Consider the following 71507-nt stretch of genomic DNA (forward strand, 5'->3'; position numbering starts at 1 on the left):
TTATGATACTTTTACCGAAAATCAACATGAAAAAATTGAAATGCATGCTCACAATTTATTTACTGTTTTCGTCAGTTAAAAATGTCTATATAAATAATGGGTTAACTCTGCCAAACTTTCTAGTCCAAATGTAAAAGTTTAGTAATAATGAATTTGGACATTAAATATTAGTTAGAAAATGACATAAAGAGTACTTGGAACATATGACTCAAATTTTAAATAATTTTGTATTTATTTTATGAAAATTTAGATCTAACATGTTTAAAAGAAGAAGAAAAAAAGAAAAAAATCCTTCTAAATTTTATTAACATTGTGTTCAATGGTGATGCCAAGAGTAGGCAAGGGTCTTGGTTCCCGAGAAAAATATTTTAATTTTTAAAATTATAAGTTAATATATGGTGATATTACACTTTACCTCTCAAAATTAATAAAATTAAGATTTATCCATTATAAAAATAGTGACGAAATTGTATTTTAGCTCCTATAAAAATTTATAATTAAATTTACCCTTTGAAAAATTTTGCACTTTGCCCTTAATTATCTTTTTTTAACATGCTAGATATCTAAATTGTCCATGCAAGAGGTATCCACATGTTTAACAATGCTCATCGCTGGATTCAATAGATTAGATTGATAAAAAAACTTGATTGATATGATATTAACGCTTTAGAAAATCAATTAAAACATTTTGAAATTTAGACATTAATTTAGAATTCGAACCAAGTTTAGACCCTCATAGTGCATTATATGCATATAACAATAACGAATGTTCGTTTCTTTGATTGTATCTAACACAACAAATTCACAGAAAACATGTCTTGAAAACTCATCAATCAGGTGATGATCTCATAATCAACCAAATTCAGTCATGAAGGGGAGGCTTTTCTTGCTTGTTCAACTTTTGAACACAGTTGGGCAAAAAGCCATTTCTTGCAGCAATGTTCATTTACGTATATACATGTAAAGTCAACCCTATATATATTTTTTCTCTTATATACTCAAGCTTTACTTTTGCCTAATATGCCTTCCTTGTCGACAACTCTACTTGTTTGAACCCAAGTGTTGAACCTAAGAGTGCTTGTGTGCTGAACAAGAAAGGGGTCTTGTGCTTTTAACCACAATATTATTTCCTGGTTCTCCAAGTTAATATTGTCATTTCTTCTATGTTTTCTTTTTAATAATTTTTTTTATCGAAAAAGGTTTAATATTACCTCGATTCAAGGTTAGAGTATATCATTGGTCTCGTAGAGGGTCAAAAATGGAGGATTAAGGGGATGACAATAAAACCCAAACCTGACAAATTTTGACTTGATCAAATCCAATAAGGTCTCTTTTTTTAAAAAAAAAAATCAAGTTCTTAAACATATTGAGATAAGTTTTAAAAAAATTGGCATGTGATAATTAACAAAATATCCTTTTATATATAATATTAGTTCAAAATATATGAAATTAGTTTTAAACAGTGGCATATTAGTTCAAGTCGAAGTTGAATATAACTTTGATTTTCTAGATTGGATTCGAGATGCATGAAAAATCACTCAGTTGTCATCTTTTGATGTACTTATATATAACTTATTAAATGAGTTTATTGGCCAATGCCAAAACTCGAATGCTAATATTTATCAAAATACTAATGAGTATTTGATTAACTAAATTAATTCATATGATATGTTTGAACACTAACTTGTAAGTATATTCTCTCTCACACAAGGATGAATCTAAATTTCAGTGTTGAAAAAAGCTTTGACAGAAAGGAATTAAGAGCAAAATTGATAGGAAAGCATATGGGATTATGTGAGGGTAGCCCTTTCCAGCGCCATTAAACCCGGCTTTCTTTAAGAGCTGCCTAAGGGGCGGCATTGCAAAATGTATATGACAAGTAGTGAAGGCAACGCGTGCAATATATATCATAAGGTTTAATTATGGTTTTAATCCCTTTATTACACTATAATTTAAGATTTAATCTATATATTTTATATTTTATAATGTTATTAATACGATAATATAGTTAATTGTTGTCTTTAAAGTGATTTTTTAAGACATTCTAAAATAATTGGTTGACAGTTAAATTTATTATGGGCTGAAAATGATTAACTGGGTTTTCAAGTAGTACTAATTAGTTGTGTAAGAATTATAAATTGTAAATTTTAGCATAATAGAAGGACTAAAAATATAATTAGACAACATTCCTTGTTAATCAGACTTTATTGACAATAAACGTTTTAATCCCATGTGACCTTCTCTTTGCCATTTCACATTGGCTGCTTATCATTCACTTTATTTCAAGTACCTTTCCATTTATATATATATACGCACTATATGCCATAGGCTTCATTGCCCTTCATCACCACTTTCTTCAACACTCCGTTTCTCCCATCAAAACCTAAATCTTGAAAGCATTTTGCATTTGTGTTAGGTACATAAATTGCTTGGTTTTTGAATTTATGAAATGGGATTTGTTCGGAATTCGAATATGAGAAGTACCGATTTCTTGGACGGAATGCTCGGTGACTACGTCGGGAGAAAAGCTAAGGTGAAGGCCCCGAAAACCAGCTCAACTCGGCTCGTCACGGCCCTCACCTGCCTGCAACTCGCATTCGCAGTGTACGCAACGTTCCTTTTGTATTACATGAGTCCCGCGGTTGATTTGAGGACGAAACCGGACTTTACTTGGATCACGAGGAACATGAAGCAGTTGATCACAACCCCACATGTTCTCGGCAGGTACCAAGACGCCGCCTTGTCACTTGTTGGAGCTGAAGTTGCTCCGATTACGCCTTCCGAAGTTTGTGAGCACGAGAAGATCGATTTCATGCAGAAGAAGTCCAATAATGCTCGAATGATCAAGCTGAAGAGGGAGTTGTACGATGAGATACTGGATTTCCAGAGCAAGACCATTGGCACCGAAACTCTAGCCGAGCTAATGGCAACGAGATCGAAATGGGACATGCGTGGTCCGAACCGACCGAGAGTTACAGTGCTGTTGAACCATTTCAAGAGGAAAACACTATGTTCCCAGCTCGATTCCTTGCTTCAACAGACCCTTCCGTTCCATCACGTGTGGGTACTTTCATTCGGGAGCCCGAATGAGCAGTCCCTAAAACGAATCGTTGACAGCTACAATGATTCGAGGATCAGCTTCATCAGTTCGAGCTATGATTTCAAGTACTACGGAAGGTTCCAAATGGCCTTACAAACCGAAGCCGACCTCGTTTACGTACTCGACGATGACATGATCCCGGGAAAGAAAATGCTGCAGATCTTATCCCATGTAGCCGGGACCGAAAAGTACAAGAACTCTGTTTTGGGCAGCATAGGAAGGATCTTGCCATTCAGGCAAAAGGATTTTACATTCCCAAGCTATAGGAAGTTCGGATCCAAAGAGGCCGGGCTTTACTTGCCTGACCCCGCCTACGACATCACCATCGACAAGATCGTGCAGGTCGATTTCCTGTCGAGCTCCTGGTTCTTATCTGCTGAACTTGTCAAGTCACTCTTCATTGAAACTCCTTTCACTTTCATGACTGGTGAAGATCTTCACCTTAGGTACGTTTTAAAAACCTCTTTAAAACTGGAAGTCTTCTTTTGAATATTAAACATGTTCCACCTACATTATTAAATATGGATAAATTGCAATTGAGCTCACTACATGTTTGATGAAATGTATTAAAGGGTTTCAATCTTAGAAAGTTGACTATCATAGAAAGCATCTGAAAAAGTATATATTAATTATCTTTATTAAATTCCATGAAAGAATCTTCTTAACTAATGCTGCAATAAATTAGTTCTGATACTGGTCAGCTTTTATGAATATTGTAATCCATTTTTGACAAAAATGGACTATTTATATATTAGTTACAGTAAAAGATGGATACACAATATCATGTTTCCACTACTGATATTTCTGCAATCATTCGTTTTTTTGTCTGTTCTAAATTATGTACTTCCATACAATACATTATTTCAATTTTTCTTTTTTCTTAAAGTATTGGTATTTGACATTGACATTAGTTGCATATACAGATAAGGTATAGGTATATGGCTTTCCAAGAATCCTTCAATGCACATATTAGATACATACATGTATCAAACTGAATTTGAGTACCTTGATTATTAGGTTCATAGGTTGGTTCTAAGTTAATTTCATATATTTTCAACTCATTTTGTTTGGAGTAAGTTTCATGTTAGATTTAATTTTGAGCTTGAGCCAATTCAGGTTCGGATTGTTTTCGATTTAAGTTATTTGGATTTCTTGAGTTGAGGTTCAAATCATTTTGAGTTCATGTTATTTCTTTTTACTTGTTCGAGTTGCTTTCGAGTTATTTAGGATACTTTTTCAGATTATTTCAGATTTAGGTTATTTTGTGTTTAGATCAGTTTCATTAGTTAGGTTCATGTAAGACAGATTAAGTTGTTGACTTTTAATCATTAAAAATCGCATTGAGTCGGGTTTGAATTCGTATTGATTAGGTCAGATATCTAATTCAGGTCAGAATTAACATATCTACATTTCACCTATGATCGTTAATCAGTTATTTTGGAAGTCCAAAATTACATTCCTTTTCTGTGTGGATGATAAAAATTCTAATGGTTATTTATTTGTTGCAAATTTGTGCAGCTATCAGCTTCAAAAATACAGAAATGCAGGGTCATTTGTACTTCCAGTTGACCCAACTGACAAAGAAACATGGGGTGACAGTGAACATAGGCTTGCATATGTCTCAGAAACCACTGTGATCTTCAAGGACATTGTTCAAGTAAGAGATGATCAATGGTGGAGGGCATTAACAACTGGTTATGTAACTCAATGGGCTGCGATGTACGCTCAAAAGATAGATGCTCTCTTTTACGCTCACTCGGTTGACGAGGTCAAGGTGCTCACGCCGTTGCTCGAGAAGTTCCGATCCACTGTCGGCAAGAAGGCTTACATTGTGGTCTCTGGGGATGGTTTCTGCAGTTGTGAAGATGCTGCCGCAGCTCTCAACTGGCCTAAGCAGGTTTGCAAAGAGAGAAGGTTCAAGATTTTCGATTTGCAAATCGGGGCGATCTCAGGGACGTCGAACTCCGAGGTCCCGGTCCTGCAAGTGGTGTACTCTAGCATGAAAGGGTTGATCAAGATCCATAACCCCAGTGTGGTGATCACACTGGCAGACGCCGATTCGAACGTGAAGAAAGCTCTGAAGATGGCGTCTGAAACAAATGCAAACGGTACCGCACTTGTGCTTTTACCTAAACCTTCGGTCTCAAAGGTTCTATGGATGCCCGATCTAAGATCAACTGCATTACCATGTAAGTATATACATATACACATACACAGATACATGTAACCGATCAACAATCATTAGTGGTCCATTGTGAATTGCAGATTGGAATCGGATGAGGATCTCGATCAACATAATTACACAAAACCGGGCCGAATCGTTAACGAGGCTTCTTAAATCTCTAAGTGATGCATATTATGTTGGAGATGAGGTTCCTATTAGTTTCAACATGGATAGCAAAGTCGATGAGGCTACCATTAAACTAGTGGATTCATTTGAGTGGCCTCATGGCCCTAAAACCTTAAGAAGGAGGATCATTCAAGGGGGCCTAATTCGAGCAGTTAGTGAGAGTTGGTACCCCACTTCTGACGACGACTACGGCTTACTCCTCGAGGATGATATTGAAGTCTCGCCGTACTATTACCTATGGATCAAATACGCTCTCTTAGCCTATCATTATGACCCTCAAATATCCCTCCCTGAGCTGTCGTCAATCTCTCTTTACACTCCTCGGTTAGTCGAAGTCGTTAAAGAAAGGCCGAAATGGAATCCGACCGAGTTCTTCAAACGCATTCACCCCAACACACCGTACCTTCATCAGCTACCGTGCAGTTGGGGTGCAGTTTTCTTCCCGAAGCTTTGGAGAGAATTCTATGTTTACATGAACATGAGGTTCACTGAAGATGCCAAAGCAAACCCAGTTCAAATCCCAAAATCCAGAACCAATGGATGGCAAGCTTCATGGAAGAAGTTCCTCATCGACATGATGTATCTCCGAGGATACGTGAGCCTCTACCCGAATTTCCCGAACCAGTCAAGCTTTTCGACGAACCACATGGAACCCGGGGCTCATATAAGTGCAAAGGACAACGTTGTTAGGCATGACAAAACAGATTTTGAGGTCCCTTTGTTGATGGAAGATTTTAGGCCATTGTTGCCTAATGCAAAATTGCCACCAGCTTCTAAGCTGCCATCACTTAACCTTTTCAACCAACCTGTTTCATTGAAAGGGCTGAAAATGGCCGGAGCCAAGCTCGGTCAGGACGTTTTACGGTGCGATAATGCGACCGAGATCGTGACGGTCCATCACATGACTGGTCTGCCTCTGCAATGCTCAAAGATCGTTTAAATCAGAAATCGAATTGCTACTTTAGTTATATTCTTTGTTTCTTTTCCAGAGAAAAAAATATGAAAATCACAAATGTAACAATTTTTTTGATATAGCTTTCAATCTGCTGCTAATATACATAAATCAACGGAACCATACAGCGGGAAACAAAATGCCTGACCCTTTTTCTAATTTTATTTTATATTCATAAAACTTAAATATAAAATCTTAATAAAATAAAAAGAATATTAAATTATTTATAAACAATGTTTGTTTATTAAATGAATTAAATATGAAAAAATTTGTTTAGCTCATGTTGATGGTTAAACTCATTTATATTCATTTAAATTTAATTAATAAATTATTTAAAACTTCGATTATTAAATAATTAATAATATTATTATTTGTGTGCTTATTTTATTTATAATTTAAATTATTTATATATTTTTATTAAAATTTTTATTTATTGTTGGTTTGTTATCCATCAATATTATTTGTGAATATATTTAAATATATGTAGGAGAATGCGCTCTTTAATGTTGTTGAAATAAGTTCATGAAAATGAACACACTAATTTGATTTTATTTATTAGTTATTATTTATGAATCATGTATTTTTATTTATTACTTATTTTTAATTATTATAATTTAATTAATTTTAAAACTATAAAATTAAATTTTAATTATATTATATTATATTATAATTCAAATAAATGTTAAATTTTAAGTTTATATTCATTTCAATTATATATTAATTTTATGAAAATTTTAGTAAATTATGGAGACTAGAAATCCTATCAAATTAAATTATAGGGACTAAGTTCTTAGCTTTTTGTAAAGTAGAGGGATGTGGTTCAACATTAGACCAAACTCATAAGTATACCAAAACTATATAAGGAGTTGGTTTTTCTTTTTTTATTCTGTTTAGTAATTTTAAGCCAACGTACGATGATTTTAAAAGAGAATTAAATGTGAAAATTTAGATTAGGAAACTCAATATTTGCAATAAAATTACTACAAAATTCTTACATTTTCTATTTAATTCAATTTAAAGTATAATTAATTAATTTAATTCTATTCTAAATTCCCCTCAAACAGCAAAAACCAGGTGTAACTTTCTCTAAATTTTCTATTTCTGTTTATTAAAATAAATTATATGCAAAGAAAACTCTCATTTTCTCTGTTTTTTTTCTTGAATAAAATCAATTTATCATCACCAAAAAAACGCAGGTAATTTTCTAAACCAAACATTTTCTTGTTGAAATTTGAATTTTTTTTGTTGATTGGTTTTTATTTATTTATTCATAAAAGTAATTACTTGATGTCAAAATTTTAAATTTTTTTAGGTTTTTTTTTTCTTTGGTCTTCTCGGCTTTGATCCTGGGATTTGAAATTCTCCAGACAAAAAGGAAAAAAAAAAAAAAAGGAAAAGAAAAGAAAGAGAAGGTATTTTTAGTTTTTGAACCTTAAATTTAATATGTTTTGTTTGTTTAAACATTTGAGTTTTTGTTCAATGTGATTAATAAATATATATATTATTATGGAGATCAGTAAATTAAATGAAATGGCCTTTTTCTTTTTTCTTTTTGTTGCAGATAATAAAATGTTATCTTTTTCTTAAAGCAAGTTTGGAATTATTAGATAATTGGGGGTTATTATTATTATTATTTTAAACAATTTGGAATTTTTATTGTTCAAAAAAAAATGATACTGAGTAAAAGATGTTAAAATGGTTCAAACCCAAAATTGGAATAGCATAAAGGAATGATTCTGGAGGATGAAAACAGTTTAAATAGTAAAAAATATGGCAGTTTTTTATTTAAATTTAATAGTTTTGCAGCACATTGCATTCTAAGAGTAAGCAATGGTCAGAACGTGCTTGAACTATGTCATAGGTTTTAAAAGCTCGAAATTTAGTCATTGGTTAAGTTGAAGCAGTAACTTATATATGGTGACTTGCTTGGATAGTATGTTGAAAGTAGATGAGGCTTTTTATTTCTATTCTATTGATCCTTTCGAGCTCGAATTTGTTATATTCGAATGATCTTAGGCACTCTTTTGAAACATAAATGTGTTACAGATCTTATCTTTGTGTGTTTGATACTTTTTTTTAACATATGTTGAAGGTATGGATCAGAAGTTTGGCTCGGTTAACGATTAGAGTTGCTTTGCCTTGGTATTCTTGAAGAATGCTCCTAAGGTGCTTATGAGATATGACAGTTCTTGTGGGCATCTAGCCTTTTAAAATTGACTGCAATAGAACATACTGGTACGGACATCATGTACCGCAGGTTAGGATACTGTTGTTTTTAGCTATTAGAAAATGTTGGTGTAATTGTTTGAACCTGACCTCAGTCTTATGTGTCTTCACTTGGCAAAAGATTTTTGGTTTATTGCTTATGATGACAAATTCTGATGACCCCATTTACTACACTATTTCGATGCTTTGCAGTGTATTTTGCAGGAAAAATTGTAGTCCCAGGCTCATTATCACGGCCGTTATCGGAGCTGTTTTTGGATTTTTTGTTGGTGTTTCCTTTCCATCTGTTTCCCTTTACAAGGTATGTTTGCCTTAATTTATATCTAGCTACGCCTGTGGTTGATCTATCATCTGTATGATTTACTTCTAATCCCTTCAGATTCGAAACTTTCCTTTAAGCCTCGGACCGTCAGTTGGTGGAGCCACATCTGAAAGCAAACAATTCTATATGGTCGGATCTTCTGAATCATATCGAGCCAATATTTATAAGGTGCCTGTTGCTTAATGTTTTGTTATTTGTAAGTGGAAAACATTTTATTGATGCTCTTCAGATTATACGTTTTTGAATGATCAGGGAGAGTTTTGTTTACCCCCGTGTTCTTGAACCATTATATTCTGTTTTCATGACTTCTTGTGTGGAGCAGTGCTCTTTGTTCAGAATTACGGCACAGTGTTCGGTTTTGGTCCTTCTCCTTAATTGTTTTCTGCTTCTATGTTCTCCCAGATATATGTTCCAACAAATCCTCATGGTGCAGAAACATTACCACCAGCAATTGTTGTACCAGAGACCGATCTTTACCTGCGCAGATTATGGGGTGAACCTAGTCAGGTATGATGCTTTAAGTACTATTTACATAGAAATGTCATAAAACATCTTTGAGGAATGTTTACATGCAGCATATTGTGTTATTTCCGCTAGAAAAGGTTTCGATGCATTAGGGCCATTTTGGCACTATATCACTATCATTGTCAGCTCGGAAACATATGCATTGCGGCATGCTAAAATATACTTCATTGCGTCTCTTTGTTCTCGGTTAATAAGTGTCCCTCTTATCATGATTTTTCCTTGAAATTGCAGGATCTAAAGAAGAAACCAAAGTATTTAGTAACATTTACAGTTGGTATTGATCAGATGAATAATATTGATAAATGTGTTAAAAAGGTTTGACAATGGGACCATTCCATCATTTCTTCACCCCCCCCCCCTCGGCCCCCCGGTTTTAGCTTTCAGAGTTACTGACACTTGTGTATTCTTATGTTGAGGTAGTTTTCTGAGGATTTTCAAATAATGCTTTTTCATTATGATGGCCGGACCACTGAATGGGACCGATTGGAGTGGTCAAAGACTGCAATCCATGTTAGTGCAAGGAAACAAACGAAATGGTTAGTTTTTAAGACACTACACCTTTCTCTGTTCCTTACATCTCTAATTTTAGTCCCCCCTTGTTAGATTAGCTTAACACTTAAAGGTCATTCAAGTCGACAATAATTTTGCTTCCCTGCTCGTGCGCACATGTGTGTGTGTCTATCAGGTGGTTTGCAAAAAGGTTTTTGCATCCAGATATTGTAGCTGCTTACGAATATATTTTCATATGGGATGAAGATCTAGGAGTTGAAAACTTCAATGCAGAGAGGTTGGTCATATTTTAAGCTTAATTTCGACATTTATATTTCCCTTTCTAATTTCCTCTGCACATGTTACCAGATATATAGAACTGGTCAAGAAACACGACCTGGAGATCTCACAACCAGGTTTGGAGCCCAATGTCGGACTAACATGGCAGATGACAAAAAGGAGAGAAGACCAAGAAGTTCACAAGTAGGCTCTCTCTGCAATTACTTTACCCATCATAAAAAGTCATGCCTTTGTTTTTTTTTTTTTTACCTTGAAGTTCTGCGTTTCGACTTGGTTCACAGGTTTACCAAGGAGAAACCTGGCTGGTGTAGCGATCCACATTTTCCACCATGTGCTGCGTATTGCCTCTCCCCCTGTCTCTCTCTTATGAATTTTACAATTTAATACTGTGTTAGTGAGCAGGTTCAAATTGGCTCCGACATCATTACTTCATGTTCAAATTGGCTCCGACATCATTACTTTGGAGTGACTAGTTAAATTCTGAAAAACGTGAATCATGTCTGCCTGGAAAATCATAATGCACGAGCTTTAGTATCCTCGATTTGTGAATTTTTAATGCACTTCACTGTTAAACATTCCTTGAACCGGATGTCTTCCTTTCCCTTGGTGCGTTTAATACTGTTTACTTTCTTTCAGTTTTGTGGAAATCATGGCGCCTGTATTTTCTCAGGAAGCTTGGCGATGTGTATGGTATTTGATTCAGGTAAAAGTGGTGCTTAAGGATTTTGTAGGCTTTGTCCACATTGTTTAGAATATTTACATTCTCATGGATTAACTGACTAGATAGGTTGCACTGGCAAATTTCAAACGGTTTCCTTGTTGCCAGGTCCGACCCTTTGGTGGGAAATTGCACATCTGAGGTTTAATTTCCCTATTAGCCGTTAGCTCGGGTTATTTAGGAAAATTACAATTGTGAATCGTTTTGTTACTAGCACCTTTCAGGGTGAGTAATGGAAAGAGAACGAAGACACGGATTATTAGGAGCATACAACAATGTTTTAATTTTACTAAATAACTTGGTGCAAATTCTTTTGCTCCTTTTTTTATAATATCGAAATGCTTAGCGATTCGTGTTCTTGTAGAATGACTTGGTGCACGGTTGGGGATTAGATTTTGCTCTCAGAAGATGTGTTTCAGTGAGTAGTTTTTGACAAATTTTGCTTTCATTCTTCTTTTCTTGAATTACTCATTTCTGGTGCAAAGCAGCATGATATAGGTATAGGAATATGACCCTCCATGGGATCAGAGAAAAAAAGCTTGAACAGACCCGTGTCAACTCTTATTTGACACTAAAATCTTAGTCCAAGTAACATAGCTAGAGAATTGGAGAATTTATTCGGAAAAATCAGCATCAAAGAAGCTACTTTGTAGAATCGATAAAAGCTGTTAATTTTCTAGAGAAAGCTTCACTTTCAACTATCTAATAAAAACATGTAAAGCTAGCTTCTCCTAGTCCTCATCTTGGCCTCTTATTTAATTTTGTGCTAACTTTCCATTTTCTTCTCCATAGCCTGCACACGAAAAAATTGGTGTGGTAGATTCGCAGTGGATTGTTCATCAAGGGATTCGTTCTCTGGGGAACCAGGTGAGTCCTCATCAGCTTGCTAGATATTTTGACTACGATGTATGATGAAAAATGTTGTGGTTTATATCCCCATACGTTTTACTTGAACATAGCGTTTGATCTATATCTGATATCCTGAGTGGTAAGCATGGATGGAGAACTTTAGCTTTTGATCTATTACTTCGGGATTTCTATGCTTCATTCATACTCAAACATGTTTTTTTATGGCCATCATGATTATAACCTCATTACAATGACTTCTTTCAAATTTCAGGGCGAGACGCTCGGTGGGATATCTCCCCGGGATGCGGTATGCATATTTTATGAATTTCGACATCAATTTTGTATACCTTTTAGCCTTTTTTGTCCTCCAAATGTCTTTGCATGGTGTAGGTACTAAATATGAAGTCTTAAAACCAACTAACATACTTCTTTTCTTCTCCATGCGCAGGTCCGAATAAGGAGCAAAATCGAGTGGGCGATGTTTCAGAAGCGACTTGTGAATGCCGACTTGGCATACGTTGCTCAGCGTGGCAAAGGATAAAGAAAACTTTTTATTATTTCCACCTCCCACCCACCCAATCCACCCTCATATGTGCATCTATCATCTCACTTGCTAGGCTTAAAGTCTTGGGTGACATTTTTTTTACTGCAATATGGTGGACTCATTTCCCTAACCCACATTTTTTTGTATCTTAATATTTCTTTTACAGATAAAAAAAAGGGGGTAAATTATTTTTTTACCAGTTCTTCCTCACGAAAAACAATGTTGGGGTGTCTTCCATTAAAATCATGATGATTGTAACAATTCCATAAGAAATTTTCTTCTCTCATCTTAATGATATGAAACCATTGTTTTTTACATCTTTTGCATTGTATTTCAATGTATGTATGTATGTATGGGATATATCATCAGTTAAGTTATTGTTGTCATTATTGACTTTTATAAGGCAAGGAAGAGCTTTCAGCTGATTTCATCAAAATACTTCATTTCTTTTGACCCTGTTATCATCATTAGTTCAAAAAGACAACACAACAGACAAAACGGAACGTAAAATTATAGGTTTGGCCCCTTTACTATGCTTAAATTTGGGATTTAGTAGAAGGACCAAAATTCATAATTTGACCAAAAGTAAAGAGAAGGTTGTCTTGTAATGAAACATTGATCTGTCAACTGCTGTTTGCATTTAAAGTTTGACATTTGAACCTCATTGATACTTGGAAATGAAGAACACTCGGCAACTAATTAGCAGTAAAACTAGGATTTGATCCTGAAACTGAGTAAATTCCTTGTGGATCTGGCAAATACAGGTAAAAGAGAGAGAAAAAATGAGATTAAGTTGATCAAATTATTTAAGTCAAATTTGATTAAGGTCCCTATATTATATTCAGATTTGAGATTTAATCCCTGACATAATTTGATCCTTCCACTTTATTTATATCAATTTGTACTAAATTAAATACATAAATCAAACCTCAAATCAAGCACTACAATTCCAACAATTATTCAGAGTATATAATAATGCTAACTACTAAACATCTTTTCAAGGAAGTTGAGCTATCATATATTTATACCCAACACAGCAAAACACAGTATAAAATAGTATGAATATTCTTCTCCATCATCAACACCCCCACCCCCCCAACAGCAGAATTTTCAGTTGTTGATGATTTTTGGTCAAATCCTAGGTCCTAGTGACATTAACCAATGGGGGGTTCAAAGGATGTTTTTTTTTTTTTTGCATGGTTGGTGGAAAGGCCTTTATTTTATCATGAGTGAAAATGAAGTTATTATTATAATAATAATAATTTTTTTATTTATTATCACCAAACTCACAATTGAGTTTTAGGATGGCAAAGCCCCTTTTGCTTGCATTGGGAGGTACCTCATTTTTCATTTAAGAAGAAAAAAAATTTGTTCATCTTCACCTTCCTGGCTTGTGTGCTAAGGATCATTTAACACTAATCTAGAGAAAGGGAGGTAAAAAAAAAAATCGAAACCGAAAGCGATAAGTTTCAATTTGTTTCAATCTTATTAGGTTATTTAAAAATAATAATAATAAATTGAATTTTAACAGGATGAATTAAGGATATTATGAAAATTAATGGTCAAATTACATCAAATTAACATTTAAGGATTAAATCTCAAATTTAAAAATAGTAGAAGGATCAAAACCAAAATTTGCATTTGAAAGTTGGTATAAGGGCTGTGATACCACTAGTTTGGAACGTTTAAAGTACATCAATCAGTTGGACTAAATAATGCATGTCGCCTTCATAAAAAAATAAAATTGGATTAATTACACTATACATTCTAAACTATTGGTTAAATTCTAAATTTGTCCCTAAATTTTATAATATTTTAATTGAAACTTTAAATTAAGGTACTATTTCAATCAAATCCTTCTATCAGTCTAACTATCTACTTCGGTGTTAAATGCAAAGATTGGTGTTAACACTAGTGCCTAAACTACTAACCAAAGGACCTTATTGGGGAAATACTTTTGTTTGAGGATTTGATTGAAATATTTTTGAAGCTTGAGGATGAATTTAAAACTTTTTCTGCAGTAGATTTTATTTTTTATACAATCAAAGTTTATATTAGAATTTAGGGCATGGGAGGTTAGCATAAAATTTTAACCCCTTTTCTTTTGAGTTATTAATATTTTTTAAAATGAATTAAATTCAAAATAATCCAAACTCGAAACGATGAAAAGATAATTAACTAAATCTGGGTTTTGAAAAGAGTGAGTAATTAAGTAAATCCGGGTCAAGGAGAATAGGAAGTGTAGGCATATGATATGATGGGCAACAGCATTTTAAAATGTGAATGGTTGTTGTTGCTTAACTTGAAGGTCAGCTTCTTATGGAAAGTAAAACAAGCCGTACTTCAAATTGTAACAGCGTTAGGCACCAACCCTCTTAGCATATTCCAACACTGTGAAAACACAACATCATAAAAAGGCTGTTTAAAAAGCCTTCTTTCTCAAACAACACCACAATCATCTCTCTCTCTCTCTCTCCAAGCTTCTGCAAACTCAAAAAAAGCTTCTCACAACTCTCATCTTCCAGTTTCTGTTTGTTGTTAAGAAAGATATAAACTTGGTGTTGATTATGATGGAGTTGTAGGATCCCTCTGCAAATAATCTTGTATACTTATTTGTACTCTTTTCAAAGGTGTCTCTCTTCTCTCTCTCTTTTTCTTTTTTAATGTGGGAATTTGGTTGATGAAACTAAAACTTATTTTGGTTGTTTAGATAAATTCCAGGGCTCCTAGAACTCCAACGGAATCTGCTTCTTTTATATAAACGTAACATTTTGTTTACTTTTGACTTTTTTTCATGCTGAGTAGCCATTGTTACCTATTGTGCTTTCTCCCACATTACTCTGACACTAATGAATCCAAATACAACAATCTACAGCTAATCAACCACCAACTATGAATCAAATTGCAGCAGTGCACATGCAATATATATAGCTGTCTTTTCTGATATATATATATATATATATATATATATAAATAATGTTGTTTGATTGAGTGAGCAGAGAGAGATGGGAGAGATGTCAAGCTTCCAGTTGGGTGTGATTGGGGCCCTGTTTCTGTCAGTTGCATCATCAGTCTCCATTGTCATATGCAACAAAGCTTTGATGAGCAATCTTGGCTTCCCTTTTGGTAATTTTTTACTCCCTCTCTTTCTTCATACATCACATCTTTAACATTTGCACTCCACATAAAATGAGTACGATGTTCGAGCCTTCAAATACATGGAAAAAACTTTGAATCAAATGAAAGTTGATTTTCTTTTGATCCTCTACTTCCTTTCTCCTATTTTTGGTCTAATTTGGATTTAGTCCCTCTACTATTATCAAATTTGAATTTAATCTTTATATTTTAATTTGATCATCTGCTTTTATAATGTTATTAGCATGTCCAAGTTGATAATAACATTAAGTTTTCAAAAGTTAACGATAATGGGGGAATGTGGGCTTAAGTTCTAAAGGGAACTAATTAATTTTTTTTTTAAATTTGAGGGGTCTAATAAAACTTACGATAAAAAATTGAACAAATTAATGAGAATTTTCCAAAAATTTTGGAGGGCATAATAAGATTTTCCAAAAATTTTGAAGAGCCTAATGAAAATTTTTCAAAATTTTTAGAGCTCAGTACATTCCGTCACTGACTAACCAACCTTATCAATTCAGACTCAATAATAACACTATAAAATCAGAAGACAATCATATGTAAAATTAAAGTAGAATGATTAAATATCAAATTCCAACATAGTATAAGGAGTAAAACCATAATTAGACCCTGTTTTTAATCTGTCTCCTTTGGGGTGCAGCCACAACACTAACAAGCTGGCATCTGATGGTAACATTTTGCACCCTCCATGCGGCGCAACGGTTCAGTCTGTTTGAGAGTAAACCAATAGACATGAAGACGGTGATGCTCTTTGGCATCCTTAATGGTGTCTCCATTGGTCTTCTCAACTTGAGCCTTGGTTTCAACTCCATTGGCTTCTATCAGGTCTACTTTTTCACTTACACGTCCATTCCAAACTAACCATAAGGTAGACCACACACCTGTTTAAAAATGACTAAGCTGAAAGAAGAAACCATTTGATATACTTTAAAGACTCAATCAAAATATTTTCAAGTTCAGGGACTAATTTAAAATCCAGTCTATAGTTTGAGGGCATCTCATAAAATACATTTTTAGCCCCTAAGCCTGGGTCCTCATTCTTTGTGGTGCCTTCATTTGGCAGATGACCAAGCTTGCAATCATACCATTCACCGTATTATTGGAAACCATCTTCCTAAAGAAGCAATTCAGGTATTTTATCTTTCTTTCTTTCTTTTTTTATTTTAAATAGCCATTGCTTACGATAATTAAGCCCTTTGAGATTTACATTGTGCAGCCAAAAGATAAAGATGTCACTCTTCGTTTTACTAGTTGGAGTTGGGATTGCCTCCATAACTGATCTCCAACTCAATTTTGTTGGCACAATCCTTTCTCTTCTTGCCATCGTCACCACCTGTGTTGGCCAAATTGTATCCTTTTTCTTTCTTACTCTTATTGCTTTCTTTTATAGCCGTCTAACTATTGATTTCTCAACAATTGGCCATGAATCAACTAGACTTGTCAATCGGGTCCGCTAGATTGGTTTTGGATTGAATTAAATTGGGTTTTAAATTTTTCGAATCATTTGGAGTACGATTTATTCTAAGTTCCGATTGTTTTAGATATGATGTTAATGGAGCAATGCGTGGGTGGATATTGTCAAATTCACCACTCTTACGCATTTGGCAAGCTCTTCTATGGCACTTACCCTACTCAACTAGGGATTTTAATCTTAAAAATCACTATCACATTCATAAATGTTTGATACATTCATTCCCAACCTGTCTTAATTCATATGTTTTATGTTTAATTTTTTTATAATACATTTTCATTTTTATATAAGAGTAAAATAGTAATTTTATATAGTGAGACAAGGTAGGATAGAATAATGGAAGCAATTATTATAACTACATCGAATTCACTATTCAAGAAAAAAATTCATTTACATTCTGAACATATCAAATCAAAATCCATCAAGTGACATAGGTTTTGTCAATCCTAATTTCAAACTTGAGCTACTATAGTTTTGGTTTTATTTTTTGTTCAAGTCATTCAAGCTTGTAAATTGGATTTTTCGGATTAAGATATCTCGAATTAAGTTATTTAGGTCATTTTAGGTTTTGGTTATTTTTTGTTTGGATCATTTTCAAATTCGAATTATTTATTTTTATAGTCGTTGATTTAAGTTTAAATTTAAATTAATCGATTGAAATTTTTATCAAAATTCATCATTGATGAGCAATTACATATTTGCAAAGTTGATTTACCATTTCAAGAAGTTTTTAAATGATCTTGAAAATAACCCTTCAAAGGTTTATCCTTGAACTTGAACATAGCTGACAAACACCATACAAAAGAGGTTGAATGTATCTTCAACGCAGTTGCTGTACCAATCAGCTCCATTTCAGGCAGCCATTCTTTTTGTCTCTGGTCCTTTGGTTGACCAGTTTCTCACCAAACAAAATGTGTTTGCCTTCAAATATTCCTCTATTGTCTCGGTAAGGAAATTTAGCCTCTCTTTCAACACCATTTCATCAGATTCCTCTATTCTGACTTTCGGGTCAAATTAGAATTTTGGTCCCTCTTTATTCTCACATTTTGGGATTTAATCCCGTACTTTGTTTTGATGTAATTTCAGCCTTAATTTTATAATATCATTCGTTAGTCTAAATAATTAACATTTAGGCCAACTAATGGCATTATAAAAATAAAATTTAATTATGTTAAATTAAAGTATAAAGATTAAATCTCTAAGCTAAACATATTAGAGAGACTAAAATCATAATCCGACTGTAATTTTTGGTAACTAACTGGATTTATTATTATTATTGTGGCAGGCATTTATCATCCTCTCATGCATAATTTCAGTATCAGTAAACTTTAGCACATTTCTGGTTATTGGGAAAACATCCCCAGTGACATACCAAGTGCTTGGCCACCTCAAGACTTGCCTCGTTCTTACATTTGGCTACACACTGTTGCATGACCCTTTCACTGAAAGGAACATCATTGGCATCTTGATTGCCATTTTTGGGATGGTCTTGTATTCATATTTTTGCACCCAAGAGAACAAAAAGAAGCAGGCTGATCCATTGGTGTCTCAGGTAATATTATATATTATAAATTTTTCTAAAGACCGAATTATCTATTTAAATATGAAGGTTCATATGATAATAGGAAGGATTCAGATAAAAATATTAAACTAAAATGTAAATTTATAATAAAAAATTAAACTTAAATTATTATCAGTGCATTGTTAATAAAAATATTTTTTAATAAAATAATTATATAACATAATTTTAAATGGATTTGAGTTAGCCATTTAAAAATATGGATAAATTTAAACAAATTTTAAAGTCCATATTTTAAACTACTAAATTTGAATAAATTATATATGATGTTAATACCAATGAATCTGGCTCAACCCATACATACTTCATGTGTCTATACACATACATATATTCATAGTTATTTGTATCCTTTATGATTTATCCCAAGAAATGTTTGTGTTGGTTTTTTCCTTTCCAGATGAAAGATAAAGAAGGGGCACCATTTCTGGGTCTAGAGAAAGAAGGCCAAGAAGATAAAAATGCAGACAAGGATTCTCATGTCTAAAAACAAAACAGGATTTTTGTCATAAAGAACCATCTGTCTTTTAAGGTGTTCTTTCAAACATATTCTTTAAATAAGTCACTCATTTTCTAAATCATCTTCTTTCTTTTTTTTCACAGCTTATAATTGTAGAAAATTTATGGAATGATTAGCAAACTGTAATTTGGTTTCAAAGTAAATAGCAAGAAATGTTGAAAGAAGAAATATGATGCCCAAGTTTATATATGTACATATAAATATAATAAATAGGGTTAATTTCTCTCAAATTATTGGAAAATTTTAAATTCATCCTTAAACTTTAATTTGAATTTAAACTTTAAACAATTCTATTAATCTAGCTATTGATTTCTTTTTACTTTAAATATGTGGTTAAGAATTATGTTTGATCGATATTAATGGTGATTTTTTTAAATTTAGGTAAAAATATAATTTTAATAATAAATTCAAAATTAAAAAGAAATTGGATTGTTGTTGAATTTAACTTTACTCATAGGTTTATTCTAAATTTCATTATTTTAATCAATTTACCTAGAGTATTATAATTTGTTTGACCGGGATTGATGTTACTCATCTCATATCATTAACTCAATCGGTGAAAGTACAAAAAAATTATAAAATTTTAAATTAAAAACTTATACTATTATAATTTATCTAGCAATTTGGTGTAACAAGTGAAGTGATGCTAACTCAGTTATTAAATGTACAAAAGTTAATAAAAATTTTGAATTTTAAAAATAAAATAAGGGTAAACATGTCCTTTTTAAAATTGTTAGTTTTAAAAATTTATTCATCCCTCTTGAATAACTACACACTTAATATTTCAACAAAAATATTCATTCACAGGTGTTCAATTCACTCTACGTAAGATTGCTTAACACATTATCACTCATGTTATAAGATTGTAAGAACCGAACTAGTAATCAAACCAATCAAACTGTTCATTCTAAATTCAATCAATGCAAAAATAAAAAAGTTATAGAAAACTCATACTAAATCAAGGATAAAAATAACAAGAAAAAACTAATAAATAAAATCAAATAATAATAATAGAAGCATAAACATTCATTTAATAAATTATACAAACAATATTTAATATTTTAAGTAACTTAATTTCAGTTCCAACAGTTTTTTACTTGTGCAAAGAATTTTTTATCAGTTCAACTCCTCTTTGGTTTTATGATAGAGATTGAACCAATTAAATTATTGATTTTTGGTTCAATTAGTTGGCTCATTTGTGATAATTTGGTTCTTGTAATGTAATATTTTATTATTTGTGTTAACCAATTGGATTAACAAGGAGAGGAAGTGATAGATTAGATTGTGGTTCACCTCTATAAGTTAGGTAGGGAGCCAACGGGAATGGAGTTGGTCTTTTGGTGGGATACTATGAGAGAAAGAAGTTTTTTATATGGAATGAGACTTGGCTTTCTTTATTTATTTTTGTGAGCTTTTATATTGGGAGACAAGGTTGTCTATGTGTTTAGAGACTATTGATAATGAGATCATATTCAGTTCCTTTACAGTGATGGTGATGTGATGTCTTAGGATATGACATCTTAGGACAATTGTGTAATCAATGTATAACACTCCTAACCCGTATTAGTTGTTGGAATAGGGTTTCAGAGCATTTCCAAGTAATCATAATCTAATCATTCATTTCAAACATTTCAAAAATCATAAAATGATTCAACATTAACATGCATAAAGACCCTTAATAAGCCTTTAAGAGTTTGAAAACACTTTAGAAACGATTTGAAACTAAATCGGGAACATTTGAAAAATTTTGGAAAAAGTTAGAAAATTTTTAACTGCAAGGTTCATACGGCCGTGTGGTCAAGCCGTGTGACTCACACGACCAAGTCACACGCTCGTGTCTCTGGTCGTGTGGGCATTCGAAATAGGGACACACAGCCGTGTCCCAGCCCGTGTCTGTGCCCATGTAACTCTCTGACTTGGGTCACACGGCCAAGCCACGCACCCGTATGCCAGGCCGTATACCTTTTGAAATGGCTTTGCATGCCCGTATGCTAGTCGTGTGTCTCACACGGCCAAGTCACATGCCCATGTGCCTGGTCCTGTGGACCTAAAATGTGTCTTAAACAACAAAGTTACCAATTCTTATATGCTTGAACATTAAATTACTCAAAAACCATTCGTTTAACCTATTCAAAACATAATCAAACACATTCAAAACATGCCAAAATAATCATCCTAGGTGCCTAACCAATGTACCTTCATTGGTACCACATTTATATCATCAATTTATATCATCAAAGCATCATTCAAATCCAAATTATAAACATACCAAATTCAATCCATTTTGCCTAGTTCATAAGCACTTAAGCATGAACTTAAATTTACATGCACATATCTAGATTTGGTTCAATTTACTATACCATACTATGGCTTCAAACACAAACACATGTTTATATATTTATCAAACCAACATTACATTTATAACCTAATTTACAATCCATCCACAAAATAACTATCATTTAGACATCCTAGGAACATTCCTACACAAAAGATAAACATCACCACATTTGAGTTCGGGATTGTTGTTGGATACTGAATCGGCAATCAAAAGTGAAATACCTGATCTGCGCACGAAAAAACAAAACCATACCGTATGTAAAACTCAGTGGTATTTCAATAATCTGAACATTTAAAGACAAGATAATATAATACGCACAATTGAATTATAAGCACATATTAATGTCTAGTATCATAACTATCATATGCTAGTCTTTTTAATTCATACATATTAGCATATCACTTTATATTGTATTCAATTTACACATGCTATCATATTTCATTTGCTAAACAATGTCCCAATTCACACAATTGCTATATAAATAGATATTCACATATCAAACCACATTTATTTGTACAATAGCATTAGCCATTCAATACTCAACTCATGAATATATCATTTCATGCCATAGTCAATTCTCATCACTTACCATATAATAGCTTTTCACAATTTGATCCACGTATCATTTAAACAATAACATTATTCATTCCATATCCAATTCATGATTACATAACTCATGTATCTCATTTTCATGTTTCAAATCACTATCCCAATTTCAATTCACATACAATATCATCCAATATCAATCATAGTATCATTTATTTAATTACCCCTATTAACAGGACTCGGACTCGGACTCGTACAAATACATGGATCCAACCAACACACCAGTTTGGCACTCAATGCCTCATCGGATAAATCCGAAGTAATAACTACTCCCAGAGCTATATAAATTTAACACCTAGTGTCTCATCGGTTAGACCGAAGTAAATTGGCACCCAGTGCCTTATCGACTCAAAGTCGAAGAAATCTCTGAACTCTTCCTATCCTATGGCATGCCATCTATATTCGACTCAGCTCGATACAGTTAATAGGGTTTAATTTCACATTTTAGATATAACCAATATCCAATACTAATTTTTCATATAATTACATATATACACATGAATTAAATTCAATCTATAATAATCAATATCCAATGTTCACATTAACACATATATTCATTTCAATTCAATAATCAATACATTCAATATGAATCTACCAATTCAATTCATTCCAATCAATTATCAAAATGTCAATTACTCACCTCAACACTTACCATATGCATTAAATTAAATTATAACAATTAGCAACTAAGTTCGGATTATAGAAATATAAACCAGGAATTTCGAGCTATTCCACGTTGATTTTATCTTTCCCCTTTTTAGTCGAGGATTCTCAGTATGATGTAAGCTACGAATTAAAACAATTAAAATTAATCGATAAAATAATATTTCAATTTCATATTGAATATTGAATATTTAAATTTTTACTCAATATTTGTCTAAATTCCAATTTAGTCCCTAAATCAAGACTAATTTGTATTCCTCACATTTAATTCTATATTTTCATACAAACTTAACTTTAAACTAAATTTAACTCCCTATTTCACTTAAACCCATAAATTTCAAATTTTTCACAATTTAGTCCCTAATACTCAAATTTTACAATTTATTCTACAATTTAATCCTTTTCCATTTCTAACTTAAAAATCTATCAATTTAATCCCTAATACTAAAATTATTCAACATTGACAACACTTAAAAACTTAATAATTGCTAAAATTTCAACATGGGTCGGGTAACCCTAGCTACTGAGATTCCAAAAACATAAAAATTACAAGAAAATGGACTAAAAATTAACTAACCAATTAAACTTTGAACCTTAGAAGTCCCTAAGGCCGTGCATGACTTTCTTTTTCTTTCTTTCTTTTTTTTCTGTTTTGTATGGCTTTATCTTTCTTTATTTTTTTATTATACTAACTTTTTTATTATATAATATATATACACATTTACTTAATTATTAAAATTCTTAATATTATAATATATTTTAACTTTAACTATTATAATATATAAAATAAATTTACACTGAAATTATATAAATAACTCATTAATGTCGTCCACTTAATAGAATAGGCATAATTGCTTCTTTAGTCCCTTTAATTATTCTTTAATCTATAATTCAACTTATTTAGTCATTATACCTAATTACTTTTAATATCAAATAAATTCGCTTAACCGAAACCTAATTAAGAGTCCGATTTATGGGAATGGAGTTTCGGGAATGCACTTTCTGACACCCCTAACTATCAGGTCATTACACAATGACTCTAAATCTCTACGTGCGTCTCATGTATGCTCAGCAAAGATATAATGTGGTATGAGGTTCGCTAGGCTCAGGTTCATCTGTTGTAAAAGGTGGAAGGTTCACAGCGTGTGTAGTTCATTGGCTTAGCTAGGTTTGCCAAGCGTGCGCAGTACCATTGAAGGACACATGTAATAGTATGTGGTGTAGATATAACAATTTGATTGACAAAATATAAGATTACTTAAAACACATATTACTAAATCATCCTCGTAGAATTTTTTCTTTTCTTTTTACAAAAATTGTAGCATATTACTATTATTTAACTATTATTTAATTAACTTCTCATAACCTTTTAATTTCTTAATTGTTTTAAAGATAATTTTGTATTATAAATAATTTTGTATTATAAACTTTTTAAACTCAAATATATTGTTTTACCCATATTAGGGTAATGTGTATCACAAACTTTTGTTACATGATTATCAATAAAAAATTTATTTGAGGAATGTTGTCACCATTTTATTCATTTAATAAAAAATGGTAATTGTTTCATCATATCTCTGAAACGTTTTATATAATTATTCTTAATATGGTGCTGTTAATGACAACAATGGCACCTAAAAATTATTTTTAAAACTAAAGGTGATGACCTCAATAATAATGGGTCATAATGAATTATTTTTATAAATAATAAAAATTTTAAATATTTTTTATAAAAAGCGGATTTGAGTATATGGTGCCAGATTCCAAAGTGATGTAAATAGGACAAAATTGTTAGTTGCCTTTCTGAAAATTTCCAAACCATGATACTTTATTTGAATATTAAAATTGATGATGATGAAAGGAGCGTACATTCATCATGGACAATAAAAATATTTTAAGCCATTAATAATTACCTGGGGTTTATAATTTATATTTTTTACTAAAACTATAGAACAAAATTGTAAAATAATATATATACATACCAACTTAGGTAAGTAAAATAATTGTAAAAAAAATTCTAAAAAGTATAGATAATAATTAATGAAATTTTGGTGAAATAATTAAGTTAAAGATTTTAAAATTATATTCTTGTTTGAAATTTAAACATACCTCTTTTTTAGAACGCTATTCGCACATGATAATTGTACAAAGCGAAATTCAAACTTAAGTATTCAATGACTTAGAGCGTTATCTTTTACCAACAATACCACAACCTCAATGTCAATATATTGTAATTTCAAATAAACATTTGTTTGAAGGGAAAATATTTGGTAAATTGCTAGTGAAGTTTTTAAACTCCATAAGCAGGGTCAATAGTTGACAAGTATCATATAGGATATAGAAAAATATTTAAAAATAAATATTTTAAAAAGAGAGATATATGTCAATTTTTAAAGTTGTTTGTGAAATAAATAAAATACATTATCAATGTATCAAATACTAACGTTTTGTTTGAATTCATAAATTAAATAGGATCAAATTAAAAAAAAGTCAAAATATGTTATGTACTTGAATGAAGTTTGAGATTTAATCATTGTACTTAAAAATGTTAGATAACTCTCTCTTTATTTTTTTTCATTTGAAAAACCTAGTCCTATCAATGGTACTATTAGCATTGTTGTTTAAAATCTACCATAAATACCAATGCTTTAACAACTAGATTAGTGATTAAAGTGACGAGACCATTTGTTATTGGTTCAATCATATTAAAATTAAATTTTTAAAATTTTCATAAATGTAAAAAGTTAGAAAAATTATTAAACAAGGAAAAATAATAAATACAATAGAAATATAAACATCCATTTTATAAATAATAAAAATAAAATTACATATTTAAACAAATTTAAATCCAGTTGAATAGATTTTTAACTCGCTTTTTTATCCGTACAATCGGTTTTGTGCCGATTCAATCTTCATCCAATTTTTTGGTACTATTTGAACCACCAATTCATGATTTAGTTGATCGGTCAAGTCTGATTTCAACAACTAAGAAGCAAATAGTTGTAAACTAAAATAAGAATAGTAAGAGTTAATTTGGTATTGTTATTGCGGTTGAAAAATATTTTTGAAAAACTCAATTTGAAAAAAAAGTGTTTTTGGAAAAAAAAGTGTTTTTGGAAAATGTTGTACGTATATACTATGAAAAGTGTAGTTTATTAATTTAATGTGTTTGACATTGCTATAAAAGTTGCAATGAAAAGTTAAAATGTTCATTTTAGACGTAATATTAAAAATTTAAAAATAATTTAGACAATATTTAAATAATTTAATATAATTATACATAAAATATACATTTGGAATAATTTTTAATAATTAATAAATTATTTGTAAATTTAATTACACATGAAATATTTTAAAATTTTAAATATAATAATAAATAATATTTAAATAATTTAATTTAATGATACACTAATTATAAATTGATCTAAAATTTTAAATGCTTTTAAATAATTGATATAAATAAGAGTATGTTGATAATTTATACCTGTAAATGTAAAAACAAAAAATACCTAAATCTCAACTTTTACGTTTAAATGAAACCTTCAAACACAAGACTAAATAAGACCTAATTAAAGTTTTTTTATGAAAGTGTTAATAGCGAAATTTTTTAATTGGATTGTAAATTTAAATAAAAATTGGAATTTTTCAATTTGTTTCCCAGTGAAATATTAGCTAAATGTTAAAGTTAAAGCTGTTAAATTTTAAATATTATATGATAACCTAATAGTTAAAGTATATATCATCTTAGATGTGACCTGAATTCAATTTTACTAATTATATTAGTTATTTAAATTTTTCCTGTTATTGTAATTTAAAACTTTGAAATATTATATTTGAATCTCATAAAATTTTTTAAATCTGGCTCTAATTCACCCTAAACGACAGCATATTGGAGTATGAGTTAGAGGTGAGGCTAAGCTAGAGATTCTCGCCTAAAAACAGGCTAAGCTACTCTAATTCCCCTCATTTTCCTTCTCCCAAGGAAAACAAAAACCATTTTATAAATATAAAACTTGAGTTTTTTAAAAATTCATTCTTATAAACATAAATTTTGAAATTATAATTTTTTTTAACGATTTTATTAAAAGTTTTGATTTGACTCTTTTTTAAGATAATGTCTAAAACTATTCGTAGTCTCTTGCCAACCTATAAATAAGAGGATAATGTGTTTCAACACTTTTGAACCTACGTCCTTTTGTATTAACAATAATATCTATGACAATCGAGCTAAAATTCAATCAATTTAAAATTACATTTTATATCTATAGAAACGCAGGAAACTTTTTTGTGTATACACATGTGTTTTTTATTGGCATTATATATAAAAATATCAAATCTCATATTTAATCCTATTATTATGATTACATGTAAGATTTAATTTTATACTCTAATATATAATATAATTTGGTCTTTATATTTTATAATATTATTAGTTAATTCAAATAATTAATATTATTGACTATTTTAATCAATTTTTGTTAATGTTTTTAAAAATATTATTTTAACAAAAATATTTTGGCATGTTGGAACAAATGCTTTTTAAAAATTTCATCTCAACTATCAAATTTTAATTATTATAATATAATGATAAATTTTCAAACTTTTTAGTAACTATATGTAAAAGGAAGGTTGTAAGGGTTAAAATTGAGACACGAGTATGATGCTTTTAGTAAAATTATAGAAAAATTGTTAAATTTGGATTCCAATTCTTCAATTATACTTAAATTTGATATTTGATCTCTACACTTTAATTTTTAACATAATTTGATCTCTATATTTTATAATATTATTAGTTAGTCCAAATAATTAATATCGTTAACTTTCCATAAAAATTTTACATAGTTAAATAATTTGGTTGAAATGGTTTTCATTTCTTTTCTATTTGTCTCTTTTTTTTTTACATTATAGGACAATAATCAAGTTTTAGATTAATTTTAAATTTTTAGACATTTTAACTCTAAAATTTATTGAACTCGAATTTATCCTTAATTTTTAAAGAGGCTAAAATGTAAAATCTTCATTTAATTAAAAGTTAAAAAATTAAATTCATTATTTGAATCTTTTGGAGGGCTCAAGGAATTTATATCATTTCATGTTTGAATGTTTTTTGTTTTTGCAAATTATTTTGAATTCAAATTAATTTCAACGAAGTTGAAATATATATATATATATATATATATATATATAAATAATATTATTTCGGTTTTAATATAACATTATTAATTTATTGAAATAAAAGCTTTAAGAATGGTCGTTTTCTTTTATTTCATTTTCCACAAATATGATAATTACAGAGTTTTAATTTGAGTGGAGCAAATAGCAAGATAATATATTCAATGAATAAAGCTTGTTTATATTTTTCCTTTTTATTCTTTTTGAATAAAAGCTTGTCTATATTTAATGTCAATTTCAAGATGTCAACCACATTAGTTTGTTATATTTTTGGAATCAAGCCATCTTTTTCAATAGTGATACATAAAAAGAATTTAACATATATATCTTAGAAAAATAATTTACTATTTTATAATTATATCATAAATTCTAGCATTTTCATTCATAATTTATTTGAGATTAATTAATCATAATAACATGTAAAATATGTACGATATTAAAATAAAAATTAGATTAAATTGTGAGTAAAACGAAATTTAAACATATAAATACATCAAATAAATAATACTAAATACACTGCATTTTTTATCATGGTTTTGTCAACAATTATGAGTTAATGTTAAGATAATAAATTGTGCATATTAAAATAAAAATACATAGAATATATCAAAATAAAGCTTTAGTTTAATGATAAATTTAAAGTTCAATTGGCGCAAATTCAAATTCTATCATATGCATATTTTAATTGGTTAAAATAAAAGATTAAAATACACTCAATAATTATTACTTTTAACTATGAAAGAATATTTTCATAATTTTCGATCGAGATGATAACCCGATTGAAGGTGACACTATCTTACTCAAAGATTTAATAAAAAATATAAACATATTTATAAAAATTAGTGGTTGATGAACTTATAACACTAATTTGATCGAAATTTAATATAAGTATAAATTATTAATTAAGGAATATAAAAGCTTCCGGAGTGGTCCTCTTATTTTGCTTCCATTTTCCATAAATATGATAATTATATAGTTCTATTTTGAGTGGAGCAAATAGAAAGATATATATATATTTTAAAATGAGTAAAGCTTGCTATCTTTAATGTCAATTTCATGATATCAACCAAATTAGTTCGTCATTTCTTTTGGAATCAACCATCTTTTTCCATTTCTTTTCAATATTGATGATATATAAAACTTTAGAAAATATCTTACCTAAATAGATCAACATTTTGGGAGTATAATGTTGTTTGCATTCTGTTTATATTTAGGGTTTGGAATTCTTAATTATTCCTTTTCGTAATGTTATTTTTGAAGTTGAAATGTGTGTTTTTCACTACACCTAACATTTATTTGTAAATGGTAATCATTAATTGAAAATGTATTTTTCATTGTTATTTTTCTTGTATGAGTATCTAGTAATTCTAAAAATATTATTTTAAAAAATTGAAATTTAGTATTTGTTTTTTTAGGAATTTTGTTATTTTACTTTCTAAATTTCAAAAATTTAAGTCTAATTTTTAACTCTACTACTTTGTTTGTTGACGTTTTGAAATAATAAAAAACCCATTTGTTAACAATGTAACTAAAAAATTTTAATGACCTAAATTTAACAATATAATCTTAACATTATTAGCGGTTGGGCTTAAATTTAGAAATTTGAAAAATAAAAGGAATAGATTCTTAAAATAAGAGTACATATACTAAATTTTAAATATGAGAAGAGTATAGGAACTTATGACATATTTTAACTTTTTTTTTTTTTGCAGTTCGTTAAGTTTACTGACACCTATCAATTTCATCCAAATTTTAAAAACTTGATCCAATTAACTCAAACTCAAATCCGACATAATTTGTCTTCGTCATAAAAAATTACCAACTTAAATTGGTTCGAACTTAAAAATATTTTGAATCTATAGCGGCCAACCACAAAATTACCCGAACTCAAAAAACAATTCAAACTCGAAATAACTCAAACAAATATCACAAAATAATCTTAACCATTAATGACCATAATCTAAAATGATTTAAATAGGTAATCCAATCCAACTCAGAAAAATCCTTCAAAATGAAATAATCAAAATCTAAATAATTCAAACTCAAAATAATTAAACCCAAAATTAGAGGACCGTACTCGAAACTAAACCAAAATCTAGAATTTTAAAATCCAAATTCGTCTGATTTATATTTATCTAATTCAAAATCAAGAAGTTTACTTCATTTTTCATGAATATATAAAATTGTTTAATAATTAAATAGATAATTTTTAAAAACAAAAAACAAAAACAAAAAGGTAAAAGTACATGATTGGATGGATAGGTTTTAACGGACTTTTCAAACATCGAAGCAAAGAACCGAAGGGGTAATAAAGTAATTTCATTCGTGAAAGATTCGCCTGTCAATCTTTTGTCTTATATAAACTCTTTCCTCCATTTCAGTTTTCATAATCAAACAGAAAAAGTAAAAAAATAAAAATAAAAAAAATTGCACAATGAAATCGATAGTTCATTTTTAAATTCTAAAGAATTTCTTTTTGCTAATTTTCATCACTTCAAAATTAAGAAAAAAATGAAAAAAAACATTGATTCTCTTTGTACTCCATTAATGTGAAAAATCAAGGATCAAATCATCATCTATGGCAGTTTTTTGATTCTCTGTTTGGCAAAAGAATTTTTTTTCTTTAAAAAAAATGGCAGGTTGTTCGCAGAGTGGCGGAGAGTTAAAAATGGAAGGATGGCTGTATATAATACGTTCAAATCGGATTGGATTACAGTATTCAAGGAAACGTTACTTTGTTCTTGAAGCGCATCTTCTTAATTGCTTCAAATCCATGCCTATTTCCAGTCTTCAGGTCCATTCCTTCTTTCTTTTATTTTCCTTTTTCAAATAATAGTTTATTTCTTTCTTCTTTTTGTTTGTTTGTTGAGATTTGAGAAGCTTATCTTGCAACTTTCATTACTCGGTTAACGAATGTTTATAAAGAAATAATGGCATTAAGTTGATTATATTTCCTATTTCACTATTTGTTTATTTAATAACCATTTTAGTTGCTAATTTTTGGATTAGTTGAATATAGTTTAATAAGCTTATTGCAAACACGTTTTCTGGTAAAGTATGAGAGTACTTTGATAAGGCTTTTTTGCTCATTATACTCTTTTTAGTAGTTTCTTTCAATCTAGCAGTTCAAATTGTGCTGCTACTCTTTTTTCTTGCTTTTGTGTTAGAAATATAACTGTTTATAGGTCAATTGAATCCTGAAAAAATCTACTGACTACGGTCAACTTTGTGTCAGGAATATTTTTACTTTACACATTCGCATGTCACAGTATTTGAAGTCATTTTTTCTCTTATTATTGAAAATTGGAGTTGATTTGACGATAATCATAAGCGAAGCAAATATTAGCTTTAATTTTTTTATTATTATAAAAGAGGCTTTAGTTAGGAGATACAGAAGAGAGTTGCAGATGCCACCTTTTAAAGATGGCTGCGTGAACCAGCTTGGCTAAGTTTTGCGTTCACTGTTAGCATTAACTTGAGCGTAATTTGTAATGTGGTTACGTCTTTTGCTCTAGGGGGAATTGGCTCATCTTCCTCAAAGAAATAACCAATGCTAAAGCTATTGAGTCCTCTGTTTCTAGCTGTAGCAGTTTTTCTTAGCTTTGTGAAAGTATTGTGTATATAGTTTGATGAATGAATACTCGGGGATGTCAAGATAATCTTTAGGCTCATTCATTTTGAACAATAATATTTAATTTATAAATATGGTTTGACAATTTTATTGGGTGAAAGAGCTAAACATTTATTTGCCTTTCAGGAATCAGGAAGAAGTGCAATCATTGATTCCAGCATTCGAGTTACAGATAATGGGAGGGAGAGCATTCACAGAAAAGTATGTGTATAATTTGTTATTTTCCTCGGACGGTGGTAAATTTTTTGGTTTATATATCAGTTTACGCCATTGGATCCTTTGTAATGACAGTTCTTTGTTTGACGTTGTAGGTATTCTTCATATTCACCCTTTATAATAGTTCTAATCACAATGATCAACTTAAGGTGAGGCAAATATTTCAGAAAAATATTGTTAGTCAATATCTATCATACTTTTACCTTCATGGTTGAGATATGGAATCTAAATTTATAGCTAGGAGCTAGTAGTCCTGAAGAAGCAGCAAGATGGATTCATTCCTTTCAGGAAGCAGCCTTAAAGGTGCCAAATCGCTTCCTCTTGTAATTGCACATCATAAGTTTCTGATATAGGATGGGATGAGACTGAGACTTATGTATGCAGGGTGGTCCACGCCCTGGAAGTGATGTTGCTTGTTCAAAGAGTAGATGGCAGTCCTTCAGGTATAATAATGAGTTATCATTCCTGCATTACTATTCAACATATATTTTACTTCTGGATTTTTTATATCTGTTCACATTCATGCTTGCATACAATTTGGTTTCTTCGCAGATTGCTCGAATAACTTGAGTTGGATATATTTGAAATTATTTTTAGTGATGAGTGTGAGAGAACATGATGCTTGTTCTTAATTTTGTATTCTCTCGTATTTATATCCCATTACTATATGTCAATTTCTTAAAAGGACTCCGTGCATGCAGATTGAGTAGTTCCAGTGATTCAAATCACAATAATTCTATTGACTGGACTCTTTATCCAACTACAAAGATGGACAGAGTAACATCTGACGTTGTAGCACCATCACCTTGGACAATCTTTGGCTGTCAGAACGGTAAGTACAAAAGGAATATTTTGGATTTTTGATATATTAATAGTTGTTTGTCTAAGCCCGTGAGTTCAATGCAGGTCTTAGACTGTTTAAAGAAGCTAAAGATAGGGATTCTCATGGAAAGGTCAGTAGCTTTTGATTCACTGGTCAATTATTTTTTCATGAAATAGCAATTTGGCTTTGTGTTTTACGCCTCTCTAATTGGCAGTGGGACGACCATCCTGCAATCATGGCTGTGGGTGTTGTAGATGGAACTTCAGAAGCCATTTTCCAGACACTAATGTCTCTTGGACCCTCAAGATCAGAGTAAGCTGCTAAGTACTTTGTATTTTTGTTAGCTCTTATACCCTTTTCCAGAGCCATGGCTTGATTTAATGGTACTTCGGTTCTATGCATATTTGTAATCATAGTAAATCTAGCATTGTGATTCAATGGAACAGATTGGATTGTAATTGTTATTTTCTCAGTTGGCAACTTTTTATGTGCCATTAAAGCTGGTCTTATTGAAGTCATAATGGAGTGAAAATGTGAACTTTAGTTTGATGCATGATAGAAACTGAAACCATGTAATCTTTGCCATTTTAATGTGAACTTCCAGTCTATGTAGAAACTGAGTATACTAAGTTTAATAGTACACAAAAAACCATGTAATCTTTGCCATTTTAATGTGAACTTCCAGTTTATGTAGAAACTGAGTATACTAAGTTTAATAGTACACAAAAAACCAGAAATCTAAATTCTGAAGATGATATCATGAACAGATGTGGCTTCTGTATTTGGTGCCCAATCTAATTCATCTATTTGAATTATCATTACTGCTTTGGTGTTCTCTTGTACATCATAAAGTCGTGCAAAATTATAATTCTGTTCATCTAGCAGTGTATTTTGCATTTTATGAAATTCCTCATTTTTCTAAAACAAAGTGTAACTTTGCAAATTGTCTTGCAGATGGGACTTCTGTTTCTACAAGGGTAGTGTGGTCGAACATCTTGATGGTCATACTGATATTGTTCACAAGCAGCTATATAGTGATTGGTTACCTTGGTCAGATCCAAACTTCTGATTTAGACATTATGCTTTGCAAGACAAATGTTTCTGTTTATATATTTTCACTAATTAATTATACTTGCAGGGGAATGAAAAGAAGGGATCTCTTGTTGCGGCGCTATTGGAGAAGAGAAGATGATGGAACATATGGTAGTAATTACTCTTAGGAAATTCTTAAAGTTCTATTCAGAAGTCAGAACCTGGTTGAATTGTAAACTCACTTCTTTTGGTTGATATTATCACAGTTATTCTCTACCACTCAGTGGTTCACAAGAAGTGCCCCCCACAGAAAAGCTATGTCCGTGCCAGCCTTAAAAGTAATGTATGCCTGAAATTTATGCATAAAAGAGATCTTTCTGAGTTCTCTAAATCTGATGTACATATTACAAGATGCTTGAGCTGTTTTCAGTTTAAGTTATCATGCAAGAGTTTTTTTTCTGGTATCCCTTGTGTGCATGAACACATGCATATAGACTGGTACTTGTGTGTGTGTTTGAATGTGGAAGCATCTTTTGGCCTCTCAGCTTGAACACTGCTGATAACTGCTTATCGCATTGCTTTTATTTTGATCTGATAAGTTTTATCATTGTCCTGATATATGCACCAACACATTTGTGAGATGTGGCATATGATGCTCACTTAATTTCCTTTTTAAGGAAAGGGAATGATATTTATATTAAAAACAAATAAATAAAAAGTTAATCTACAAGGTTAATGTTTGGCATTTCTTGCAGGTGGTGGATATGTCATATCTCCAGTGACTGAAGGAAAACACTCTGTTGTGAAGCACATGCTTGCAATTGATTGGAAATTCTGGAAATCTTATCTTCGAACATCTGCAGTCAGATCTATTACCATCCGGATGCTTGAGAGAGTTGCTGGTAATCATATATTCTGTTATGACATTGTGTCATCTATTACCCTAACATCCAACTGCAGATATAATCTTATTTATCAATTCATTTATTGTGTGTATGTGTCTGTGTTACAAATTTGTGTGATCATTGAGGTATTAAGTTTCTAGGAACCTATATCATCTACTTGCAGCATTAAGAGAATTATTCAAAGCAAAACAAGGAAACTATCCTACTGCTGATCTTTCATCTGGAGAGTTGATGCGGAATGTTAGGTTGCATCAAAGTGAAGAGGATGGCATAGTTGATATGTGTACGGAGATAGAGGCTGGAAAAACTAAGGAAAATATGAATGAAGCAATGGAAAGGGCATCTTCAGAACACTCAAGTCTGGTAGGTCTCAATGATGCTGCTGATGAATTCTTTGATGTTCCAGAACCAACAGAACATGATCGAGCAGAAGATGGATGGGCTTCTGACTTTGGTCCTGAAGTATACTCTCAGGTACAAGTCGAAGTTGTTATTACTGATTTTACATTCAAATGGATTTTTGGGTAAATTTGCTTCATATCTCATTGAGGATGTGATATACTGCAGTGTTTCTCCACCTTTTCTATTTCATTTATAATGGCTGCATTACAGTTGCTCTTGCATTAGATGAGCTATAACAAGTTCTGTTGTTTAGCTCCAATTTTCACTTCTATATGATTGGAAACTTTCAGGATACACGCCAACTGAAGTTATCAACGGCTGCTGTTTTTGTGAAAAAGATACATGATCTTGCAGGTGATTCCTATTTTGATGATAAATATTCAATTTAACTTCTGAATTTCGCCAATAAAGATTTTTCTTTTTCAAAGGTAGTTATAGAAAGATCTATTGCTAATTGCGTACAATTCTTATATGTTGCAGTCCAGAAGAGGGGCTACATGGACTTACAAGACATGACAAGGGAAGATGGCGTATGTTGCTCCTATGGAAACACTCTTTCTAAGGATCCAACTTGTACATTGCCTTGCAGTTGGACAGCAGCGGAACCCTCCACATTTTTGATTCGTGGGAAGAATTACCTTGAAGATCAAAAGAAGGTATGAAGAATGATGTTTCATAAGGTTTAACGTCAAAGCTGAAGTGAATAATAAAAGTTAAGCTGGAGTGTTCTATGATGGTTCATTGTATGCCTTACTACATTATCTTCCAGTGAATTGGGTTTTGTCTCTGATATTCTCTAAATTATCTCCTCCTTCCATTTTTGGTTTTAGCTCTTAGAATGTCTTAGATGCAATCAATTTCAGGTTTTTGCCTTACTACATTACCATATGTTGATAAGCTCTCCTTTATGGATACCGCCGTTTTTAGTTTTCCCGCATTAAATTTCAACTTCCAGTTTAACATTATATCTTTACTCTTGTTTTCTGCCAGTTTAAGGCAAAGGGCACATTGATGCAAATGGTCGCTGCAGATTGGTTAAGATCTGACAAACGAGAAGATGATCTAGGAGGGCGTCCTGGGGGCATTGTTCAGGTTTTCCTTTGTCATTTTCCCATGAGTTACCTGTAAACTCAAGCTGTACTTGTTGCATTGTGCAATATGTTGATTGTAAATTGAAAATTGGAGAACTTCTACGAGTTGTTTATTTGCAGAAATATGCTGCTCGGGGAGGGCCAGAGTTTTTCTTCATTGTAAACATACAGGTACTTTGGTCTTTCACTTATTCTTCATTCTGCGAAGTAATATGTATTTCTATCTCCATTCTTTTTGGTTCTTGAGCATTAAAAATAATTGAATCATTTAACACGAAACAGGTGCCAGGTTCAACAACATATAGCCTAGCACTATACTATATGATGAATACTCCTGTGGAAGATTCACCCTTGCTACACAACTTTGTCAACGGAGATGATGCATATAGAAATTCAAGGTTCAAGCTCATTCCATACATATCTAAGGTTGGTTCATGCAGCACTTTGCAGTTACGATTGAGGATTTATTGGTATTCTTGTATGGTATTGAACTCACTAGGGGGTTAAGAAACTCAGAGAAAAAAAGAGCAAGCTTGTGTTTAACTCCGTTCAACCATTAACGGGATAAACAATTTATATTTCAGCTCCAGTGATTTTAAAGGACTAAGGTCTTAAGACGAAATTACGTTTTTGATATCTTTGTGCATGCCCTTTTTATCTGGAAAAGTGAACTCTCAGTCGGGTTTGACACCCTTTTTTTTCTTCAGTTGCATCACTTAGATTATGAATTTTTTTACCTTTCTGAAGATTTGCTTTTGTAGGAAATTCTTACATAAAGCTTTGAACTGAGTTTACCCATGTCAAGTGGCCTATGAAGAAAATGAATAATTGCATGAATTATTTACCATGAGGACTAGCTGATTTTGTGCTGTATGCAAACTCCATTTCACATCGCATAAAGCAATGTTTCTGATACTTGAGTTTGTTTTGTTAGGGGTCCTGGATAGTCAAGCAGAGTGTTGGAAAGAAAGCTTGTCTAATTGGCCATGCTCTGGAAATGAATTATTTCCATGGCAAAAACTACTTGGAGGTAACTACCCTACACCCTATATTTCTTCCGGTCCAAACACACGCATGCATAGTGTTATATATATATATAATATATTCAACTCTCTATTAACAATCTCATTTGTTCCAAAGTGTTGATTGCTCTACACCTTTGATAGTATTTCATATTTAGATAAAATTTACAAATGTAATTTATTATTAAAATTATTTTCATTTAATAAAATATTATTAATAGATTTTTTATGTAGAATTGTAACATTTTATTGAAATAATATCTTAACTAAAAGTGATTATTTTATTTCACTCAGGAATATAACTAATTTTACTAAAGTTTGAGATAAGAAGTTATTATAGAGAACTTATAGTAAAGAGTGAACTTCATAGTTTATAACTATAGTTTGTTATAGATGAAAAGTTGCTATAGTGTACAAATAAAACATAAAAAAAATCTACTATATAACAAAGTTGCTATAGTTGTTTATTGTATATACGCACATAAGAATTTCCCCATTTCAGAAGATGAGTGTATTTGGATAGAGAAGAATTAAGTTTTGTGCAGTACAATTATACTTACCTATAGTTATTTGCATTGTAAATAAGAGATAAGAAAGAGAACATAATAATTTCATGATAATAACCAATAAGTTGGGGAATGCAATGAAAATAAATCATATAGTTTCATTTCTCTCTCTTCAAACCAAAAGGACAATTAGGTTAGAAAATTTCTCTTCTGATGCAAGCGGGAGAGGCGTATCAGTTACTAATTTGTACAAAAGCATGACAAAAAATTATGTACAACATGGCATACTAAAATTTTGCAACCATCATTTCAGCTTGGGATTGACATTGGGTCATCGACAGTGGCAAGAGGCGTGGTCAATCTTGTGCTTGGTTACCTCAACAATCTGGTTATCGAAATGGCATTTTTGATACAGGTAAGTGTTGGTATAATTGGTTACCTCAACAGTCTTTTAATTTGATATAATTTGGCTTATAGATCTAAATTGATGATACCATTAGTTGCTATTATTTAAGTGATGATATGGATTTTTCTTTATAAAAAAACAGCCTTAAGCTCGGTTGAAACGTGTTTGACTGTATGACAAAAAAAAAAAAGTTTGACTAGATTTCTCCTTGACCATAATTTTTTATCGAATAACAACTAATAGTGTTATTACTTTGAGCCAATTAATAATATTATAAAAATAAAGGACAAGGATGTAGCCAGGGGGCCGGCATGGGCCCCGGCCCCCTAAAATGTAAAATTATATTTCAAGACTTTAAATTTTTTTAAAAATTTTAAACTAATAAAGGTAAAATTTCACTTTGGCCCTCCCTAAAATTATAAAAATTCGATTTAATCCTTTACAAATTATAAAGATATAAACTATAAAAAATTAAAATTTCATCCGGCCCCTCCTAAAAAATTTTTCTAGCTTCGCCCTTGATAAAGGATCACATATGTAAAATTAAAGTAGAGGGATTAGATTTCAAATTTCAGCATTATAGAGAGACTAAGACTATAATTAAACTATTTTCAATTAATAAGATATCTTAAGCTTTGGTTGGAACCGAGAATGGGGAGGAGTGTTTGTTAATCAAACTGTTAAAATTAATAAGCATTTTCCTATTTTATAGCTTAACCATTGGATTAACAACTTTTTTTATCCTTCATGCCAAGCAGATCCTTAGCTCTAAAGCACTTAGAAACAAACGAATCCTTTCTTCATTTATCTGTGATCTTACACTTGTCCCTGTGGTCTACAAGAGTTTTCATTTGATTTTCTTATATGCAGGCAAATACGGAAGATGAGCTGCCGGAGTACCTTCTCGGAACGTGCCGCTTGAACCATCTGGATGCCGCGAAATCGATTCCCGTAAAAGTATGATTAATTCTCAATCTGATGGTTTACTTGCTTGGATTGAGGAAGAACATCAACAGTTCATACCATTGCATATATTGCATTGCTGCAACATTCTTTTATTCAGTCAAAATGAGCATATATTTACCTAATGCCAGCTACATTTGGTGTGGCAGATATCGTGTCATTGAAAAAAAAAAACACCTCTTTTGTACAGATAACACGGGTTAATTAGTGAAATCAAAATTTTCATTTTTTTTATAATTTACCTCAATCGGACTTTATGCATGAGTTTGGAATACCGTGCATAAACCTAGGAATTTTGACTTTTCAATTGAATTCAAAATTATTTAAAATATTTTATGGTCCTAATAAATGATCTAAAATTATTTATAATCAAAATAATCAAAACTCACAACATTTTTATGAATTTTAAGCTATTTAAATCGAAAATAATATAAATATTAAATGACTGAAAATTAGAATTAATACTCATGCAATTAAAATCAAAATTGAATCTAATTTAAAATAAATAAAAATTTAAAATAATCTGATGTGACCAATTGATAAATCTACACAGCTCCATGGTCTGTGGGTGCAGTGGGGTCCCCAAGCACCACCAAAGTGGGTGGTTTGGGCACCATTTAGGCACTTTGGAGTTTTAAAAACCAGCCAAAATGTTGGCATTTTCTATTATTGCACCACGTATCCCATTACCCAAGGCGACAACTTGATATATGCAACTATGGATTAAAATAATAAAACAGTCCAACTCCAACCCACTAAACTATGCCCCTACTTATTCCCCCAATCCAAACCATAATAGACAACAGCAATAAATAAATAAATAAATACATATTTAATAGAGAAAAGGATTTAAGAATTTAACTCGAAATTTATGTAATCATAAATTTAATATTAGAATTTCATCATTCCACTCATTGTTTACTTTAAAATTATTAAAAGGAATTATTGGTATTGAAATCACATTTAATTTTAAAAATAAAATAGTTTATTCTTATCAACCCAATTAATTTATTCCACTAAGAAAAAAAATTAATAGTCTATTTCATTATTTAAATATAAAAGTAATATAGTATGAACCCACTTTTTATTCATATCCTAATAGCTAGACTCAAATAATTTTAATTAAAGAAAAATATATAATGAAGTTATTTTTACATATGTCTCGATTTTCTTTTAAAATTTTCTTTCTCATTTCTTTTTGTTCAAATTTATTAATACAATCGTAAAATATTCGAAGTAGTTTATTTAAAATGTTAAGAGTCATTAATTTATACGGTATCATATATACTTGCATGATTTATATTCTAAAAGTCATGTGTTCAAATCCTACTTTGTGTGGGCTCTCGTTAGAAGCTATGAACAAGATTGAGGATGTGTTGTTCACAATACTAAAATAGACAATACATTCATGTTATCAACACAATACAATATTGAGGATGTGTTGTTTACAATACTAAAAATGACAATATATTCATGTTATCAACACAATACTTTAATAGGCTCAGTAAAAAAATATCACTATTTATTTATTTTAAAAATATTTTTATTAATATTTATATATTATATCACTGTTTATTTATTTTAAAAATATTTTTATTAATATTTATATATTTTAGAATTAATATAAATTAAAATAATAATTAATAAGCAATACTTTAATATGATTAGACTATTCAAAGTGAAATTTATTTTATTCAAACTTGATTCGAACTAAATGAATAACTCGATATTAAATAAATTTATAAAATTAAAAAATTTAAAATAAATTTATCATGCATCAATTAAAAGAATATTTGTGGCTTGAGTTTTACTAATTATCCAACATAAGAATATTTCTTACCAATAAAGTTACTGTTGTAGTGATAGAAAGGTTGCGTTAATTCAAGTTAAAAATAATTAAAACTTTAATTTCAGATTTGATTCATTTTAAGTTAAATTTTAGTAAATATTTTTCAATTATGGGTTCATCTAACTCGATTCAATTTAAATCAAATAATTTTAAAAAATAAATTTAATTACAAATATTAAAACATTATTATCCCATACATTAAAAAGCTTATTACCTAAATATTTTATAAATATTTTATGGCATATGACAATTTTAACTAAAAATTCAAATAAAATAAATGTTATTTCCTAAAGTTTTTTTTTAAATCTATAAACATATTTTTCTTTTTTAATTAAATGTTACTCGGTCATTAAAATAAATCTCTTAGTCAATTGTTTTGTGACATTTGGCAAACTTTAACTAAAAATCCTAAAAATTAAATATTATTTCTTTCAGTACTTAAAAAAATATTATCTCTTTTGTTATTTACCCAATGACTCTGATGACGAAAAATTCAATAACCTGTCAAAAAATTTATCCAAACCCAATTTTCGATGAAAAAACTCATATTCTCACAAACTTTTTTTAGTTTTAAAACTTTAATTTCGATATCTTCCTCATCCCAATTCAAAATCTATATATTATTTTTTAAAATAACTTTCTCCATTATTTTTATGTACTTTGTATAAAATAATTAAAGTTGAGAAACTTCTATAATAAAATAACCTCGATAAAACATGAAATTCAAATAGAGAGAAGAGGCTGAATAGAAAAAATAATGGCAAGAGAATTGAAAAATAAAAATCTAACAATTAAAATATTGCATTAAAGGTAAGAAGAAAAATAATGGAGAGTAAGAGAGTGTAAAAAATTGAAAAAGCTTGTTGAAATCTAGATTTTATTGCCAAAAACTTTTATTGACGAATTCTTAAATTTTTCGTCACTAAGACGACAAACAAAAGAGATAAAATTTAAAAAATTTTAGTTAAAATTTGCCTAAAATAATTGGTTAAAAATTTTATTTTATTGGCGGGGTAATTTGGGTTTCTACCTAATTTTAGGATATGGAATATAATTTTCGAATCATTTTAGACAAGGGAGTATAATTTAGAAATACTTGTAAAAATAAAATAGATTAGCTACCTATTTGTGATTTAAGCCACGTATATATATAAAATAGTTTTCTACCATTTCAAATATCCACATCCTATATCATTTTCATTGTTCGTCAGTTTTCGTTGTTCTCAGGCTGGTTCTGTGTTCTTCTTCGGACACAGATCACAACCTTAAAGTTTCCTTTTTTTTTCACTTCCCTTAAAAAAATTTCCCACACTCTGTTTGGCTGCCGAGAAAATTATTATTTAAAATAAACCCCGGAAATTCACAACGTAATTTTTTATTTTGTGGGACCAAAATTGATCAAAGAGTTAAATTGTGTGTACCCAAAGTCCCGACACAGCTTCGAAGGGATTTAATTTATGAGCACGAGATCCCGTTATTCGATACAGGTAGCAGCCCACTATTTCTGAATATATTTCTTCTTTTTTATTTTTTTTAGTTCTTTTTAAATTAAAATTCCCTTTTCCTCATCTTCTGTAATATAGCGTTTTATTGTGATTTAGGGTTTTTTTTTATTGTGATCTGTGGGTTGTGACCCTCCCCCTTTCGCCTTTTTGTTTTGTTATTTATTGTAATTATTATTTTTCTCGGCAGAGATTTGAATAGGAATTGAATGAATGGATTCTACTGTAAAATGCACAATTCTGTTAATTCTTCTTGGATTAGGTATTCACTGAATCAATTTCTTTCCTTTTTTAGTGTTTTTCATCCATTGATTTTGATATGTTTTAAAGTGTTAAATCTTTTGAAATTTTTCCCCTTTATATTATGTGTAGTGGTGAATGCCTTTTCTGTAACTGATTACGAGCATTGCGAAAATGTGGTAAAAAAATGGGCTACTAATTCGCTTAAACATGAAAGCAAAGAGGATAAACACGCGCTCAAGGATTTACTTTTCTTCCTTCATGTTCCTCGGACCGGAGGTCGAACTTATTTCCACTGGTAATTATCATCTGGTACATTGACTGTGCAATTTTTAACTTAGTTAATATATCATCTGGTACATTGACTGGAAATTATCATCTGGTACATTGACTGTGCAATTTTTAACTGAGTTAATATATGTATATATATGATATATTATGTATGCATATGAATGAACGATAAGATGTCTGCCATTCTGGGATTTACTTCTTTTGTTTATGCTTGCAGTTTCTTAAAGAAGTTGTATTCGAGTTCTCTAGAGTGCCCCCGATCTTATGACAAGCTACGGTTCGATCCTAGGTACGGTTGGAATTTTATTTGTATTTAAAGTTGAAGGACAAGTTCTTGTTTTTTTGTGATTCCTTTTCCTTTTGAGGATGTTTGATTGATTTTTTTTCCACTTGAATACAGCAAGGAAAAATGCAGGTTGTTGGTTACTCATGATGACTATAGCATAAGTTCTAAACTTCCCAGGGGCAGGACATCAGTGGTGACGATACTTAGGAATCCGATTGACCGTGTCTTTAGCACATATGAGTTTTCAGTGGAGGTGGCAGCTAGATTCCTAGTGCATCCCAACTTAACATCTGCCACACAAATGGCAGGACGTTTGCGATCTAAAAATAAAGGAGTAAGTACTCTGGATATATGGCCTTGGAAGTATCTGGTTCCGTGGATGCGGGAAGACCTGTTTGCTCGGGTATGTTTTCTGCTATTTGTGCTACTCATTTTTCACTGTATTAGGGATTAGAGTTTTGTCTACTCTTTGTGAAGGTCATTGCATTTCTCAATGTCAATGATACCTTTCCGCATTTTGGGTGAAGGGCTTTCCTAGAGAGCCTTTTATGCATTTTAGTGCAGTCGGTAATTGGTAGTCTTGTTTTTGTGTTGATTTGTGTTTTAAGATAGCATTACTTTGACCAATTTGAGAACATCTCCACTTCTGTTTCTCAGTTACCATGAATCTGCACTTATTTTGTGTGATCTGAAGTGATCGTGAGGGGGAAGTTGTCTTTTGACTTCTCATGCGATGATATAATTATTATAAGACATTGATATTTACTTTTACTCTTTATGAGCAGAGAGATGCTAGGAAAACTAGGGGCACCAGTGATTTTACAAGTGGTGATCCATACAACATGGAAGACATTGTAATGCCATTGCTCAATTACATTAACAATCCTATAGCTCATGAAATTGTCCATAATGGTGCAACCTTTCAGGTACCAATCCACATTTTGCACCATTTCTATCTATGTTCTTGTCCAAAATGCTGGTTTACTAATTTAATTTACAGATTGCAGGGTTGACAAACAACTCTTATTTACCTGAATCACATGAGGTGCGCCATTGCGTAGACAAGTACAACAATCTTGGTGACTACGTGCTTCAAGTTGCAAAGGTAATTGACATAGTTTGGAATTTTTTAAGAACTTTGATATAGCTTCTGATTCCCCCTTTCTATGATATATTGTTGGAATTATGGTAAACACTTGTAAACCTTGCAGAAGAGGTTGGACAATATGTTATATGTTGGTCTAACTGAGGACCATAGGGAATCTGCAACAATGTTTGCCAATGTGGTTGGACAACAAGTGATTTCTCAGCTGGTAAACTCTAATGCTATTGGGAAGGAAGCCAATGTTAATAATTCAGGTTAGTGTGGGGTTTTATTGAAATATCCCCCTGAAACCTATCTAATTAAGAAAGCCTTGTAAAACCTTGTTTAATTTCTTGTATTTGATTGTATTACATTGAAGTGCTGATTTTGCCACACTGTGATTTCTTGTCTTTCTCTAAACTGATTGATACCAAGATATTTTAGCTTACTTAAATCATTTGTGCTGCAGAACAGGGCACTTCATTTTCAGATTCAGAGCTGGATCAGGTGCTGCATTTTAGCTAACAAATGCTTAATATCTGGATACCTACTAATGTAGGACTCTTAACCATTTCTTTTTTTTTTAAAATGTTATGACAGAATACCAACTCAGATGAAAAGGGGAATGAAACCACATCATCAGATGACAATGAAGTAAACCAAGATAATGTAAGCCATTTTTTTAGTGTGATATCTAACTTTTTTTATGGACTTAATGCGATTTCTTTTTGCATTGAATGGTATAACTTTATTTTCTTTATACCATAACAGATGACTGTGGAAAAACTTATGGACACTTATGAGGTTTGCATTTCTGGCTTGCGAAAGACCCAAACACGTCGACGTATAGCTTCCTTGAAGAGAATCTCACCTGCAAACTTCACTAAGGAGGTAAGCTAAAATACAGAACATTAAAATGCCCCACCATTATTAAATAATGTGTGTAATCTATTTCTAGAGCATGGTTAGCTTCGCTATATGACTATTTAGTTGAGCACTTTGGCCAGAACAAAACCATGCCTTAGTAGTTGTGCTGTATCTTCATATATGATTATTTATGTTAGTCAATCCTTTTGTCAAGGGAATTAGATTTCCAGTGCCTTGATTGTGGGTTACATATTTGGGGATTTCATTTGTAAATCTATTATGTGTACAGTAAGTAGGGAAAATTCAAGGTTTCAAAATTAACTGGAAAAAATATTCATAACCAATATTAAAGTGAGTTGTGTGGAAAAGTGAGGGAGAAGTAAAAGAAAAATAGAAAAGAAGCACAAGATCAAGTGGTTGCTTCAATCTTGGAGAGGAAGTTCAACCGTAGCTTTGTTAAAGTTGAAATCTTCTTCTGTTTATTATTAACATCTGGATTTACAGGCACGTAATAGGGTTCCTCAAATGGTCCTCCAACGGATACAATCACTTAACAAGCTTGATGTGGAGCTCTATGAGTATGCTCAAGGCATCTTTGCAAAGCAGCATAAGCAAGCAGCCGAGAAGTTGTTTGATGCGGTGAGTTTGGTATAGGGGTGTAATGGAGCGAAGCTGAGTTCGAATGCTGCCAAGCTCAAGCTCGATACTCAGCTCGAACTCAAACTCGATTAAGCTCGTTTACCAATTTTTGTTCTCAAGCTTGAAGTCGAGCTTGACTCAATAATTAAGCCTAGGGCTAATAATATATATTAAGGGTAATAATGTAATTTAATAATATAAAAATATGAAAAGCTCGATAAAGCTTGTGAGCCATTCAATTCAAGTATTACTAAGCTCGAATTCGGCTCAATCCATGGCTCGAGCTCGGGCTCGGCTTAATAATTACCAAATCGAGTTCGAATTTTTAGAGCCAAACTCGAGTAATTTGCAAGCACCAGTGTCACATTTACACCCCTAGTTTGGTATACGTCCAAGACTGATAAGGAATACTGGATATTAATCTAAGTTTGGGCATATCATCGATATGCTTGCTTGATATCTCGGTGTATTTTAGATTATTACATGGTGAGATCTAGGTCCAAGCAACAATTCTTTATCCTTATTATGCTGTGTAATTTTGCAGAGAACACTAGGAAGCATCTTCATTTATTGGGGTGGCATCAAGCTTTGGGATGCCTGTTTGTGGACCATGCCATTTGTCTTGCTGTTCATCTTCTTGTTTGTAAATGCAAAGCGAAGAACATTGAAACTGAAGATATGAATGTTACTGACTATTCGGTTTTACGGATCACACCCAAAGAAGAAATGAAAAACAAAAGTTGTATAAAAAGAATAGGGGATTAGCTTATTATTTCATCATGCTGGAGTGCTTACATGTGAAGCACAACCGTTGGGTACAAAGTTTTGGGTACAAAATTTTCCGGTAGAGATGGCTAGCTTTATTACGATATTATATATCTATGAAAAAAATGCTTTATGATTTGTTTTACATGATGACAATCTCAATTCTGATGCAGTTGTGAAGTTGCTTTCAGGTGCTTATGATTGGTGCAGGATGTTTCTTTGAAAACAAACATTGCACCAAATTGGCAGATGAATGTGAGGTAAAGCTCATTTCCAAGGCTCCTCTTGCTAGTTGGTTAGAAATTTTGAGTCTTTGTGATTTAAAATCTTCATCTTTACGATGGGTGTGGGGTTAATATAACTACATATATACATATATAAATGGAGAGGGTGGCCTATGCTATTATGTAAACCATTGACTTTAAAGCATATGGAGAGACCCACACCAGCACCATACTTGATTCAGAATTTGGAATGTGGTTGGTTTCAGATACATGGGATCATATATATTTATATAAATAGATCCAAGACTATACAACTTGGGTATTTTTTTTTTAGTGCTTCAAACTTATAATTGATCACTTAATGTATACGCCACTTCATTTCTTTTTTCTTTTTCTCATGATGGATGTTGGTCACCATGCAAAAAGTTTCAGACCCAGACTCCAGATTCCCTCAACACATGATTTCATTTTATTTAATCATAAAAATCCCGCAAATAACCTGAAATTAATTTAAATGGAAAATGATTTGTATGGAAATGATTGTGGGTTCAAATAGGAAGAAGCATTGTATCGAACTTTTTTTCCTTCCTTTGGATGTCTATTATATAAATGGTATTCACTCGTTTTGGTGTAAAATACAAGTAATGTTATTATATTTATGTGGATCATGTATGTTAAATTTTGTATAAATTTATTTTATGTATCCATTTCATATATGTTAATATAATTAATATTTTAGATAAATATAATGAAAATATTGGATCGATTCTAAAATTTACATGTACGAAAATGTATTTATATAATTAAAATATTAATTATATAAAAATTACCAAAATGTATAAATGAATCCCTTGCCTGCATAAATAATAATATATATCATTTACAAAAGGCACATGCTTTTCTTTATATATGTACAAACAAACAAAGATTGGCCATTTGCTGAAATCATTTTTCCTTTTTTTTTTTTTGTCTTAATAGTCAAAAGAAGCACACAAGAAAAAGAGAATGCACCTAAAATTGTGCCCAACTCCATTATATTCAACAGCATTATGAAAGGAAAAGAAAATCAAATTCTAAAATTCTAAAGTATACTCATTTTTATTGTGGTTATAAATAATAATAATATCAACCGTGCTCATGGATAATGATAAAAATTTAAATTTAAATTAAATTTTAATTAAGAATCTAGAGATTAAATCGAAAACTTGAGAAATCCAAAAAAAAAGGAATTTATTTTAGAAAAAAAAAAGAGAAATGTAAAGCTGAAAATGAAAATCAATTAAAAACCATAAAAAATGGAAAGGAAAATAAGAGAAGGGAGGGACCACAGCATGTGAGTGGTAAGCTGCAACTAAAAAATTGGGACCCAATTTGGACAACACTTTCATATTTCTTTTTTCTCCATTCCAATCTCGTCGGTGATTTTTCCCATTTCTTCAATCTTCGTCGGTGATCTCTTTTTTTGTTTCTCCTTTATACAAGCTGGAATTCTATAAATGGTCCTTATATTATAGGTTTTAGATGAATTTAGTATCGTTACTTTTAAATATATAATGTATATTTTCAGTTATGAGGTTAATTTTTTGTTAATCCTATCAAATAATTTAACAAAACGAATGGAAAAATTTGATCTTAAACCGTGGTTGTCAAAATCGGGTTGGATTGGCTGGTATAAAGTTGATTAGAAATGTTTGAACTGAGAAATTCATGATCGGACTGACTCGACTACTAATTTGGTTTTTACAACATTACTTCAAATTGAAAATAAATCACGAAAAACTATTAACGAGAAAAATTATGTTTCCAAAAAAAAAATGATCAGAAATGATGAAATTGCAATAGAAGGACTAAATCAGAAACAAATACATAATACAAGGATCTTGAATAAAATTTGACCTAAGAAAACCTTTTTTAGATCTACGTTTACTCCACCTCTTTCCTTTTGGCTTTCCTTTTCAAAATCCATCTCCCCAGATTTTATTTTTTTTCAATTTTTTTGGGTATAAAATGTTTCAATTTCAAAAAAACAAAAGAAAAAAAAAAGCCATTTTTAATAAACCCTTTTTTCTTTCATTGTTTTTTATAATGAAAATTAATATTTTTGGAAAGAAAAAAAAAAGGAATTTAAAATTTGATGACAGGTGAGCGGTGATTGAAAGGAAAACACACAACCCACCTTCCATGTGCTAACCTTCCTTCTTTTACATTAAAACTTAATTTTCTCTTTCACTCGAGAAGAGGAAACAAAAATATCCCTAAAAATCACGACCAAAAGGGATTCCCTTTTCTCTCATTTTCCTTTCATCCAAACAATGCCTCTCCTTCACTCTTCTGCTTGAAACCCAGGTTCCATTTCTCTCTTTCTCTCTTTGCATTTTGCTTTTCTTTTTGTGTTTTTATTTTATTTTATTTTGAGGGGGGTTTTCCATTTCTCTTTCTGCATTCTGGGTTTTGCTGTTTGGTTCTCAGAAAATGAAGAAAAAGGGTACCTAGTCCCAACTCTTTTCTTTGTAATTTATCAGTATTTTTTAAATTTTCAATGTACCCAAACAAGCTCTTTGAAAAAAAAAATCAAGTTCTTGAATTTTTTTTTTTTACATTGTTTTTTGGCTGGTATTAGTATTACAATTTGTTTTTATATATTTTTTAAAATTTTTAGTACTTTGCTTGGTTAATTTACATGCTGAAATGACAAGTTAACTAATTCTCCAAACCTAGAAAGAGACAATTTTTTCCATTTATAAAATTCAATTTAATAGGAAACTTCATGATTAATATTGCCTAAAGTGTTGCTGTACAGTCTTTAATTGCTTATTTTTTTATGATAAAAAGTTATTGCTCAAATATATATATTTTTAAAAGGTAATTTTAGCTACATAAGGTAATTTCCAAATGGGATTTTTAAGTCTTTGCAAACCCGTAGGCGTTTTTTAATTAATTTTTCACTTGGGTTTAATGTTATAAATACTTAAATCAAATGCTTACTAATTAGTTTTTTTTTTTTGTGAACAGAAGAAAATAAAATTATGAATAATTCTTGGTTTGACAAAGGGTTTGATGGGGTGAATGATGATTTCTTTGATGATGTAATAAAGTATTTGGATTTCCCATTGGAAGATGTTGAAGGCACTGATGGTGGTGATGGTAGTAGTGGAGAAGGTGTCATAGATTTTCATTTGCCTCTTGATGATGACGTAGAACACAACAACTCCGGTGGCGGCGAAGAGTGGGATTGTAACTTTCAGAACTTGGAACCGCCGCCTGCTAATGTTCTCGCCGGCATGTCTTCCGGCTTTTCTGGTGATTTTTTCAATGATAGTTCGCCGAAATGCCTTACGGTTTCTGTGAGTTAAACCTTGTTTCCCTCCCTCTAGTGATGACTGATATATGTATTTATGAATTTAGTATTACTTGGAACGAGCAATTGTCGTGTGTTATCGATGGAAATATTTGTCCTGAACTCGTTTTGAAAATAGTTAAGAGTCAATGTAAGTAATAGCGCATCAATTCATTTATCGAACTTTAGTAAAACCGGATATTCAAGCTCTTGTTGTAGGGCTAACTTGGTAGGAGACATATGACTTGGCATTCACGACATCGAACTAAAACTACGTGTTGCCTAACAATGCTTTCAGCCTTAAAATTTAATGTCTATCGGATTAGTTCTCCGAGGGTGTCTACTAAATGATTGCATTTGCATGTTGTCATGCCTGAGTGCTTTGTTGAATAAATGACTGCATTTGCACTTTCACAGTGTGATTTGTTGAAAGCAACCATTACATCAATGTGGTGATCCTTCATTCTTTACTTTGTTAAGAAGCAATGTTAATCGAAGTGACTTTGTGTCTAAGATATGCAGTTTTTCTCTATCCCTAGAATATTTGCATAATTGGTTCTTTATTGTCCAAATTCTTCTATGAATGGTGCTCTTAACCATCAGTGAACATGGGTTATTTAGGTGTCCGATGTACTTTGCGAAATCCACGAGACTGCATTGTATTTTATGATGCAGATATAATAAGATCATGGTTCATATTGAATCTTCTCTATAGGTGATAAATCATTCTAAATTGAATGATTTCTTCTCTATTATCATTTTCAATTGAATTCTGACTTTATGCTGAATTTGCCTTCCATTTCGTGTCTAGTGTGATGGATCTTCTCAGCTAAACCAGTGGTCGAGCGTTACAGAGGCATCCTCCGGCAGAAGTGTTACCCTACACAGTGAGCCCACCGATGTCAAAGGTTCAATCAAGTTCCAGACCTCCAGTCCCGTATCTGTGCTTGAAAGCAGTAGTACTTGCTCTGCCGCAAATCTGGTACCTATTAACCCTAAACTCGGTTTTCTGGTGAAACGTGGTCGAAGCAAGCGCAGACGAGCATCTGCCTTTAATGTGCACTTCACATTGCCTTTCACGTCCTCCACCTCCTCTACCTCCCAAGGATCTAATTCATCAGTTGGTTCTGAATCTGAATCAGAAAGCCATCTCACCGAGGAACCTGCCAAAAAGAGACTGAAGAAGAAAATGAACCTGACATGGCTTTCGGATTTCAGCGAGATGAAGAAATCCCCCTCCCGACAGCCTATCGAAGTTAGGAAATGCTTGCACTGCGAAGTTACGAAAACCCCACAATGGCGAGAAGGACCAATGGGCCCAAAAACCCTTTGTAACGCATGCGGTGTTCGTTTCAGGTCCGGCCGTCTCCTCCCTGAGTATCGCCCTGCTGCAAGTCCCACATTTGTTCCAGCATTGCACTCCAACTCTCATAAGAAAGTGGTAGAGATGAGAAAACAGGCCAACTTGCCAACGACCGGAACACCACCCATGCTGTCGATCCCGCAGGCACCGATTAGTATGTAGTTGAGAGAAAGCTTCACATAGGGAGCTTCATTGTCATTGTGTCTTACATTTTTGTTTTTGGTTCAGTGTGTACATTGATGGAATAAGTAGGAACTTTAGATGAGATGTTTGGAGGGTGAATTTTCAAATTAGGGTTAATTTTTAGTGATGCTTATAGCTCTTGTTAAAGACATTTATGTATCAGTTATGTCACCCTATTCATTTATTCTTCTTTAATCCAATCTTTGATTATAAAAACTCAACAATGATACAAATCTAGATTAACCTGAAAAGATCTAAATTTGAGATTTAAAATTTAATTGATCAATTCAAAATAACAAGAGTTTGAAATAACTCAAAATCAAAATTATTCAAATTCAAAATAATTCAAAAAATTTATAATTTGTATTAACTCGACTCAACCAACTCGATTTGTCTAAAATCATAAAAACTTAAAACTTATATCACATTTGACTTGCAAATCTAAACGACTTTTGAACCCAAAATGACTATTTTGATAAAAATTCAACTTAGGTGTCATTTAAATTATAAGAATTCAAAATAACCCCAAAAGATCTAAACCCAAGATTATTTGACTTGCAAGACTCAACTACTCAAATGATTTAAATTCAAAGTGGCACAAGCTTCAAACGATACTAATTCAAAACAATTCAAACCCAAAATGACATTTAACTCGAATATAAAATTATTCAAATTTAAAATAACCCATATATTTTAAAATTCATTGACTCAATTAGCCCAAAATCAAAAAGACCTAAATTCAACATAATCGACTAAAACATTCAACTTATAATTTAGAATAACTTGAGCCCAAAATAAATTGAAATCTAAATCATCTAAAATCGAAAAATCAAACCACAGCAATTATATATACTTAAAAAAGAGACCAAACTAAAATTGCTTCACTTCAAAGCAGTGGAACATCATTCATAGAGTGGAGGTAAAACAGAGCTATTCATCAAAGTCTAAGCAAGTTATATATTTTCTTCTTTTTTAAGCTTTTTATTTGATTGAAATTGAATGTCACGTTTTAGCCCTATTTCCTAGCAACGCAAAACAACAATAAACCCTTTTAATCTTTTATAGTTATAAACAATGTTTTGAATGAAGTTTCAAAAATTAGGTCGATTGAGTTTTAACTCGATTGGTATGGGTATTGTTGTCAATGTAGGAGGACATGAGCTCGAGTGCGCTGAAGCGTATTATCCTCTTATTTAATGGTTGGGGGAAGCTATGGATAGTTCTAAGCATTGTGTCAAAAAGAAAAGTCATGATCAGAACTTATATTGAGATTATTCAAAAAAAAAATTAGTCTATTTGAAATTCAAGTTTTAACTATTTTTGAAAATTTATTATAGGTTCAAATATACTTTTATATGGATATATAAAATAAAAATATCCTCATAATAATTTCTTTTATTTTATAAAAATATAATTTTAATTATTTTTAACTAAATTGATATATATTAATTTATGAAATCAATTTAATTTAATAAGGAAATTAAATATAGTATAAATGAGGTATATATAGAGGGAAAGGAAAGAAGTTCATTTAACCCAACTCATCATTACAAATAATTTATACTTGAAATGCAAGTAAAATTCAACTTACCACCATACCCATTCACAACAATATTATGTGACACTTGAGGAAAAAATTATGTAAAAATATATTTATTAAAATTTATTTAAAAATAATTGAAATTTTGGTTAAAGTGATAAAAATAATGTTAATTTAGTTTGAAATGTTTACGTCTTTTGTCAATTTAATTTTTATCTTTTTAGTTAAATTTAGTCATTAAATTTATAAAAAAGTTCAATAAATTTTTTAAAAAAATGGTGACTAAAACATTAACTTTTTAACGATGTTGACGTGATAACCCATAGTACATATGTATTTTATATTAATATGATACTATTTTTCTTATATATCACATTAACAAATAATTTAAAATTATAAAAAATATTCAAAAAATATTAAAATTTCATAAAATAAAATCAAAAACATAATTACATGTGAATTGCCATGCAGACTGCTATGTTTAAAATTGTAATGTTTTAGTTAATATTTCCATTAGAAAATAGCAATTCAACTTTTCTAAAAGGTTAATAGTCAACGTCGACTCTTTTTAAAGGGTCAATGGCTAAATTTAACTATAAAAAAAAAGCGTCAAATTGACAAAGATGTCAATGTGAAGGGTTGAATTTGTCATTATGCCAAATAGTAAAATTAATAGTTTAAAAATCACGGTGTCTTAGGTTCAAATCTTATTATAGGTGAGTTTTTTTTATTGATTTTATACAAAAAAAAATATAAAGATGTTTATTGAGACCAACATGGACGAAAAAATTTTAAGGGCCAAATTGAAAAAATTGCCGAGTTCATGCATTAAATGTTACTTTATCTCTTTCTATTTTTATTAAAACTCGCAACTTTGAGAGAATACAAGTAATCATGCTTTAAAAAATTGAATAATTATTTATAATTTTTTTTTGTTGAATTATAAGAGGAGGACAAAGCCATTAACAGTGAGAGTTAAACTGTATAAGTTGAATTGAAAAAGTGACATTTGTCCCATTTAATGTATAATGAAAAAAATATTAAAAAAAGTACATGTAACCTACTTAGGGAATTAAAATATTTCTCATACTAACCTTAAAAAATTTCATTCAGCAGATTTTCTGTATCTTTTTATCCATTCTCATATTTTCCTATTGTGGTATGTATGTATGTATAGTTGGCTTATACATGTCGGGTTGGTTTTGAATCAAATGGGTCGGATTATTTCAAGTTTAAAAAATGTTGGGTCATTTTAACTTCAAATCATTTTGAATTTGAGTTAATTTTGAGTTCAAGTCATTTGAATTTGCTAGTTGAGTTTTTAGATAAAATCATATCGAGCTTCTATCATTTATGTTTGAATAATTGAGTTCGGACGTTATGGGTTCTGGATTTAGGTCATTTTAAATTTGAATTTTTTTAGTTTTGAGTTATTTCTTGTCCAATTATTTTCGGATCTAGATTGTATTGAATTTGGTCAAGTTCATATTCAGGTGAATTAAGTTGAATTTTTAATTTGAATCAAAATTGAAACACATTAATTTTAAGTATTTAACTTGTGACATCATTTCAATAATTGGATTGACAAAAATAAAAAAAAAAAAATGTGAGGGTATATATATCTTTAGACTTATCGACTTTATTATAAAATAATGAAATGAAAGAATAAATTAAAGAAAAAATCAATAGGAAGAGACAATACAATATAAAGATAAATGAAAAACTTTTTATTTCTTTTCTCGTGTGTCCATACAAGTCTTGTACATGTCTCTATTTATAGGGCTTTTAACATAATAGAATCCCTTAAGTTACAACGAATAAATATACTTACTAATAATATAAAATGTTGTAATTCCATTGGAGGTTACTACTTTGAGAGTTACGGATATTCATAATAAAAATTATTTATAATACTTTTCCCTGGGTGTCTATTAACAAATAGTGAATATGCCTCGTTAAAACTTTATTAGGAAAAACTTTCTAGAAAAAAGTCCTAGTGAAAGAAAAAAAGTACACTACTCATGTTTATATGCATTGACAAACTTGCCTCATTAAAAACCTTGCGAGTAAAACTCAATAGGATAAAACTTCGTCAAGGAAAAAAGAGTACAATGTGTATTTTACTCCTCTTATTTGAACATCATTTTATAACTCAATAGTGAGATGTTCAATATTATTCATCAATAGTAAATCATCAACATATACAACAAATTTTGTTGATGCATATCAATATAACAATAAAATTTAATTGCATTCTCATGCTTTAGATGTCATCAATAACTTTATAAAGTATTATGTATTGTATCATTCACTATTAACAACATAATGAATGTATTGGATACATAAAGAAACGACACTTTAGGACCATCATTTTATAACATAATTGTATGACCATTTGTATTCTTTTTCAGTATCTCCAATCTACATGAAAATGATCCTGGTTGATTTTGATTATATAAACACTATTGGATACTCAATATTAATTCTTTATAATGTCATTGCATGACCATTTGTCCTTATTGAACACTCGGTCTTTAGGTCAAAACAAAATTTCATTTTTAGATATACTTTCATTATGAAATTTATCTACTAAATAATTATTGCTCTTGGAAAATTTTCAAGAATTTTAATGATATTTGGTAAATTAATATAAAAAATTCTCCTTAATTACATACCATTACGAAAGCTACTTAACCAGTGCTCGTCCAATGACCATATCATAAGTGTGTTAACTTCGTAAGATATCCTTAATCTCTTTGGAATAAATTCGTTCTCCCATTGTGATCCTATTTTACCATTACATCTTTCTTCATGAAAAGTTAATTACCATCAAATTGTAATCAAGTCATTTATCACAAAGACAAACGACCCTGACCACGTTTACATTTCATCTATCATGTAATGCCGATGAGATGATAACATTTACCCATTAGTTGGGCTATGAATTGCACTGTTTGTGAATGATGCTACATACTGCAGAAGTTATATGCCTAATGCACCAACTTCTGATTCATTATCTATTTGAACTTAGGCTTTTACTTATATCAAAGTATACAAGTCACACATATATAGTCCATCATCCACTCGGGATTAATGTATGTCACATTATGAACGTAACAAGTGAATAAATACATAAACAAATTTAAGATCTATTCTATTTGGGTCCTATTCGGTGTACTATCAATCTAGTCAATCACATCTATGTCTCTATCTCTAAGGAGTCATCCGCTCCGATGCTCAAGACAAAACATCTCCTCAATTAAATTTGGTAGACAATATATTAGTCTTTCAATCGATTTGCTCATTTCTGATTAAACTAAGGACATGTTTAGGTTCATTTACTAATATAAGTTGTCTTCTCGTATTACGATCTAACCACGTAATATCACTTAGTATTAGTTAAATGTTAGATAATCAGTGAGTCAATATTTGCTTTCATTTTGCTTTGAATACAAAAACCATTGAGGGCAATATACAAGGGTATTAATGTAATTAATGATTGTTGTTATTAAACCAATTTGTTCAAAAAAAATACAAGTATACAAAACAAATTTACTACACTTAGGGCACCAAATCCAACAATAACCCCCTTCTCACGTTGTGTAGCATTCTTTTTGGCTCAGAATCAAATGAAATCAACTCATTACTGCTCCAAGTCATACAATGGATGATAAAACCATAAGAAACTAAACAAAATTAAACAATTAAGTAAATTGAAATTTAACAATAGAAAATAAAGGGCAATGTATAAAAAGCAAAAAGTCGTATCTATAATTGCATATATCATTAATTATCTCTCTAACAGGCATGCAAATTATCACAAAATAATTCAACTACCAAACACAAAATATCCCCAACAATAATGTCAATAACTTGATCGCACCTTGGTGCACATACACTAAGTAAAGAAATTGCAAACAAATAATATAATGTGCGGTGTTCTACAAGTATCACAGGTCTCGTTATAATATTTCTAAGGGTACAATGAAACACTTCTGGAGTATTTTAAGGATCAAACCCAAAGGAGATTGGTTGATAAAATGAATTAACAGTAATAAGCATACAAAATAGTGAGTCTAGTTAGCTAATGTTTAAAAGGTATAGCACGACAAATCATAAAATTAAAGAATTAAACTACTATAATATCTAAAGGACTGAATTGTAAAAAATCCAAATTAGTATAGAAATAATCAAGGACAAAATGCAATAGTTGATTAATATTATGTTAGTAATTAATTCTTGGATTAGAAAAATAAATTGAATAATTTTCTAATTGGCTTAATTTATACCTCTCAGTCAGAAATTTTCCCAATTCAATTTACTTAATTAATCTCTCGATCTCACTTAGACTAAATGAGGATAATCGAATATATACTCATAAGGGCGTAGCCAAAGGGGGCTAGTAGGGTCCTCGACCCCCCTAAAATAGAAAAATTTACATTTAGGCCTTTTTAAAGTTTATAAAAATCAAATTAGTAAAGGTAAATTTGCACTTTGGCCCCCTAAAAATGATAAAAAATTGATTTAATCTTTTAAAATTTATAAAGATGTAGATATTAAAATGGTGAAATTCTACTTTTACTATCGTAAAAATATACAATTTAATTTCGATCCCCACTAAAAAAAATTTCTGGCTTCGCCCCTACTAGCAGCCACTAATCTAACGATTAACCTAATGAAAAAGTCGTCCCAAAAAATGTTCTAAAAGTAATTTATATAGTTGTGACAAGTTTAACCTAAGACGGACAAAAAGTCCCTACTTAACATTTGATTTGGCTTGTTTTGATTAAGGAATGCCCTCAGAGAATTTGTCTCGTCAAACCTCATTGTCGTGACTCCTAAACCTTGGTGTCTTGACATCCCTAATAGCTTACTCCCATGGACATTTGGCAACCTCGGTGTCGCAACCCTAGTCCATTGTGTTGCAACTCTAGCCCCTTGGATGGCTAGGATTTCTCAACCTTGGTGATTACCCTCAACGTCTTGACCTTAAGAGCTCCATGTCACGACCATAAAACTCGATGTCGCAACTCCATCACCAGTTCATCTACAGTGTTTTTGTTGTTGAAATTCAAGTCCTTACAGTGATGGAATGCTTCAATGTCGTGACATTGAAGATTTGGTGTTGCGACTATGGGCACAATATCGCGACTTCTTCAAGTTCTCGTCTTGGTCACCTCCTGCATAAGCTCAAATTAATTGTTAAACTCTTAAAGACAAGATTTTGCCATTTTGGTCCCGAAACACGCTAAAAACACATAAAACTAAATTCAAAACTAAAATCTAATAAATGCTAAAAAACATGAAATAAAGCCATAAAATGCTTAAGTATAAGCTCATTAAGTGTAAAAAAGGCTTAATTTGCCATATCAATTTATGGCAGATCAATAACTAATGTGTATATTCATATGCTTGTTATGTTTATAAAATATATATACAATTGACATTATATAATTTAGGTAGATAATTAATGATATGTATCACTATATACAACTATGTTATTATAATGTATATTTTTATATTAATTATATGCAAGCTTAAACCCTAAACATGTAACTAACTTTATGTCAAATTATAATACATACAGTTACCATTATATAGTTAAGATAGATTATTAATTATATGTCACCTTATCTACAATTATGACATTATAATGTACATTTTTATATTAATGATACATAATCTTAAACCTTAAATGTGTAGCTAACTTTATGGTAGATTATAATATATACAATTAACATGAGTTAAGTAATTAAGTTATTTCATATCGTTATGGAACTTTAAATTATTTGGAATTCTTATCTTTAGATTGTTATGTTTAATTTGTTATTTGCTTTTGTTAATTTACATTTATTTATTATTAATTATGGATAAAATTTATTTAAAATTAAAATTTTGTTTGATTTTATATTATTTCACGGATTCAATTATTGTGGATTCAAATATTTGGCATATAATTGACAATATTAAGTTTAGATTTTTATTTTATTTTTTTGCAATTGTTATGTAACATTTAATTTGTTTGAAATTCTTATGTTTAAGTTATTATGAATATTTAAATTGTTGCAAAATTATTATGTTTAATTTGTTTGAATTGTTATTTAACTACTTTTTTTAATATACTTTTATTTATTTTAATTATAAATATTTTTTTGTTTGATTTTATTTTATTTCATGGATTCAAATTCAAATTATTGTGGATTCAAATATTTGAAATATGATTGAAAATATTAAGTTCAAATTTTTCCAGCTTGCTATGAAACTTTTAATTTATTTGAAATTCTTATGTTTAAGTTATTTGGTATATGTAAATTGATGCAAAATTATTATATTTAATTTTTTGAATTTTATTTAACTATTTTTTGCAAATTTGCTTTTATTTATTGTTAATTATAAATAAATTTTATTTTGTTTGATTTTATATTATTTTGTGGTTTGGATTGAATTTTTACGGATTTGGATATCTGCCTAACTCAAATTAAATTTTGGATAGTAACACCAAAGTAATTTATGAATTTAAAACTTTAAACAAATTTATAAATTTAAATTTAAATAATTCAAAAACTACAAATATTCGACTAGTTGCCAATCCACTTTAAACTCACTTATAAAATTGTGTTCATTAATATTCAATGATCCTACACATACATGAATTACCTAATGAAACATGCCATATGCATTTTATTTTCAAAATAGTTGGAAATTACAATTTAATCCATGGAATAAAAATAAAAAATTTAATTTTCAAAACTAATAAATTACATACGTAGAATTAAAAACTTCAGCACTATGTTTAGTAAATGACTTACATTTTTATTTTAAATATTTATCATATATATAAACACGATCCAAATTATTAATAATGATAATAATCTTAAACGCTCTACTAACATGTAAATTTATTATTTGTTTAACGTGTTTAACTAATTTTCGTCTTATTTAATTGCGTGAACAAATAACAATAAAAAAATCAACACTACTTCAACGAAAACAACAAAACGGTATTATTAATTTAGATCCACAGATAACATAAAAAAAAATAAAGAGATCAAATTAAATTGAGGGATTAAATCATAAATTTCACAATAGTTGAGTGACTAAAAAGTAATTTAGCCTCTTTTTCTATCTGTACACGTGTCATAAATTATTTTTAGTTTTTTACTGCCTGTTTTTGTTCGATTGAGTTGAAAAAACAAACATAAGGGCAAAGATTCCTGTGTTGTCTGTCTCATCTTAGTCCCAATTGATCCCACTTTCCCTTCCTAGTGTTGTGTCCCCTATCATCATCAACATATCATCTTGTCAGTCCTCGATAAGCCCAATGTTTTCTATCATTGATGGGCCCAAACCATTCTGATCATGCCACGTGTATACTAACAAGCTCCCCTACGTCACCCGTGGGCCAACTTTGTACAACGTCTGGTTGGTTTTTAGCTGTCAGAACTCGGAAGAATGTGGTTTAACGCTAAAATGCGCACACTGCGTAGTCTAGCAAAAAACCTTAAAATCATATTAAGCTATATCGGTTACATCATTGATTTTCGATTTCACAATGGTCTCATGATAATTAAATAAATAATAAAAATTATTTAGAAAATCAGCTGAATTATCGTTTTTTTAGTTTTTAATTTTTTTATCGGTTCTTTCAAAAGTTAATTCAATCATTATATCTAAATTGATATACTTTTAAATTCTTAATCCGATTTATCTAATTAATTATCAGATTTAAATAACATTATTCTCAACCTTTTATATTAAAATAAGTATTTTAATAAACAAAATTTAATAATTAAGTGATTTGATTGTTAAATTTAACGATTTTACTTACATGATCATTAAATCTTAATTCGAACTCATATACTATACAGAGTCTTTTAAAATTAGGTAGTGAGATTTTGAAATTTTCTTCACGAGAAAACAAAGAGAAATAGAAGGAAAAAGAAAAGAGTGAAGGGACATCCTAAAAAGGGAGTTAAAAGGGTTTAAGTATAAGAACAAAAATGGTATGTTTTAGCTAATTTGCGAACCTTGCTTTGCTCGTTGGACTGTTTTTCATGTCACTCTGTTTTTAGGGTTAGGTCATAAAATAATGGTTGGCCTAACCATGCTTATTGGCCACCAATTTTGCCTTTTTTTACATACAAGACAATTGGGCATTAAGCTTTCTGCAATCAAATTCTCTACTTATTTTTGTACCTATCTTAGTTGGGTTAAGTGGTAAAAATTTGGGTATATTTTAAATATTAGACTCGAGTCTTGTGAGTAAAAAACCTGTATTTTTTTGTTTAAGGTTCGACTCAGTTTGATTCTAAATTTAATCAGAGAGTTTATTTAACTATCGGATAATAGACATAGAAAGTTGTTAAAAAAATGTGATGAGAAAAATGAGTTAAAAAATATGTTGTTATAGCAATAATGATTTTTTATATTTGTCACTTTCTATACGAATTTGAAAATAGATAGATTAATCGAAATATAAATTGATTTGATGATAGAAAATCAACAAACCGTATTTTAGTTATTCTGAACTTTAATATGAGCGAACTAAAAATATCTTGAACCAATAATTTAAATTGATTATAATTCGGATTGATTTGGATCTATAATGACCGATCCAAAAAATACAACCTCAAATATGAATGACCCGAACCTAAAAAAGAAACCAAACATAAAACAATCCAAACTCAAATTCGAAAAACTCAATCTGAAAAACAATCCAAATCAGAAAGACCAAAAATAAAAATAAAAATAAAAACTCAAATAGACTCCCTCCATATTCATCTTGACAAGTGTATTTTGATTGTTCACCAATTACTCAGACCATGTCTTCTTCTTGCTTTCTAACAATTCCATGTTATTAATTGGGATTTGTCTTTACTTAAAAGATATATTCATGTTCCATTGTCGGTTTTGATGTTGTTTCATAACCAACAGCTTTCAATTTGTTGTTTTTTTTTTCATGGGGGTTTCCCATTTGTCTAAAATGCATTGCTTTTAGGGCATTTTCTTCCATTTTCTTTCAATCTTTTGTCTGACTTAGGTTAAAGATTCTTCCTACTCTTTAGAGTTATTCTTGAAAAATGATGACAAAAAATAACAATAAGTGTTTATGTAATGAGTCAAGTTTGATTTTTTTTAAATTATATTAATATTTATAATTTTTTATAAATATATTGACATAAGAATAACTTTAAATTTATTTAATTTAAAATTTATTTAGACCGAATAAACTCGAAATCAATTTTTTTTTAACTCAAACTCAACCCATGCAAACATATTTTTCCCAATTTTTATTTTGTTTGATTTCCAAGGATTGTAACCAAAACATCATAGCTTTCAATTGAAGCCTTGTAGAATTGAAAGTAGTTACCTTAAAGCAATGACAAATACCATAATGTGACAAGGAAATCAAAGACCACCCATCAACTTTGCATTTCAAAGATTTCTATATCTGAATTTTTTACCTTTCTTGAGTTCCTAAATATAATTTTTGAAAAATTACGAATAATATTAATGATTGAATTGACTTATATGAAAATATGGGTGGCATATTTATAAATTTTAGTAATATTAAAACAAATAGAAAGAAGTGGCACATTGAAAAGGTTGTAATAAAAGAAAGAACATTAAAAGAAATTGAATTTGCAAGCTAGCTACTTGAAAGGTTGGCGGATTTAAGTTTGTTGAATGAAAGACCCAACTAATTATTGGAAATTAATTATGTGTACTAAAAATACATATTTTGTTTGCCAAAAGAAAGTTCATGTTAATGGTGACATGCAAAAATGGTTCATTTATTTGCCTAAATAAATCACTTTTCTAATCTTCCAATTAAATTTGTTTTGCCAAAGGAATTTGTGTTAATGGTGCCCTCCCATTTGCATTTCCATCAAAATGGTTCATTTATTTGCCTAAATAAGAAACTTTGAGAAAGTTAATGAAGTTTAGTTGAATGGTAAGGTTGAGGTTTTGGAAAATTTATCTTAAATTCGAGTCTCGTTTTAACAGTTAGTTCGATAATAAATGTGTGGATTTTTCTTCAAAATTATTTTAATTAACTAATTTGTTGAGTTAATCATTAATTCAATTCTTCTACAGCATTACGAAGCAAAATTAGATTGATAAAAATTGGTAGAGTGAATGTTTGATCAAATTAAATGAAAAGATTTCAAGTTACTCAATAATTCTTATTTTATCATTATAATTTCATTTGATTTTTTAATCGAATCGAGTAAAATGAAATTGAGTCTAAGTCAAATAAATTTGTTCGAATTAAATTAAAAAAAGTTAAACTTGACAAATTAAAATGTTATTGATAATATGACTAAATTTCAAGCTAGATCGCATAAATTGAAACCATATATATTTGAAAATTTTTCAAAGCTTCAAATTGATTTGGATTTTTCAAAACTCTTTTAAATTTAATATTTCCATTTTTAGAATTTAAATATCTTTTTAAACTTTTTTATAAATAGTTTGTAATTTGAAGCTTATTTTGAGATTTTAGTATTTTTTTAGAATGATTAATTTGTTTATTTTCAAAACTAACAAGGATCCAATAGATATTTACACAAATTTATTATTTAAATTGTAAAGTTCATCTCAACTCGAACTCTAAAAGCCAAACTACTTATTCGAACTAATTTGAAAATTTGAATAACTTAATTGATTAACTAAAAATAAAAATAAAAATTTTTGTTTCATGTCAAATAGAATTTTATTCACTTTTAACAATTAAATTATTAACTAAAATATATTTAAACGAGATGATTTACAAAAATAAAACTCATTTTTTATTCTCAAAATTCGAAAGACAGTTATCTTACCAATTTATTTCCATTTTTCTTAAATAAATTTATATATATATTTGTTGTTGTCGTAGGTTGTAACTAATGGATATTTCACTTATTATAATCATATAATTAGTGAATCCCAAAGTAAAATTATGGGCTTAAGTCGAAATTATTTAAAAAGAGACTCTAAAATAAGTAAACTTAATCAACCCATCTGTTGCTCACTCACCATCCTCAAATATTATGCACAAAAAACAAAAGAAACAATCATTTTCAATTATTTAAACCAATTCATATTTTAAAATCACCATTTTATATATTTTTATTTATAATTATAAAGTTTTTATTTTAGAGAAGATTCGAGTCTCAATCAACCCTCTTGATATTAGCATTGTTATCGATATAGGAAGGCGTTAGTTTGAATTTACTAAAGCGTATTTTCTCCTATTTAAAAGTGAGAGAAAAAATATGAATAGTTTTAGTCGATAATAATATTAAATGAAAAATATTAAAATAAGAAATTATTAATTTCGATCAAAATAATTAGTTATTGAACCTTAAATGAAGTCTTTCTTAACATCTTAGTCATATTTAGACAATGCTTTTATTTTATTTATTCATAAAAATATTTAAGTTTTATATAACTCGATAAAACAAATAAATTGTGTTTTGGATTAGATTAATAAAATTTTCCTCCATGTAAAATTTGGGTTATTTTGTTTTTAGGTCCTTTTGGATTTGAATTATTCAAGTTCATCATTCGTATTTTTTAAATTGGATTATTTTAGTTTTATACTGTGCACAGGTGACATCCAAGTTTGTCATAATTTTAATTTTGGTGTTCTGAATTCTAAAATTTTAATTTTAGTCCTTGAAAGAAAATTGTAACCTTACTCTTGGCACTCAAGTTTTAATGATGTGAATTATGAGATTAAATTGAATTGAATAATATAAAAAAGTTGTGGATTGGTATGAAAATTAAGAGTTCATCTTTTGACTGCACATTTGAGTGGCGATATGAGTTTTACTTTCCTCTTCCATATCGTCACATGAGATTTTAACGTCATAATCATGTGCTAATAAATTATTATACTTTTTTTTATTAAAAAAAGGTGAACTCTTTTGTTTGATTTGGGATCTCTTTGTTTGTTCTGTTCCTGTTTGTGTAGTGAGAGATTAAATGTTCTTCATTTTATTTCCCTCTAATTTAAACCAAACCCAGTCATTAACCTGCAAAAAAAAAAAAAAAAAACCCATCTTTTACAGTATCATTTTTGTTTTTTAGAGTTAAATCAGTGGGGTTCTGTTTTTTCTTTTTCTTTTTCCTTCTTAATTTGAAGCTATTTTCTGTGTTCATTTATTATATTAGTCTGTTTCTTCAAACTGTTTAATCCTCACCCGAGAAAGTGAAAGAAAATAAAGGTACAGCAGAGAGAAAAGGTGAGGAAATTTTAATGAACTGGTTTCAGGTTTTTTCAAGCTTAAATTCATAACTAATTTCTGGGTTTTCTTTTTTCTTCTTTGTTTTCAAAGGCTGAATCGGAAAATCGATGAAGGAATCAGAGAAGAGCTTAGATCCACAGTTATGGCATGCATGTGCTGGGCCCATGGTTCAAATCCCACCATTAAACTCCAAGGTCTTTTACTTCCCTCAAGGCCACGCTGAGCACTCACTCGCAGCCGTCGATTTCCCCTCGTCTCCGCCGGTCCCGGCTCTAGTTCTTTGCCGAGTGGCTTCTCTCAAATTCATGGCGGATACCGAAACCGACGAGGTATACGCCAAGATCCTCCTCATGCCGTTACCCAGCACAGAGCTCGACATAGAAAACGACACCGTTTTCGGCTCCGATAACGCGGAGAAGCCTGCTTCTTTCGCTAAGACATTGACCCAATCCGACGCCAACAACGGCGGTGGGTTTTCGGTCCCGAGGTACTGCGCCGAAACCATTTTCCCGTCGTTGGATTACACGGCGGACCCTCCTGTTCAAACCGTCGTCGCCGTGGATGTCCACGGCGAAACGTGGAAGTTCAGGCATATTTATAGAGGGACCCCAAGGAGGCATTTATTGACTACGGGGTGGAGCACTTTCGTGAACCATAAGAAGCTCGTTGCCGGCGATTCCATCGTGTTCTTAAGGTCCGAAAACGGCGGCCTGTGCGTCGGGATCCGACGAGCCAAGCGTGGGACTGGAAACGGACCCGAAGCTGGGTCTCCATTTTTGTCTTTCTTAAGGGAGGACGAGAGTAAGATGATGATGATGAACCGAAATGGGGATTGGAGAGGAAAGGGGAAACTGAAGGCGGAAGCTGTTTTACAGGCGGCTACGCTGGCGGCCAGCGGTCAGCCGTTCGAGGTTGTTTATTACCCAAGAGCGAGCACACCGGAGTTTTGCGTTAAGGCGTCGTCGGTGAAGGCGGCAATGAGGGTTCCTTGGTGTTGTGGGATGAGGTTTAAGATGGCTTTCGAGACAGAAGATTCTTCAAGGATTAGTTGGTTCATGGGGACTCTGTCTTCAGTTCAAGTTGTCGATCCCATTCGGTGGCCTAATTCCCCATGGCGACTTCTTCAGGTTTGCGGATTATTATTTGATACATTAAGAAATGGTTACAACATGTGGCGGTTCTTTTAGGTGAATCATTTAGCTTTAAAACTATATATGTTTTCAGGTTTGTTTAGCATTGTTGTTGGCATAGTAAGGTTTTCATGGCAAAAGTAATGCTAAACCGGTAAAACATTTTGGCTGCTCCAGTTAACATTTAACCGGGGCTAAGCCAGAAACTTTTTTTTCGGAGGTCATAATTGAATTATAAACTTTTTGGAGCCAATGCAATTTTATCTGTTTAGTGTTGCTTTCGACTTCAAAAATTATGCTGGATTGTTGGTTCTTTTGGGAGCCTGACTTTGATAACTAATGTTGTAGGTAACATGGGATGAACCTGATTTGCTTCAAAACGTTAAACGTGTTAGTCCTTGGTTGGTTGAATTGGTATCGAATGTGCCTGCCATCCACTTGTCGCCGTTCTCCCCACCGAGAAAGAAGTCTAGGTTTCCCCAACATCTCGATTTTCCTCTCGACGGACAATTTCCTATGTCGGCATTTTCAAGCAATGGCAATCCCCATGGGACCGGCTGTCCGTTAGTTTTATCTGATAATGCTCCTGCAGGCATACAGGGAGCCAGGCATGCTCAATTTGGGTTATCTTTATCCGACCTCCATCTTAATAATAAACTGCAGTCCGGACTTTTTCTGCCCGGTTTCCAGCGGTTCGATCCCCACTCTAGAATTTCCGATGGCATCATGATGGCAAGGCGCCCTAATGGTACTGATAATCTTTCTTGCTTGTTAACAATTGGGAATTCTAATGTGAATGAGAAATCTGGCAACACAAAAAGACACCAGTTTTTACTCTTTGGTCAGCCGATACTTACTGAGCAACAGCTCTCTCGTAGCTGTTCAAGTGAAGTTGTCTCACAAGTTATTAACGGAAATAGTTCGTTAGATGGAAGTGCCGAAAAAACAAAAGATACTTCTGATGGTTCTCGATCTTCTCTTGAGAAGTCATCTACTGCTGGATTTTTGTGGCACCAGGATTATAGAAGCACGGAAACCGGCCTCGATATTGGCCATTGCAAGGTATTCTTGGACTCGGAGGATGTCGGACGAACTCTTGACCTCTCAGTTCTTGGCTCTTATGAAGAGCTGTACAGGAGATTGGCCAACATGTTTGGAATAGAAAGATCCAAGATGTTGGGCCATGTGTTGTATCGAGATGCAACAGGTGCTGTCAAACAAACTGGAGAAGAACCATTCAGGTATCAATTCGAAAAACCGGTTCATCTTTTTCGTTCTTTCAATCTAGCTTTGGGTTTATATTTACACAATCTTCCCATGCTATATTGTAGTGCATTTATGAAAACAGCAAAAAGATTGACAATAAGGATGGATTCAAGCAATGAAACTGTTGCAAGGTGAGTCACACACAATTTTTCTTCATTTCACGAATTTCTAAACCTCGGTTCTCATGGTTATGGGTTTTCCAGGTCTTGGCTTACCGGGATTCGAACAGCCGAAAACGGGCTAGGAGGGCCGAGCAAAAGAGGTCCCTTAAGCATATTTGCGTGATTCGTGGGACCATTGTGGGAAAAGCAAGCATAGATCATTGAAGAACTTAATAGAACAAAATTTAAAGGGATTTGCTAAGCTCCTCTTAGGGATTATCTTGTCTGTTAGTGTCCTAAAAAACATTGATGTTAATGTGTTTTAAAGTTTACGTTTGATGCAATAACACTTCCCATTTGTAAGGAATTTCTGTTTTTATGCATGCTTTCATAATAAAGTGCAGTGCTAGCTCTGACTTGTCTTAAAGCAAACATTGTCAATCTTAGAGAAGTTTATTTTAGGCTTCGAATTGTCTGAAACCAAACTTGTAAATAATTTTGCATGTTCTAATTAGAACTTGTTAATTGGACGAGTTAAGACAATTTGGTCAGATTATTTATATTTTTCTAACTATTTTGGATTCGAGTTGTTTCGGGTCTGATGCTTGATCGAGATCATTTTAAATTATTTGAATTGAATTAAGTTTGGATTCGAGTTAATAATACCGGATTAAATTAATACCATTATGATTCAAGGAGCAAAAACATTGGGATCTTTCATGAAACATTAAAATGAGAAATGTTGGGATTATAAACACACAAAACATGAAAGACTTTTGAGTGTTCCAACAGTTTGACGGCCAAGCTGGTCTGGTCTGTTTTAGGTTTGAAAATTCACTGAATTTTGTAAACACTAGACCAAAGCAAAATTACTATTTTAATTTTTTTGAATCCCAACACTAAAAATCTTATAAAAAAAAGGGGAGATTTTAATTTTTGATGCAAATCCCAAAAATAGAAAATAAAAATAAAAAAACCTTATCCTGTTTATTTTTATTGAATGTATTAATTTTTCTGAACTCAGAAAGTAAATTACTATGTATTTATTATATTTTAAATGCCAAATTAATGGATGAAAGTAGCAGTAATAACCCCAAACTCGATTTTGGGGATTGAAGGCAAAATTAAGCAGAGAACACTGAATCCGAGAATGTCTTAAATGTTGTAAAGACTTAGTTTGAGCTTTCATCCACTTCGTACAATTAATAATATTTTTTTCATCACAATAATTAATAACACTTCATTAATTTTGATGACAAAATTTCAAACTTCCAAACATAAACTTCAACTTAATTATTAGATGTTGACCCCTTGACTACGTGACTATTGATAAAATAGATGGGTTAATATAATTTTTTACCTCTAAATTTAATAATTATATTCATTTTGATACCTGTATTTGATAATCAAGTTATTTTGATCTATGAAGTTAAAAATGTAAAAGTTTGATGATGTAGTATAATGGCAAAGTATAAAATCTTCCAAATTTTAATGGATCTAATTTTCAAGCTCAATTGTTAAAATTTATGTTAACCCAAACTAAAAATATTCTTTTACTATAGTCATACTTGAAATTAAGAAAAAAAAAAGTCAATTTATGGACTAAAAGCTTAAATAAAAAAATGATAACTATTTGGATTAATTATAAAATTTTAGGATCAAATTATGTTAAATTATAAAATAAGAGACTAAATCACAAATTTGGGTACATTAGAAGAACCAAAACCATTATTGGACCAAAAATGTCTTGTACTTAAGTGTAAACGACAGAGATATGATGACGTGGCGTGAAGGGCATCCATTCGTGCGGTGGACCCCAAAAATTCAATTTTAATGTTTTTCTTTGTGTTTTTAAGGTGAAACATCAAACACTTTGGGTTTGACTTTGGTAAATTTTCCACAATCTCAACGGTTGACATTCATTTCATCTGTATATGATGTACAATCGACGCTTTTTACCGCTGTCGTCTGTATATTTTGAAGGACGATATAAGAAAAAGTACAATACGCAAAAACTCGAGATTTTGACTTATCGTGATATTTTCAACTCATGTTATCACTTCTCTTCTTATTTTTCCTACTCTATTATAAAAATTAAAAGAGTTAATCCACAAATTATAACTCAAATTTTAAATTGATTTTCGAACTCTAAAATTTTCTATTTATTTTTCAAAATATTTATATAACGCGAATACATATTTAAAACGGTTATGTTTTATATAAAGTTCTTATACTATGTGTTTTAATGGATTTAATCCTTTTACTATAATATTTCGTTGTTTATAGTCTTATATATTTTCGAAATCTGTATTTCTAGTCTTATTGTCAATTATTTTCGTTAATTTTGTCCAATAATTAAATACCTTTGAAAATATTTCCTTGCATTTTTGTAAAATTGGATAATTTTTTTTTTTGCATGTTAAAAAGAAAGCAAAAATTTATAATATTCCAAAGAAAAATAACGGTGTATATATGTCACATCATCATATGTTTAGGAAAGATAAGCTACGTGAAAATATTTAATAAAATTCACCGAAAAAATTGGACTCAAGACTAAAAAATACACATTCTGAAAAGCCAAGGGTCTAAATATATTGAAAATAAATAGTATAGGAACCTTCCATACAATTTTACCATTTAAAGCAAGTTGAGTAAATAGTGTTCTTAATTTTATTAAAATGATATTTATTTTAACTCATCATATACTTGTATCCTTGTCGTCCATGTGATAGATATACATGAAATTACAATTTGATTCACGTGTTTTAAATATACTTCATGTTAAATATGAATCGATATTTAAAAATTGTAAAGACTAAGTTTTTAGTGGTATCGGAAATTTAGGTTTTGGGATCTCATTTTCGTAAATATTAAATAAAGATACTTACAAAGTTATTATATAGATGAATTGAAATTTGGATAGTCAATTTAGCCGAAATAGTGGTTAATTAGGGTCCAAAGATTAAATTGCAAAATCTAATCGTTATAGATTTTTAATTAGAAAATGACTTAAGGACTTAATTTCAATTAACTAAAGGTTCAAAACAACAATTAGACCATGCTAAAGTGAGTGGTAGTAGACAGTATGTTTATATGGTCATTAACTTAAGTAAATTAAGATTTATTTAATTAAAATATAGTTAATTAATTTATTAGCAAATTAACCCAAGTATAAATAGAAATGTAAGTGGAACGAGAAAGGAGATATCATCTTCTCCAACCGCCCAAGGAAAGAAGAAGAGAGAAGGATGCCATTTCTTAGGGTTTCAAGCTTTTAGTCTTTAATTCAACTAACGTTGACACGAAACCGTTGAGAGGGAAAGGAAAATCGAAAATCGTAGACGAATAGCTCAAAATTTTGGTTTGTATTTCTATGATTCAGGACTAATTTAATTATTGCATATGATCATGTTATTTTGCATAATATACTATTGAGGTGAGTTGTTATTGGATTATTGAATTGATATGGTTTAGATTGAATATTAAGACAGGGACTAAATTGAATAGAATAGAAAGTTATATGAATTGATTGATATGTGATAATTGGTGTAAAATTGAGTTGAAATATGTTGTTTATATGATGATTTGATGAATTGATTGGATTATTTGGATATGATTAAATATGATTTGAACGATGTATATAATGAATCAGAAATTTAGTTATCCTATTAGTTATTCAAACCGAGTTTGGATATAGTTGGCATGCCATAGGGTCATATTATTGATTGAA

At 30.6% G+C, this 71507-nt stretch overlaps 7 protein-coding genes and 1 long non-coding RNA gene across 9 annotated transcripts; all 8 read left to right on the forward strand.

Moving 5' to 3' along the window:
* The first annotated feature begins 2240 nt into the window (after positions 1–2240).
* On the forward strand, positions 2241–6542 carry LOC108482172 (uncharacterized). Its single transcript, XM_017785288.2, has 3 exons — positions 2241–3546; positions 4619–5289; positions 5366–6542. Exons 1-3 carry the CDS (start codon positions 2450–2452, stop codon positions 6388–6390), a joined length of 2793 nt encoding a protein of 930 aa, XP_017640777.1. The 5' UTR covers positions 2241–2449; the 3' UTR covers positions 6391–6542.
* Positions 6543–7474: 932 nt separating this feature from the next.
* LOC128290638 (uncharacterized) lies at positions 7475–8611 on the forward strand. The gene is made up of 3 exons (XR_008280431.1): positions 7475–7598; positions 7715–7814; positions 8495–8611. It is a non-coding gene; the product is annotated as an uncharacterized LOC128290638 (long non-coding RNA).
* Positions 8612–9106: 495 nt separating this feature from the next.
* LOC108482336 (uncharacterized) lies at positions 9107–12690 on the forward strand. Its single transcript, XM_017785458.2, has 12 exons — positions 9107–9118; positions 9353–9457; positions 9707–9790; positions 9896–10011; positions 10161–10262; positions 10334–10447; positions 10546–10602; positions 10901–10967; positions 11347–11400; positions 11775–11849; positions 12103–12138; positions 12280–12690. Exons 3-12 carry the CDS (start codon positions 9761–9763, stop codon positions 12370–12372), a joined length of 744 nt encoding a protein of 247 aa, XP_017640947.2. The 5' UTR covers positions 9107–9118; positions 9353–9457; positions 9707–9760; the 3' UTR covers positions 12373–12690.
* A 2099-nt stretch (positions 12691–14789) lies between these two features.
* Positions 14790–19266, forward strand: LOC108480887 (UDP-xylose transporter 1-like). Its single transcript, XM_017784013.2, has 8 exons — positions 14790–15005; positions 15375–15501; positions 16172–16356; positions 16595–16662; positions 16748–16880; positions 17787–17948; positions 18288–18554; positions 18979–19266. The coding sequence occupies exons 2-8, from the start codon at positions 15381–15383 to the stop codon at positions 19063–19065; spliced, it is 1023 nt and encodes a 340-aa protein (XP_017639502.1). The 5' UTR covers positions 14790–15005; positions 15375–15380; the 3' UTR covers positions 19066–19266.
* A 10969-nt stretch (positions 19267–30235) lies between these two features.
* LOC108480350 (protein ENHANCED DISEASE RESISTANCE 2-like) lies at positions 30236–39111 on the forward strand. The gene is made up of 21 exons (XM_017783315.2): positions 30236–30671; positions 31635–31709; positions 31820–31873; positions 31962–32027; positions 32109–32167; positions 32426–32556; positions 32631–32677; positions 32762–32859; positions 33502–33597; positions 33686–33750; positions 33846–33917; positions 34335–34481; positions 34648–34958; positions 35177–35240; positions 35367–35542; positions 35877–35978; positions 36098–36148; positions 36260–36403; positions 36912–37007; positions 37819–37920; positions 38782–39111. The coding sequence occupies exons 1-21, from the start codon at positions 30510–30512 to the stop codon at positions 38872–38874; spliced, it is 2211 nt and encodes a 736-aa protein (XP_017638804.1). The 5' UTR covers positions 30236–30509; the 3' UTR covers positions 38875–39111.
* Positions 39112–41869: 2758 nt separating this feature from the next.
* LOC108483818 (protein-tyrosine sulfotransferase) lies at positions 41870–46964 on the forward strand. Its single transcript, XM_017787410.2, has 13 exons — positions 41870–42210; positions 42416–42487; positions 42598–42763; positions 42974–43045; positions 43157–43445; positions 43828–43968; positions 44043–44147; positions 44254–44401; positions 44596–44633; positions 44727–44795; positions 44898–45017; positions 45498–45632; positions 46177–46964. Exons 2-13 carry the CDS (start codon positions 42439–42441, stop codon positions 46312–46314), a joined length of 1470 nt encoding a protein of 489 aa, XP_017642899.1. The 5' UTR covers positions 41870–42210; positions 42416–42438; the 3' UTR covers positions 46315–46964.
* Positions 46965–48620: 1656 nt separating this feature from the next.
* Positions 48621–51720, forward strand: LOC108480109 (GATA transcription factor 11-like). Its single transcript, XM_017782982.2, has 3 exons — positions 48621–48967; positions 49634–49965; positions 50770–51720. The coding sequence occupies exons 2-3, from the start codon at positions 49648–49650 to the stop codon at positions 51481–51483; spliced, it is 1032 nt and encodes a 343-aa protein (XP_017638471.1). The 5' UTR covers positions 48621–48967; positions 49634–49647; the 3' UTR covers positions 51484–51720.
* Positions 51721–64902: 13182 nt separating this feature from the next.
* Positions 64903–68209, forward strand: LOC108480158 (auxin response factor 10-like). 2 transcript variants are annotated; one of them, XM_017783054.2, is made up of 5 exons: positions 64903–65259; positions 65371–66407; positions 66759–67651; positions 67742–67807; positions 67880–68209. In XM_017783054.2, exons 2-5 carry the CDS (start codon positions 65388–65390, stop codon positions 67959–67961), a joined length of 2061 nt encoding a protein of 686 aa, XP_017638543.1. In that variant the 5' UTR covers positions 64903–65259; positions 65371–65387; the 3' UTR covers positions 67962–68209. The 2 variants fall into 2 exon arrangements, with proteins under 2 accessions (XP_017638543.1, XP_017638542.1); XM_017783053.2 differs by having other exon boundaries at positions 64908–65277.
* Positions 68210–71507: the final 3298 nt, after the last annotated feature.

This window comes from Gossypium arboreum, chromosome 1, assembly GCF_025698485.1.
Source record: "Gossypium arboreum isolate Shixiya-1 chromosome 1, ASM2569848v2, whole genome shotgun sequence".
In the NCBI taxonomy this organism is placed as follows: domain Eukaryota; kingdom Viridiplantae; phylum Streptophyta; class Magnoliopsida; order Malvales; family Malvaceae; genus Gossypium; species Gossypium arboreum.

Coding starts and splice junctions, on each gene's coding strand:
- LOC108482336 (XM_017785458.2), top strand. CDS start 9,761: ATGAATAATATTGATAAATGTGTTAAAAAG. Junction 10,263..10,333: donor GAAAACTTCAATGCAGAGAG/GTTGGTCATATT, acceptor ACATGTTACCAG/ATATATAGAACTGGTCAAGA. Junction 12,139..12,279: donor GGATATCTCCCCGGGATGCG/GTATGCATATTT, acceptor CTCCATGCGCAG/GTCCGAATAAGGAGCAAAAT.
- LOC108480350 (XM_017783315.2), top strand. CDS start 30,510: ATGGCAGGTTGTTCGCAGAGTGGCGGAGAGTTAAAAATGGAAGGATGG. Junction 32,678..32,761: donor ATAGGGATTCTCATGGAAAG/GTCAGTAGCTTT, acceptor TCTAATTGGCAG/TGGGACGACCATCCTGCAAT. Junction 36,149..36,259: donor TCTTCATTGTAAACATACAG/GTACTTTGGTCT, acceptor AACACGAAACAG/GTGCCAGGTTCAACAACATA.
- LOC108480158 (XM_017783054.2), top strand. CDS start 65,388: ATGAAGGAATCAGAGAAGAGCTTAGATCCACAGTTATGGCATGCATGT. Junction 67,652..67,741: donor ACTGGAGAAGAACCATTCAG/GTATCAATTCGA, acceptor GCTATATTGTAG/TGCATTTATGAAAACAGCAA. Junction 67,808..67,879: donor AGCAATGAAACTGTTGCAAG/GTGAGTCACACA, acceptor TGGGTTTTCCAG/GTCTTGGCTTACCGGGATTC.
- LOC108480109 (XM_017782982.2), top strand. CDS start 49,648: ATGAATAATTCTTGGTTTGACAAAGGGTTTGATGGGGTGAATGATGAT. Junction 49,966..50,769: donor CGAAATGCCTTACGGTTTCT/GTGAGTTAAACC, acceptor TTTCGTGTCTAG/TGTGATGGATCTTCTCAGCT.
- LOC108482172 (XM_017785288.2), top strand. CDS start 2,450: ATGGGATTTGTTCGGAATTCGAATATGAGAAGTACCGATTTCTTGGAC. Junction 3,547..4,618: donor GGTGAAGATCTTCACCTTAG/GTACGTTTTAAA, acceptor AAATTTGTGCAG/CTATCAGCTTCAAAAATACA. Junction 5,290..5,365: donor AAGATCAACTGCATTACCAT/GTAAGTATATAC, acceptor TGTGAATTGCAG/ATTGGAATCGGATGAGGATC.
- LOC108480887 (XM_017784013.2), top strand. CDS start 15,381: ATGGGAGAGATGTCAAGCTTCCAGTTGGGTGTGATTGGGGCCCTGTTT. Junction 15,502..16,171: donor CAATCTTGGCTTCCCTTTTG/GTAATTTTTTAC, acceptor TTTGGGGTGCAG/CCACAACACTAACAAGCTGG. Junction 16,357..16,594: donor ACTCCATTGGCTTCTATCAG/GTCTACTTTTTC, acceptor TTCATTTGGCAG/ATGACCAAGCTTGCAATCAT.
- LOC108483818 (XM_017787410.2), top strand. CDS start 42,439: ATGGATTCTACTGTAAAATGCACAATTCTGTTAATTCTTCTTGGATTA. Junction 42,764..42,973: donor GGTCGAACTTATTTCCACTG/GTAATTATCATC, acceptor TTATGCTTGCAG/TTTCTTAAAGAAGTTGTATT. Junction 44,634..44,726: donor CAGATTCAGAGCTGGATCAG/GTGCTGCATTTT, acceptor ATGTTATGACAG/AATACCAACTCAGATGAAAA.